General features: G+C 34.8%; 2 long non-coding RNA genes across 3 annotated transcripts; both read left to right on the forward strand.

Moving 5' to 3' along the window:
• Positions 1-32,466: 32,466 nt before the first annotated feature.
• Positions 32,467-33,205, forward strand: LOC145050922 (uncharacterized). Of its 2 annotated transcripts, XR_013683440.1 has the most exons (3): positions 32,467-32,549; positions 32,677-32,898; positions 33,097-33,205. It is a non-coding gene; the product is annotated as an uncharacterized LOC145050922 (long non-coding RNA). The 2 variants fall into 2 exon arrangements; XR_013683439.1 differs by having other exon boundaries at positions 32,677-33,205.
• A 6,995-nt stretch (positions 33,206-40,200) lies between these two features.
• LOC145052754 (uncharacterized) lies at positions 40,201-41,721 on the forward strand. The gene is made up of 2 exons (XR_013684163.1): positions 40,201-41,082; positions 41,195-41,721. It is a non-coding gene; the product is annotated as an uncharacterized LOC145052754 (long non-coding RNA).
• Positions 41,722-72,089: the final 30,368 nt, after the last annotated feature.

Consider the following 72,089-nt stretch of genomic DNA (forward strand, 5'->3'; position numbering starts at 1 on the left):
ACTAAAAAACTAAGACACGAAAGATCGACTCGCCCCCCGAGTCAAATAAGACCAAAGTAGGCAAACAATTCACCAAAAGTGTACCTAATTACAAGTACAACAGATAAGCATATAACATATAAATAAAACAAGGTGAGGATAGAAACATACTAGAAACCACATCTGGTGCTGCTCTGGCCTCCTCCGCTGTAAGCTGGAAAGCATGACCCTAAGCCTTCGGAGGCTTTGTCCTGTCTGGTCTCCCATCTGTGATCCTCAAAGTAGCCGGTGTTGCAGCCTGCACCGGCTTGGCAGTAAGTAGTGGACAGTTGGCCCTCATGCGGCCGACTTGGTTGCAGTGATAGCATAACCTCATACCCTGAATTGTGGCAGTCTGGCGATAATCCTTCGCGTAATGCCCCTCCTTGCCACATTTGTGGCACCCACTACCAGCCCGACATACCCCAGAATGATCCTTGCCACACTTCCCATAAGTGCAGCCCTGTTGACCCCCGGTCCTAGCATCTGCGATTTTAGGCTGCTTCGGCGCCGGCTGTGACAGTATCGAGGCCGGCCGCTGCTCCCTCAGCTGCAACTCAATTTCCAACTCCCGCCGTCTGGCGGCCTCTTGTAACTCAAGAAGAGTATCACATCACTGGGTGGATACGAACTGTCGAATATCAGTCGTGAGTATACTCAGATAACGGGTCATCTGAGACTGCTCGGAAGCAAACTCGGGGCAGAACATCGCCCTCTCAGTGAACATACGGGTGATCTCCGTCACCGACTATCCATCTTGTCTCAGACTCAGAAACTCTTGTGCCAAACGTTCCCGCTCAATCCTCGCAATGTAATGAGCGCGGAACATATCCCTGAACTTCTCCCAAGAAATAGCAGCTCTCTGATCATCAGTATAAGCCCCATTCGCAAGTCTCCACCAATCCTTGGCTCTGGACCTATGAAGGTTAAGAGCACACCTACCCTTTTGGTCAGTAGGACACGAGCAGGTGAAGAAACTGTTGGGTTTTGAGCATTCTAACACTCCTAAGTGTACATGCAACCCTAAATACCTTGGATCTATGTTTTCTCTATTATACATACAAATAAGAACATCCAAGGTATAATCCTAATCTAGCATACAAAAACAATGAGTGTAACAAGATAGAATACATACCTCTTTGATGAAGAAAGTCTTCTTGAAGCTTGAGTGCCTATCCCCAATAGTGTGGAAGCCTCAAATGGAATCACAATCACCAAAACACTTAGAATAACTTGAGAGAATTCTACAACTCATGAAATCGGCTAGCCCTTTTCTTCACACACTAGTGGCCGATTTTGGTCAAGAATAAGAAGCTTATATAGTTAGGGTTACACCATGTAAACCCTAATTGACATGGCCTTTCATTTCCATGATCCATGGGTATAAATACACCATGGAGCATCCATGGACCATCCTATGGGTTTTAGCCCAACTTGATTATCCATGGAGCATTATCCCACTATACAAGTATGGATGATTTACACAATCAACCCATATATTTAATTAGTCTTCTTTTGATCACTTAATTAATCCTAGATTAATTCTTGATCAATACTAATTAAATAATCTTATTATTCTTATTATTAATATACTAGAACTTATAATATATTAATAACCATCAGTGTCTTATTTCTCTCATTATAGTCTATCCAAGTGCATGATGGTATGCAACCCAAATGGACCATGCCGGGTCGGGTCAAGTCTTACCAATTATAGTTATGGACTTAGACATTAATCCAACAGTCTCCCACTTGGATAAGTCTAAAACTATTATTGCGTATGACTTCAGGAACCAACTGGCAATCGTAGCTCTCAAAAGCTTCTGTCGAACTCTGACCTTGTAGATGAACTCTGACCTTTGTCAGTGACTTGTCCATTAGATAAGGGATCATATATTCCTCCATTCTAGATATCATATGGACTGAGACATGGATTATAATCATTCTCTCTGTCCATTTGTTGTTTCCCGATTTCCGATTTATGACGACTGACTAATTGAACAAATCAAATCAGTCCTGGCCCGGCCGAGCACTTCCATTTGTCATCATCAAATCATCGAGGGGCCCACAGATATCGCTTTTATCCCGAAGGTAAAAGGAACGGATAAACTTCGACTCATATGGCTTGTTCTACTACTTGTTGAATCATACACAAAGGCACGTTTTATAGCACCGAGTTACCAAATGCGTTTTCGTGCAATCAATGTACTATCAACTCATAGTAACAACTCATATCTCTAGGTTTGAAGAATATAAGATATTATCGTCTCATGATCACTCGTGATAAAATCCATGAAGTGATTCCAATGAGCGCGGGTTGAATCCAATACTCTGAACTTATGAGCACTCATGAGTGTTGTAGCCCTTTGTCTAACACCTTAGACCTCTACAAGCCAACTCATGACAGTCTTAATTCATATCTACTTCCAACATATGACCGACTGTGGATGGTTTGAATAACTTAGTCATTCCGGAAGAATAACCCAGTTTATTCGGGAAGTCAAAACATGCAAAATGAAACATAATAATAATTGAATCCAATATGGTATCAACCCTTTGAACATAAATAAAATACCTTTTATTTATCACCATATGATTACACATTATTCATTGTATACTGTTTCAGCTATCAACTTTATTCTTGAATTTAAAACAATAGTTGTCCCATGCTCCAAGCATGTACACTATGTTTTCTAAACACTAGTCATGCCATACACCAAGTATGCATACTATGTTTGTCTATGATCTTTACTTTGTGAACTAGATCAATTGAACATAACTTCAATGATTCTCTTTTCACACTCCCAAATCCTTACTGCAAATGCAAGAATTCCAAATTCATGCCATTTACTGAAATCTGTTAGATTCTAAACTTATATGAATTGATCCTCTTGTAACGATTATGTACAAAGTCATAAAGACTTGACAACAACCATTACAGAGTATTCCAAAGGAGATCAGCTCCTTGGAAACATCCTTCTTGCATTAAGTTTCCTAATCTTAAACAGATTGAAAATTCTAACTTTGAAACATTTCCAGATTCCATTTTGACTATCGCTTCTGAACAAGAGTTTCCTCCTTACAGATTATGTCAATATGGTCCTTCCAGAATTATCACTATACTTCCAATTGTCCTTGAGTAACCAATCTTTGGTTAACCTTAGATTGTCCTCGACAATTGTTTAATCCTTTTAGTCATATCTAGTTCTAAACCTTTTCCCTTCTTAATGCCCCAGGCATTTGGAAAATTTTAGAATGGATGATTATAGCACATGTAATCGATCCTATATCCGAAGCATATGGGACACGATTCATGATGTCTCACATAAAGACTAAACCAGTATTTTGCTATAATATGTCCATTTCAATTTGCCAAGTTCTCATAATTCAGATTATGAAAATGGATGCCGTAATCATAACCGAATTTTAGAACGCAAATAATGGACCCATATACAGAATTTCCTTATGTTGAGCCATTCCAACATGAAATTTATATATATATATATCCTTAACTAAATGATTAAAACCTCACGAATTAAGCTTATAGATTTGAGATGAAGTATAATTTCCTCTCCCTTAATTATAGCAAAACAACTCTTTCCCAATTGAAACCTTTTGTTTTCTATAATTAACATTGCTAACTTGCAATACTTATCATAATTATCATGCTCCCACTAACATGATGATTATTAGCATAACACTTATGCTCCCACTAGTTTTGACATGTACTCAGAAATCAGCTGACTTTCTTACCAAAGTTTAGATTTCTGATACTAGATTGTTTTGATAAGACTTTATCAAAATCATACACCTTCCCTTAGATAGCACACTTGTGTATCTAAACAATTATGAAGAGGGATGCCGTAATCATAATGGTTAGACCTTTTTGCCACTTCTCACAAGTCCAGGTTAGTGTGCCGGTAAACCACACACGCTCCACTAACGACTTTGAGAATGCAAATATCACAATTTCTATCTAGCTAAAATCTACTTAGTGAAAGTGTTTCCTCACCATCATTTTCATGAATCAGAGAGAAACCTTATGACACTTAGATTTAATGGTGTATGTGTTCTTATCCATGTGAATTGTCAAAATCATAGTCACAAGACAAGGATAATGACAAATCCAAACTCATATGGACTGAACTTAATCTTAATTTCTTGCCACCTGGCAGCTCAAGGGCCTGCCATTGCTTCCAAGTTGTTGTGCAATAAATTGAGAACTCTAAGAACTCATATGCAAAGCCAACCTTAACTGGAATGGGCACAGAATATGTCAACACGATAGGTTATAAACCTCAATTCGTGTGCTAGAGAAGAACTTCAGGTTTTATTCTTGATTAGTTCTTGAGACTTTCAAGACCTTTTAGACTCCCACTGTCCTCTTGACCTATAAGACTCCCTTGTCAAACATCCAAGAGATAGTGTGGATTCTAATCAAGACAAACACTTCACACATTTGGCCTAAGTTGGTCTTTGTTTTATCCAAAACATCACAACTTACCAATTTCAAATGTACAAGAGTAGGAAACTTTTACTCTTCCATTTGACAAGTGTTTTAAACCTTCTTTAAGACATGTCACTCAAGTTACAATCTTAGAGTATGACTCTAAGACTTGTAGTATGACTCATCTTCTTGATTTAACCATTTCAACAATTCAAGATCCCTCTTCTTAGTCATAAGAATGCACTAAGATTTCCTTAGAGAACTAATTGTGCTATGGTTTCTTAATCATTAAGATGATCACAAAACTGATGCTAAAGTACTCTCCCATCTTTTCATATTTGAGAAACTTTTATCCTTCTTCCTAATTTGATTCTTCTTATTCGCTCTGTCATACATTGGAACCTTTCTCCAATGTCTCAGAATTACACTTAAGCTTGTAAGTATAATCATATTTACTGAGCTTTAGTACACTATGACGAATAGTTTTATCAATCTTTTGTGGTGGACTTAATCAGTGCACAAGAATGTGTACTCGATCCCTTAGTCTTTTACTTGACTCACACATCCATGTGAACAAGTAATTAGTCTTAATTTTCCAAAACTTGAAAGTTCTCATTCATCATGCTATACAACTTGCATGATTCCAAGTTCCGGTCCAATTGAAACTTGGGTGATGAGAATCTTTCCTTATTTGGTAAATTTAGACATTACCACAAATGAAAGAATCAATTTCATATTTCCACTCTTGCTCTTAATGGAATCATATAAGCAACAATTTTTCCTCAAATGTCATTGTAAGGATATTTTAAAATAAATAAAATAAAAAATTTTCTTTTATTTTAAAACTTTGCGGAAAAACTTATCCTTACAATCCATATGAAAACTTGTTGTTATCTATTTCTAGGCAATATCTCATAACTCCTAAGAAGTAGCTCAGGAATCCGATCTTCAAACTATGCGATAGAAATCCATCTACGCGATCAGATTCAGCATATTCTTTCTTTAAGTTTCTTCACTTTTCTTTGATTCTTAAAACCATCACCATGTGACCCAGTCACATCATGTATCAAGAATCTCAGAATAGAAACTTAACAGAGTTAGATAGTGGAATTTACTTGAAGTAGAGTCAAACTTATTGACTTTAACATCCTTAGCTAAATTTGACAGCTTCGCAACCAATGCCCCTTCCTTTGGCAATATAAACATATGAACCCTTTGATAATGGTACACGAGACTATCACAGACTTAGCTTTTCTCTTTACCATTTGGTCAACCGAGTTGACTATGGCCGATCCCTTTCCATTGGGAAGAGAGAGCTTTTCTGGATTTCCTGTGTCACTATTGTCAATGTCCATCAAGTTTTAAGGAAGTTGATCTTAACAAATAGATAAGATCATTAAGGGTCTTGTCATAGTCTGTTTCATAGGTGTCCCAAAGGAACTCACTATGTGACTTAGAAAGTGATTGAACCACCAACTTTCTCAAGACTTTGACACCCAACTCTCCCGACTTGTCAACATGTGACTACATCTCCAAGATGTGACCACACCTTGACCTTGCCTTGCCAATATGGCTTGAGTGACCTTAAACTTTTCAAGAACTTGTGGGTTGGGGAGAATAATTGGAGGAGGAGAAAGAAGTATGATATCCATGGGACATCATCTTCATTAGGAAACCTTGTTTCAAAAGATTTTGGAAGATCATAGGTGCCTAAACCAGACAACTTTTGGGAGATATTCAAGATAGTTGATTTAAAGTCCTTAATATGACACCTAATATGAAATATTAAGGCTAGGACCCAACAAGCTATTTTATAACTTAGAAGAGGTATGCCGTAATCCAAGCTATAAAATATTTGAAGGTAGGTGAATGACGATTCACCAATTTCCACCAAGATAAACGAAATGTATTATTAGGTTTTAATTGGATTTGAAACTCCTAGATTTTTGAGATTCATTGAACTATTCAAAGGCATGTTTCAATCTCGAGTGTGCCCTTCAGGTTTTGTGACTGGGATGCCGAGGATCACAAAACAAGGTGTGAAGTAACCATGTAAATTACTTGGTACCCTTAATAAATTACCCCTCAATCGATGTGCCGGTTAACCACACACGCTCCATCGATACTATGATAAATATTAAGTCACCCTTTACCTACCTTGTTAAGTCCAAGTTAGTGTGCCGGTTAACCACACACGCTCCACTAACGACTTAAACAAAGTGCAAAGTGTAATTTCATGGATTAGCACCTTATTCACATTTTTCCTAAGTAACTAAGATTGTGTATTATTAAGAGTTTAGTTACTTAGTATTTATCATTAATACTTTTAATGAAGGGAAAATTATAGTCCTGTCAAACCCGTTCGGCTAACGACCCTCCACCAGTCAAGCAAGCGGTGGGTGAGAGTGGACACCCATTAAGTTGCCATTTTATAGGCAACAACCTTATACCCACCTTATAGACCGGCTTCGTGAATGAGGCGTACTAGCGGTAAGACTGACTTTACTCTTATACATATATATATTATTAACTTATAATATTATAAAGTATAAGGGTTGAATTTTAACTTTTAAAATTCTAAGGGCTAACTTGGAATCAAAGTATTCATAAGAGAAAACTTTACAAATTCCAAAACTTGAGGGCAAGTTTTGAAACTATTCAAAACTAATTAATTCCATAACTTATGTGTTTAAAGTAGTTTTAATCCAAAAACTCTTCAAGTTCCATAACTTGAGGACAAGTTATGAAAGACTTTAAACTAATAAAAGAACTAACTTTTCTTTATTTTATAACTTATGGATTTAATTATGGTTACATATTTTTCTTTAATGAAGTGACTCTTGAACTTCCATAACTTGAGGACAAGTTATGGAGTCATAAAAAAAATTATTCAATGACACAAGACTCTTCATTTTGTAACCATTGCCAAGTTTTATGAGTTTTATGAGTCTTTAATGTGACTCTTCATGTAACTTGAGGACAAGTTACACAAACACATTTTATACTCAACTCTTAGATTAAAATGGATTGAAAACAACTATTTCAATTAACTTTTCTATTAATCTAAGCAACTCATAAGTACAAGATAATTCAAATCAAACTTTTTCATGTAATTAGTCTAAACCTTAAACTAATAAAAAACATGAATCTATTGACAATTATCTTTGAAAATGGATTAGCATGAACATTACCACATCAAAAAACAAGTTTATAAGTTCAAAACAACTTAGGGTAATGTTCCTAGTCCATTTCTAGCCAAAAAACTCGAAAATATGCTGTCTGGGGGTCCAACTCGTCGATTGCATGAACCAACTCGGCGAGTTGGATCGAATTGATCACATTTTAGGCATGGACTCGCCGAGTCCTCTGATGGACTCGCCGAGTCAGATGATCAGATAGCACCAAATTCGTTTTTTCAGCTTCTATTGCAGGTATAACAAGAAAACAAACCTGGCTCTGATACCACTGTTGGGTTTTGAGCATTCTAACACTCCTAAGTGTACATGCAACCCTAAATACCTTGGATCTATGTTTTCTGTATTATACATACAAATAAGAACATCCAAGGTATAATCCTAATCTAGCATACAAAAAAATGAGTGTAACAAGATAGAATACATACCTCTTTGATGTAGAAAGTCTTCATGAAGCTTGAGTGCCTAGCCCCAATAGTGTAGAAGCCTTAAATGGAATCACAATCACCAAAACACTTAGAATAACTTGAGAGAATTCTACAACTCATGAAATCGGCTAGCCCTTTTTCTTCACACACTAGTGGCCGATTTTGGTCAAGAATAAGAAGCTTATATAGTTAGGGTTACACCATGTAAACCCTAATTGACATGGCCTTTCATTTCCATGATCCATGGGTATAAATACACCATGGAGCATCCATGGACCATCCTATGGGTTTTAGCCCAACTTGATTATCCATGGAGCATTAGCCCACTATACAAGTATGGATGATTTACACAATCAACCCATATATTTAATTAGTCTTCTTTTGATCACTTAATTAATCCTAGATTAATTCTTGATCAATACTAATTAAATAATCTTATTATTCTTATTATTAATATACTAGAACTTATAATATATTAATAACCATAAGTGTCTTATTTCTCTCATTATAGTCTATCCAAGTGCATGATGGTATGCAACCCAAATGGACCATGCTGGGTCGGGTCAAGTCTTACCAATTATAGTTATGGACTTAGACATTAATCCAACAGAAACACCCGCTCCACATCTGAAATCCATCTCATAGCCTTGATGGGATCCTGTGTCCCATCAAAAGTATGGGGCTTCGTGTTGTCGAAGTCCTGGTACTGAAAACCCCTACCTACTCCTCCCCCTGTCGTAGTTACAGCTGATGCAGCTGCTGCGGCGGCTGTCTCTGCGAGGGATGCGTAACGCTCATCGGAATACTCCACCATGGCGGTCTTAATTTACCCGAACATTTCCGGCAATTCAGTCCGGAACAACGCAGCAACCTCGTCATGCAGGATTGCTCGAATCCTGTCGTCCATCTCCTCCGGCCTCATTTGGTCGATCGTCTCGAATGTTGTCAGCTCCCCCTGTCCGCCCTCTCCTGATCACGACCCTGATCCTGACCCGGATCCAATCACAAAGCGCCTAGTCATCACCATTCTGAAACACAACACAAGGTATTAGATAACTTCATACACAATAACTAGGGACCAACCCCCAATAAAACCCTGGGAGTTGTGACTTCCTTGTCACACGTATGGTCCTGTGCTATCAGTAGTACGGGCCCATACTACCTTCCACACCTACCCATATTTGTTCCAAGTATCACCACAACGCCCGAATAATACATATAATCACATCGAGCACTCAAGTCTGATTCCTAAAGGAATGCTAAACGACTCGAAATCGGCGGACTTATCCCAACAACCTACCCACTCACGAAACTTCCACTAACCCTGCAGCACTAGTGCATGCTAGACATACATAACACTGGACCCGATAGACTTTTGAATATTCAATTCTACCCTAAGCTCCCAATGAAACAAGAATAGAACATAAGGCTAAATCAGACATTCTCATGCTATAAGGTCCTAATTATGTACAACCGTGATGCATACACTAAATCACTACAGTAATGATGTCAATTTCATGTAAAGGAAACCCTAGGCTAGCAGGCACCATGTAATCAGGCAATTTTATCATGCAATTCCTGAAGATCCCTAGCCTAGTACTAGCATGTTGTTCTAACATGTCACATAATCAAGTAACTATATGGTATTTTGAGGTTTGGTTACGGGCTCCGGCTGATCGTACACCCTGCATCCTCCTGATTTATTTTGAAAGCCAATTTATTAAAACAATCTTTTTTGAAAATAACTCCTTGATTTGAGCTAGATTCACACGAATGTTCCTCCAATTCACTCAAACCAAGGCTCTGATACCAACTTGTAACATCCATAATTTCAAACAAATTTAAACTTTTAAAAACATGTCGAGTTCATCAGAATATTACAACTTTTTTTTGAAAAACATTGATTATCAGAGTCTTTTCCCAGAAACATAACATAATAGGAGGAGCTATATGATCACGCCTTGGCCTGGCCGCGATCCCCTGAGGTACCTGAAACAATAAACTAAAACTGTAAGCCCGAAAGCTTAGTGAGTCACCCCAAAATACTGATACACATACAGTCCACATAGCAATATCAACATTAGCATATCATATCAATCAAAACAGAAAAACATGCACTGGGTCCACAGCTTTACAAGCTGGACTACCCCCGGGCCCTCAGTACGAGTGTGGAATGCCTACTGAGCCCCCAGCTCATATCTGGAATGCCATCGAGACCTCAGTACGAGTCTAGAATGCCTACCGGGCCCTCAGCTCGTATCTGGAATGCTCTCGAGTCCTCAGTATGAGTCTGGAATGCCTACCGGGCCCTCAGCTCATATCTGGAATACTCTCGGGTTTGTTGGCTACCGCACGGAGCAGTACAACCTCAACCCACCCCACATAACATGTCGACATGTAATAGACAAATGCACATACATGTAATCAATCAGTATCACAAGCAGTCCTACAGATCTACCCGACTAGCATTTCAACTGGCATACATTACTAACTCAACTCAACATGTCAATAATGACTAGGATATCAAATCCAATGGGCCGGCCTTGGTACCTTAGACCCCTTAGTACAGTAAGGATAACTCACCTCGAAACGTCGACTCACAGAAAATAGCTCCAACCTTCGGGTTACTGTCATGAATCCCACCACCTATATTTATCACGAATTGCATACGTAAGTTTCTGATCCTTCCAGAATTGTCCTCAAAAGTCAACGGGTCAACCTGGGTCAATGGTCAAAGTCAACAGTCAAGGTCAACAGTCCATGTTGACTTGACTCGCCGAATTCCCTCGGCTACTTGCCGAGTTTCCTTGTCTTCCGATGCACTCGTCGAGTCATCGAGTGACTCGTCGAGTTTCCCTCGTTTTTCGACTGAACTCAAAAGCTACTCGTCGGGTTTCCTAAACAAAACTCGACGGGTACACATGTGTATATAGCTTTAGGGGAAATTCATCCGACTCGCCGAGTTGTTCATCAACTCGCCAAGTTTCATGATGATCTTCATCGGACTCGCCGTGTTGTTCATCCAACTCGGCGAGTTCACGGCTTTCTTCATCAGACTCGCCGAGTCATCCTTGTGACTCGCCGAGTCCGTTCGGTCCTTTTTCCATATAGACTTATTATGAGCCATGCAGTGGCTCCAATTCATAGATCTAGGCTTCTAAGGCATACTTATCACGTAAAGTCACAAACTTTACATACATGCATTGCCTTTAAGGCTCTAAATGCCAAGTCTAAGCTCTTAATGGGGCTTCATGCCCAAGAGGGACCTCATACAAGATCAATTCCGCGACTTTATGTTGCTAGAGCTTAGAGAGGGTTCAGATCTGAAGTTACAACTTCATATCCAGCTCATTGTTCAACTTATCAACCCTTAAGGTCCATAGAAACCCTAGAACTTCATAAAAAGGAAAACTCACAGAAGAGATGGTGATTTAGGATACCTCTGGAAGATGACCACTGAAAATATTGCTGGTTTCCCCACCTTACTTGCTCCAACCTCCTCTTCCTTCAAGCCTTCTCCTTCAAAATCTTCAAATCAAGCTTCACACACTCACCAAAGTACACACACTCGAATCAGGGACTCTCTAAGACTGTAAGGAAGCCCAAGGGAGACTAAGGTTCCTTTAAATAGGCACACAAACCCCGGGAGTTAGGGTTTCACTTGCCAGCTCCTACTTGCCGAGTCCCACTAGTGGACTCGCCGAGTCAGTCACTTAAGTTGCGATCCAATCCCGATGCTACTCGACGAGTAAGGCAACCAACTCGTCGAGTAGGGCCAAAACCAAGAAACTATAATTGAACAATACCTGAGAATCGGGGCGTTACATGTTTTTTTTTTACTTTTTTTACTTTTTTGGATACAAATGACTAAAATAATATTCTTTTTAGACATTTCCAATTTATTTTTCGTTTTAAAATATTCTTTGTTGACACCTGAAATTATCCTTAAAGAGTAACACTACTAGAAAAAAGGCCTTTTACGACGCTCATTGCGCGTCGTAAAACGCTCAGACGACGCGCAAATGCGTGTCAAGGAAGGCCCTGTCATAAAGAGAGATGACGCGCTTTTGCGTGTCGTCTATAGACGACGCGCATTTACGACGCGCGGTTATGACACGCAATGCGTATCAAGGAAGGCCCTGTCATAAAGGAAGACGACACGCATTTGCGTGTCGTAACCTTACGACGCGCGTGTTTATGACACGCAATGCGTATCAAGGAAGCCCCTGTCAAGAAAGGCCATGTCATAAATAAAGATGACACACATTTTTGCGTATCATAATTTTAAATGTTTTAAAAAAAAATATTATTTATAGATTTACTAATTTTTCATATTAAATAATACATTAGAAATCTCATAATAATAAATAAAATACCATAAATAACAAATATAATTCATTTCACTAATATGTCAAATACAAATAATTATTCCAATAGTGAGTAAATGTTATAAAAAAATGAACTCATTTATATACAATTGCATTAATTATCTAGCTTACTATGTGCCAACAAACTTCTATCTTTTTCCTTCTCTGCATAAACTTCATTAGCAGCATCCTAAAGAACCTCTATCTTTTTCATCAGCAACATCCTCAAAAACTTCTATCTTTTTCCTTCTCTGCATAAACTTCTATCTCACACTCAATGTAGTTTTAAACATCAGGTTTAAAAAATCAACTTTAAGGTTGCCTTGTTAAAGAGAATGACTAGAATAGATTTCCCTTTTTCACAAGGCATGTGCTTGCTTGCACATATATATGGAATCATTCTAACAAAAAAAAATTGTTCATGTCAACTACTCCAAGGACTATTACGTAATTTAACATGAAGAATTTTGTCCAGATGAAAGGATTGACTTTAAACTTTATAAAAATCGTTTAAATGAACTTACCTGACCATGAAGCGTGTTGATCCAGGATCTCCGTGCCTTCCTGCTCTACCACGAAGCTTTGTAAAGCAAGAAATAAATTAAAAAAGTGAGTCTGAAAGTATATGCTAAATTTATGTAAAACCTTAAAACACAATATTGATGCAAAGTTACTTGATTATCAATTCTTCGGGACTCATGCAAAGATGTCCCAATGACATGGAGACCACCAAGTCGTTTGACTTCCAATCCTTCATGAAAGCAATGAATCTCACAGTCCTTTAGAACCGATAAATAGGCAATTGCAATGCAAGGACCCAGGGCCGGTCCAAAGAAATATGTTGCCCGGGGCAATAAGACATAATGATGCCCTAATTATATATTTTCAGAAACTAATATCATAATTCATAAAATTTACCCTAGTTCACTGTTTTTCAATCATAACTCAGAAAAAAAAACACTAATAATTTTAGAAAGTAAGAAAATTAATATAAAAAATCATAATATTTACCTCAGTACTTTGATAGGTAACAGTGAGAATGCAATGACATGTAGACTACTGATCCACCTTTAAACAATGCTTTAGGTACCTAGCTATCATCCAGAAAACAACAAAACAGACAAAAATTTACACTAATCCCATCACAAACAAAACCAGCTGCTATTATCACAAATAACAAATATAATATACTCCAGACAGTATTAAAATGTAGCAGCATCCAAACATATTATAAGATGAAAAAGTTAATAAGACGAAGAAGTAAGAAGTTCTGAAATAAAGAGAGAATATTATCTGTAGTGTAATATTCCAAATGGACTTGAAAAGTTCTTGTATCTTGACCATCTACCATTATCAAACCTGTCATTTTTATTACAAATTAAATTCAAAACCAAATTTTAGCTTGACCATCCATCATTATTCCGTCCCCTGAGAATTGGGGACAAAAATAGCCTCAGGGGTATTTTGGGAAAGTTCCAATTTAATTAAGTTTTTGTAATAAAATATGATTGTAGTTCATGAATTGCCATAATATCACCTCCATTGTTGGCGTAATTCAGGAAAAAGCCCACAGGGGCATTTTAGGAAAATGCTTTTATTATTTTTGTTTCCCGGTTTTAGACTATGAGTCAAACTCTTTTTCTTTTAGTATAAATATGGTACGTTATAGGTATTTAGAAAGAAGTTTTTCAGCAATAAAAGTTTTCTTTTCCACCAAGCAAAATAAAAAATCCCATCTTTTTCTTCCCCTGTTATCACCTGTTGCCAGCCATGTAGTTTTTTTTTTTCCTTTTTTTCTTCCTGTCCTGTTTTGTTTTCTGTTCTTAGGCAACAAGGTTGCAGCAAGGTATCAGGTAGATACCTTACATCCATAACGTTCAGGTTCTTTGAGAATATCTTCTTTCAGTCGAGCTTCCATTCTCTCCACTCTTTCACAGTAAATTCCCTACATTAAACCACTTGACACTTGAGTATGTTTAAATAATAAACATTAAAAATGAGAGAGGATTATTATTATATACCGTATACTCGAGCATGTTTTTGTAGGGTCTTTCAACCTCACGAAGCAGAAAGGGCTTTCCATTAATGTAAATAACAGGTTCTTCTCTCATGTTGTGCCAAAAGACGGGTCTACCCAGGCCACCTTTAAAGCTACCTATTCTTTGCATAACAGATTTAATTCTTTCCACAGTTGGATTTGTAACACCATAGACTGGGAACCCGCCCTAAAGCAGATTTAGTTCTGCATCGAGGCACACTTGTCAATCACTTTGTCCACCTGTCGTTTGCCTTCAACACCACCCTAAAACCATGTCAATCAAAAAGAAGTTACTCAAGAATGTTGTTGTAATGGGAAATTTATAAGGAAAAAGGTTCATTTGCATACTGTAAAAGCATGCAATCATAAAACATAAACTTCACAGAGACAAAAAAAAAGTACCAGAAGCTCCTATTCGATTTAAATAGATCAATGTGGCAATGACCATCCCTGTGGTAGTACGCCCATGCCCCATTTGGCAGTTAAAGATTATTTCTGTCTTAAGATCAGCTCTTGAAATTCTATCAACCTATAAAGATCATAAAACACAAATCATATATAAAGTATAATCTAAGTTAAATATTTTCATTTTGTTAAATGAAAATAACACTCACCAACGTATCAAAATCATGTTCCTTGGGTGATTTTTCATCTGTTGCTGGAATGCGTTCGTAGTCAACAAGGAATTTTCTTGTTTGGATTTCTAAATAGACCTACAATAGTGAAAGGAATTATGAAACAGATATTCAAAATGAACATTTAATTTCATAGTATGGTGAACCTATAGTGATGTTTTGACAGAGTCGGTGTGACTGGCTCCCATTGATCCACCATTTGACCATCTGGTAGTTCATCAGTTACTAGGATCTTATTTCCATATCTGTAATCGAGATAGGTATTGAGATGATAAGAAAATGGATATCAAACACAGAAACATGTTAAAAAGAATACCTTGCAGCTTCTAGCAATATGTCTTCCTTTAACCGGTCTTCCATTTGCTCCACCCTAGCCCTATTGATACCCTATTCATAACATCAAAGTTTAGTTATAGAATGGGATAAATCAGCATGTTTATGAAGAAAAAAATATAGAAAAATACTGTAAATCTGAAGTGGAAGTTGGGATTTGAGCAGAAAAAATAAGCACACACCGTGTACTCAAGATTGAAGAAGGGCAGAAAATCGTTGAAGACTGGGACGACTGGTCAGCGTGGATCAGAAACCACGGTGGAATCGGTGTTCCGGCGAACAAAAGCTGGGAATCATGGTGGGAGGAAGAACAGGACCACCTCCGATCCACCGGTACAGTCGGTCGTCAGACGGAAATCCTCCTTTCTCTCCGATTCTTCATTTACCAATACAGTATCGTTTACCACCTCAAAGTCGTCCAAAACGATAAATCAATCTTAGTGTACGCTCTCTCATGGCTCGTAATCATTTTTGTTATCGCATTATTGAAAATCGTGTCCATGGGTAGAAAGAAATTCAGCGCGGATTTCCAATTAATGAGAGCCCAATCTAGTGGAGTGTGAATGAGTTTTTAGGGTTCAATGGTAGTGACGATGGCTTAGGGTTTGCAGATGGTGGTGTGGGGGTCGTCGGTTGCTTTATAGAGAGATATGAAGTCGAGACGAAAAGACGAGATTGACCCACCTGGTAATAAACGGACTCGGGAAGCTGAACAAAATGACCCGAGATTGACCCATCTAGTAACAACGCTATTGATGCCATTCCTTCCATTTTCGACTGTTCATCCTCCACTTCCTCTACTGCTACTTCTTCACCATCTTATATTTTTTCTGTATTTAGACTTGAGAGTATAATTAGGGCTTTTTCTAACAATTTCAACATCGAGTGGGAGATATGGTGGTTCCAGTAGGTAGAAGTGAGGGAAGAAGTAGGCAGCAGGAGGGGGAAGGAAGGAGCGTCCATAATTTGGGCAAGAGGGAAAGGAGAAAAAAAGGAAGGCAGAATTTTTAATTTTTTCAGAATTTCATTTCCCCCTACTGTTAAAGGATGGAACGCGCGTTCCATTAAAAATTATAAAGCGACATCCTTAGACGACGCGCAGTTTATTATAGGTGCCCTCCGTGTTTTTTTTTAGACACTAATTTAAGGGCGCGCAATAATGCGTGTCTTCTATCCTTAAATTTTTTGAAGAGATGACACCTTTTTAACGTCACTCTCCATTGCATAACATAAATCAATGAGTGTCATGGTTTGCGCGTTGTAAAAGGCTATTTTTCTTGTAGTGTAAGTCTCTATGTCTCATAAATTACCTTCTCTCATTTGAATATATATATATATATATATATATATATATATATATATATATATATATATATATATATATATAACATTAGAAGTATTTGCTAGTTATTGACTCTTTAACAATATGTTTAGTGTATTCTTTAATAATACATGATTCACACTTTTAACTTGGTTTCATGTACCTAATGTTGTATAAGGTGATTCGTAGAATTAATATTCTGCCAGAATATATAAAACGATTCTGTAGCAATAGTATTTTTTCAGAATGAATTAGTTTTATGTTAGATGTTGATGTTTTTTTCTTTATAGGTTTTAAAAAGGTTGTCTGAATGTGGAAAAGAAAGAACAACATAACGAGATTGTATTCTACCAGAATGTATAAAACGATTCTTAACTATAATATTCTTTCAGAATGGTTTATTGTTCTTGTTAGATTTTGATGTTTTATTTTTCATTTTAACCACTGTTTGTTTTAATCTTTAAGAATAAGTGTAATTCATAAACATTGTTAGTCATATTTTCGTTTCCAAGATGAATGTAATTATTGTTTTTAGTCTTATTCTTCAATAGTTAATGTAATCTGATATTCTTAAAGAATAAAATATGTTTCATATAAAGTCTGTATTCTTTAGAAATTGGTACTTTTAATAATATATGTTGTAGAATTCTTAAATCAGGTTAATTATAAAAAATATCTTAAATGAAACTATACTCAGTAAGAACAAAATCAAGAATATATTAACTAGTTTATGGCTGATATTTTGTCATTATATTAGAATAAATTTGGTTATTATATAAAATTACGTATAATTAAAACCGATATAATTAAAATTAAAATTTTAAAATTAGGAAAATTAATTATCCCTAAAAATCCAAATATTACCTTTTATGTATATAATTAAGTGTCCAAAATACCATTGTGCTGAAATTGTGTGGTTATATGATACATGTTACCCTATTATTCATGATAATTGATTATATTTCATCTGTTGTTTTAGAAGATTTTTGCTTACGACCATAAAATGGATGCTACGAACACACGAACCTAGCCATATATATATATATATATATATATATATATATATATATATATATATATATATATATATATATATATATATATATATATGAAAATACAATATCTTCGATATTTTAAATTTACAATGTAACCATTTGATTTTTTTTTATTACAAAAGGTAACACTCAAAAGAAAAAGAAATAATTAGAAGGAACAAAACGTGCATCATGAATAATGATAATTGTTATTTGTTGAAAAGAACAGAAAAAACATGATAAAATATGAATTATAGGGATAGTTGTTCTTTGTTGAACGAGTAAAAGATGTATATCACCTCCCCTTATCCCTACAAGATAAGGAAGCTCCATAACTAATCTACTCGGTTTTTATATTTATTATAAACCATCTAAAAAAGAAATAAAAAGCTACGAGGAAGATAAGGAAAAAAGTGAAAAAATATTTCAAGAAAAAAAAACTGTATTAAAAGAAGATAGAGTTCTTTTTTTATTTCTAAATACTTTATATATATATATATATATATATATATATATATATATATATATATATATATATATATATATATATATATATATATATATATATATATATATATATATATATATATATATATATATATATACACGAGTAATATCTTGTTAGAATATTACATGTAATTGATAAAAAAACCATAATTGTTTCTTACCTTTTTGGATACAAATGACCAAAATAATATTTTTTTTTCGACATTTCCGATTTATTTTTCATTTTAAATTATTCTTAGTTGAATCATGAAATGATCCACAAAGAATAAATCTCCATGTCTTATAAATTGCCTTCTCTAATTGGAATATATATATATATATATATATATATATATATATATATATATATATATATATATATATATATATAATAGTAAAAGTATTTGTTAGTTCTTGATTCTTTAAGAATATGTTTTATAAAAAAATTATAAGGGCCTTTTACCAATATATATATATATATATATATATATATATATATATATATATATATATATATATATATATATATATATATATATATATATATGCTAGTTGATTCCTTAAGAATATGTTGAATGTATTTTTTAAGAATACATGATTCATACTTTTAACTGGTTTCATGTTCCTAATGTTTTATAAGGTGATTCGTAGCATTGATATTCTGCCAGATTGTATAAAGCGATTTCGTAGCAATAATAATTTTTCATAATTAATTAGTTTTATGTTAGATGTTGATGTTCTTTTAGGTTTTAATAATGTTTTTTTTAGATTTTAATAATATTGTCTGGAATGTGGAAAAGAAAGAACACAAAAAGGAGATTGTATTCTACCATAATGTATAAAACGATTCTTAAATATTATATATCTTTTAGAATGGTTTATTGATTTTGTTATATTTTTATTTTTTTCATCTTTTAACAATTGCTAGTTTTAATATTTAAGAATAAACATAATTCATAAACATTGTTAGTCATATTTTTGTTTCCAGAATGAATGTAATTATTTTTTATATTCTTATTCTTCAAGAGTTAATGCAATTTGTGATTCTTACAGAATAAAATATGCTTATATAAAGTCTATATTCTTTAGAAATTGTTATTCTTAATAATATATATTGTAGAATTCTTAAATCATGTTAATTATCAAAAATATCCTAAACGAAACTATACTTTGTATGTATAAAATCAAGAATATCTTTATTAGTTTATGGATGACATTTTGTCATAGAACAAATTCGCTTATTATATAAAATTATGTTTAATTAAAATTGATATAAATTTTAAAAATTCAAAAATTAAAAATTAGGAGAATTGATTAACCCTAAAAATCCAAATTACCAGTTTTAAATATAGTTGAGTCTCCAAAATACCATTTGTGTTGATTTTTGTGTGATTATATGGTACATTGTCACAACTAGAAAATTTGGTGCCTTGTAACTACTACACTTATAACAACTATGAATCAATAACATGAAAGCATGTGTGATGCTTATTCTATAACAAAAAAACTTCACCAAATACTTCATTCTAGCCCTACATATGGTCAACAAAGAATTGGAAACCTTTGAAATCCCAATTTGAGTTCATTTTGGACTAGGATTTCCATATTAGGCCTAATGGACTAATAAACTTCCAAATTATCCATCTTAAATCCAGAACTCCCTAGTGAGCCCTAAATGGACCCATATACATGAAACATAATATTTTTGGGCCTTATGAGCCCAAAATATACTAGGATAACTTAATTTAGCCCTAATAGGTCATAAAAATTACACCTTGATTTAATTGGGACCAAACGTCATCCAAAGTCAGTCATAATATGGGCTAAACACTCAAGACCCAATTCTTTCTCTTTTCCCTCTCCACTCTCACCCCAAGCCCACAAAGAAGGAAGAGGTAACTTTGTGTTTGCCAACTCATTTTTGTTTAATGGTCTTCCATGCATACTCTAATGTTTCCATGCACCTATCTCATCAACCTTCTCTCTTCTCTCCTCTCTTCATCTCTCGGCCGAACACAACACACACACACTCACAAAAATTCATTCCATTCACTCAAACTCTCTCAAAGAAACTCTCCCCATTCCTCTCCAAATTTTCGAGATCTAGGAAGCTTTCAAAGAGACTATTCCACAAAACTCATCATCTAAGGTAAGTTCATGCTTAGATCTATGACTTAGACTCTTTGTTTTATCAAAAACCTCTTTCTAATCCATACCAGATCATGATCACCCTCTTAGAAATCATCTAAGTTCAAGATCTTCCAAGGAAGGTTGCTAAAGCCGAGAAATAGCATGAAACTCCTTCTATTCTTCTTCAAAACCGAAAACACAACTCAAGGTGAGCTTCATACCCCTCTCTTTTCGGTTTTCATATGTTTTATGGGGGAGAATACAAGAAAATTTATAGATATATGTGTATGTGTATGCTATGTGTGATTTTATGCATGTATGTGTGTGATTTTATGTGTTTTTGTGATAAATATGTAACCAAAATGGGTGATAACTCGAGATCTATGACTTGAGAAAGGAAACAAACATAATCTTAGTTATTTTACACTAAACAAGTGAAGAAAAATAACTTATAAGGATATGAGGATCATATTCTAACATAAAACCCATTTTAGGGCATAAATTGTCAAAAATTACAAAACTTGTGTAAAAGCTGTCAAGTCACGGTTTCTTAAGGGACAAAGGAGTCAAAATAGTTTTTATAATCATTCTTCTAAATATTAAAATTTTCAAAGGACTTGAAATGCAAAAATTTAACTTATTGGGCTAAATTTGGGCTTTTCGACCCAATAAGCCCAAAATTGCAAAAATTGAGGTTTTAAGGGGCTTAATGGTAACATTCTGTAAAACAGGGGATATGAAGTGAAATAAATCTATTTCAAAGGTCAAAAATGCTTTTAATTCCAAAAAGGATAAAAAAAAATGTAAACTTTTTTTATATTTTTGGCCAAAACTATAAGAGTTGCAAAATTTGGGGTTCTAATCGAGAAACACCATTGTGGAAGGGCTAAAGCTGTTACAAAATAAATTTTGAGTTAAAACTGTCTTTTCTACAAGTTTATGATACAAAAGTTTCAAAAAAAATTTTTAAGGACTAAAAATGAAATTCTTTTATATAAAGGACTAAAAGTGTTACTTTTATAAAATAAAGGTAGTGAAAAGGTAAAAATCATACTTTTAAACAAATAAATTCATTAAGACAAAATACAAGATACCTGAATAGCGACAAAACGGAATACGAATACACATTCAACACCAAAAATCGTTATAAACGAATTGATTCGGTCTCGAATCAATACAAAACAACAATTGTTAAATCAAAACTCTCCAATAGATATGTGATGACTAAAATGAATAAACCTTCAAACTTTGGGCTGATGAGTTTCAAATCATGCTTGTTGGGCCTTGCAAGCCCACCAACATGATCTTTGGGCCCAAAGGGATAACGCTTATATGTTATTGGGCCTTCAATGGCCCAATATTTTATAAAAGGACTTTCAATAGCTTTTATGTGCTAATGGGCCAAAGTGTCTCGTTAGAAAAGTTAGTAAGGTCAGAGTAATCAGCTGCGACTTGGACCATCGTGTATTTCGCGTCCACGACAGCCTAAGGTACTTACGATAGTAGTGGGACATAATGCTCCCCTTCTCTCCGTACGCTAAGGCTTACGAGAAATCAAAGTAGAAAAATTTTAGGACGATATACAATAAGGATTAATCAATATTCATTCGTTAAGACAATACAAAAATAAGTAATCACGAATACATTTCAACATCGGAAAACATCGGGTTTTCCGGAGAATTCAATACTACTCGTTCGAAATTTCATAACTATAATACAAAATACCCTTCATATATATATATATATATATATATATATATATATATATATATATATATATATATATATGTGTGTGTGTGTGTGTGTGTGTTTGAAATCATTCATGCATCAACTTATGGATCTCACACTTTGATAAACAAAAGTCTTTTCAGAAAATATCGGATTTTCTGGGTTTTACAAACTACACAAATCATTTTATCACAACATTGCTTATGAACTCACCAACATTTCATATGTTGATGTTTTTCCAAAAAAACTTGTATTCTCAGGTAACTGGTAAGCGGAGGAGTAATACGAAGTAATGTTAGATGTTATGTTGTTAAGAACACTCAAACTATTTATGTTATGAATGTGTAAGGTTAAAACAATGTACTTATTGTGAACAATTCCAGTTATAATATATTGATGCATGGTGACGTTTATGTTATGATTAATGTATATTCATTGTGATGATATTGAATTTAAGTCACGCGAGCCCTCGGACGTTTCCTCCGTCTGGTTCTGGAGTGTGACAAGTTGGTATTAGAGCATTGTTTATAGTGAACTAGCATATCTAACCACACATTGATATGCAACTATAAACCAAAGAGGGACTAACCCAACTCTGAACAAAACATAACAAATAAAAACACAACTATAAAACATCTTTGCCTGTGTGAATTAGGAAACATAATATAATACTGAACCGAACAAGATAATGCTAGCATCTCAGTTAAGCCGGGACTATTCATGGTTGTATCAAGGAGAGGATGTAGCTTGATCAACTACATTTCCTCCATGGTATAATTATCACGTGTCCCGAGGAAATCGAGATGGTAGGAAACCTAAAATCATACCCCTTTATCACCAAAAAGAGCACAACAACTTAATCTATACAATAGTAGAAGCGTCATAGGGGTAACGATAGTTATTCACATGACCCTCCCAGTCGACATGGAAGGAGGAAACCAGGGCATTCAGTTTCATCAAGTCCTAGTAGCCCACGGGAGGATCAAGGATGAGCCAGAGGTAGATCACGGAGGGGCACTCGACATTGGAACTGAAGAGGAACAAGACGAATATGTGATAGTTGATTTCGATTATGATGAACTGGACCAGGAGTTAAACGAGGAAAAGGGCGTAGAGGAGGCGCGTAGTGAACCTCACCAGTCGGAAGCCCCGTCAAATTTCCGCATGTTTCAAGGGGTGGATACAGACTATCTACGCGCTCTCGAGGAGGCAGTTATCAGCCTGAAGCTTCAACTCATCATGGCCAAGGCAAGGGCTGTGCGAGCCGAACGAAAAGTAGAGGTAATCACCCAAGAGGTGGATGAACTGGCTGAACTTCTGGTACGTCACCTCGACAATTGAGCATCATCGTCATCCTTACTAATAGGACCTGCTCTACTACCTGCTATATAGGTCTCACCGTAAGAGGGACTAGTCATACTCGTCTTTAGTACTATGTCACTAGGATCTATGCTATGTACCCCGACTCTATGTTTAAGTGACTACACTACTCATAGAGCCGTTATGCTGCCAAATTTGCACCACTTATGTATGCTCTTTCGAGCAAAATTTTCATGTATCAAAAATGCGAATAATATTAATGAAAGGTTTTATGTGTTCTACTGTGATGTTGTAATCTGCTATGTGTTACATATCCATGATTGTATACTAAGTTGTGAAATTGCTTAAGTTCGCATCACCCACCTAGTTTATAGGATCACAATCTCACAAAACCATAGGCACTCAACATCTTTCCGTTCCATGACAGAAAGATGCCTCGACGACCAACTCGCGGTAACCCTGGACAAACCCCTCCAGAAGTTGACTCAGATGCATTCCAAGCTGCTATGTCAGCTGCGGTCACCATAGCTATGGCACAAATTCACCAAGGGAACAATGGAGGAGTCAACGGACAAGGGACCGGAAGTTCAAATAACGGGATAAATCAAGGACCAACCAAAACATGCACCTACAAACATGTCACCAATGCCAAGCCGCGAACCTTTAATGGCACAGGTGGTGTAATAGCCTTGAAAAAGTGGATTGAGAAGGTGGAATCAGTGTTCGAAATATGTGAAGCCCCGAGGAATTGAAGGTGAAGTTTGCCACGTGCACCTTTGTCAACCAGGCTCTCACCTGGTGGAATGGACATATAGAGGCCATGACTCTCCCTGTAGCCAACTCGATGCCGTGGACGGAGCTGAAGGAAATGATGATGGTTGAGTACTTCCCTCGTGGCGAAATTCAAAAAATAGAGCAAGAGCTGTGGGATCTCACCGTCCGAAACTCTGATATAGATGCATACATATCAAAGTTTAGCGAGCTGTCATTATTGTGCGCTGGCATGATTACGTCTGAAGAAAAGAAAATCGAACGATTCATCTGGGGACTGATCTGCCCAATTCAAGGAAATGTGATCGCTGCAAAACCTGAAATGTTCGATAGTGCCAAGGGATTGGCCAAGAAGCTGTATGACCACAACAACAAAAAGGGCGAGAAGCCAGTGGAAATCGAGGGCAAGAAAGAGAATGACAACAAGAAAGGGAAGAACAATAAGATAAAAGGGTGACAAGGCTCGGAATCGGCAAAGCAGCAACAAACGGTGACTGTCAATCCTACAACCACTCAAGTACCCTTCACACCACATGCTCCAGCCTCAGCTAATCCCAATGCTCCTAGGCAGTATTCGGGAACTCTTCCAAAGTGCAAGAAATGCAGTCTGCACCATAACGGAGAATGCAGAGAAATGCATTACACCAGTTGCAATCGGAAGGGTCACAGAGCAAAGTATAGCAGGACCTATCCTCCCCAAAGTCGAACACAAGGAAACAACAATAACAACAACAACCGCAACAACAACAACAACAACAGTGATAACGCGGGATCAAGCCCCACTTGCTACGGATGTGGAAGGACAGGGCATATCCGTCCGAACTGCCCCAACACCAACAACACTGGGAACACAGGAACAGGAAGGGTGCTAACTATGGGTCAGGGAGAAGTGATTCAGGATCCCACTGTTGTTACCAGTACATTTTTCCTAAACCACACTTATGCATGCATCCTATTTGATACCGGGGCGGAACGAAGTTTCTTGAGTAATAAATTCAAACATTTATTAAAACAACAACCCTAGAAGCTTAATGAATCCTTCATGGTGGAAATGGCCAATGGGAAGACAGAGTCCACTGGGGAAATCTATATCGGATGTACCCTAGCTTTAAATCACCACATCGTTCAAATCGACTTAATGCCTGTTTCCATTAGGAGTTTTGATGTGATTATCGCCATGGATTGGTTAAGCCCCCACCATGCTGAAATTATGTGCCACAAGAAGGCCGTTCGCCTTCATCTCCCAAATCGTGAAACCCTAGTTGTTTATGGGGACAAACCCAGCACGAACCTTCGTCTTATCTTGAGCATTAAAGCACAAAAGTACCTACGAAAGAAAGACTTGACATTCCTGGCTCACATAGTAGACAAATCCAAGAAAGAGATCAACATTCAAGACATTCCAGTAGCTTGTGAATTCCTAGATGTCTTTCCCGATGATCTTCCAGGGATACCCCCAGAAAGACAAGTCGAGTTTCGAATTGACCTCGTACCAGGAGCTACTCCTATCGCCAAATCGCCCTACAGATTGGCTCTGCGGAGATGCAAGAGTTGTCCACCCAACTCAGTGAGCTTTTGGATAAAGGATTCATCCGACCCAGTTTCTCACCTTGGGGAGCCCTAGCTTTCTTTGTCAAGAAGAAAGACGGTACATTCAGGATGTGTATCGACTATAGAGAACTTAACAAGCTCACTGTCAAAAACCGATATTCGCTTCCACGAATCGACGACCTATTCAACCAGCTCCAAGGACCTAGTCACTTCTCAAAGATAGATCTGCGATCCGGATAACACCAACTCAAGGTCCGGGAGGAGGATATTCCAAAAATTGCCTTTCGAACTCGATATGTACATTACGAATTTGTCGTAATGCCCTTCGGTCTAACAAATGCTCCTGCCGCATTCATGGACCTAATGAATCGAATCTGCCGACCTTTTCTTGATAATTTCGTTATCGTTTTCATCGATGATATCCTAGTATATTCCCGAAGTGAAGAAGAACACAACCAACATCTTCGACAAATCCTAGAAAGCTGCGAACCAAAAAGTTTTACACGAAAGTCTCCAAGTGCGAGTTTTGGCTCCGAAGCGTGAACTTTTTGGGACATGTTGTTAGTTAGGAAGGAATTCATGTGGATCCTTCTAAAATCCAAGCTATCAAAGGATGGGCTATTCCAACAACACCCACAGAAATTCGCCAATTTCTGGGTCTCGCAGGCTATTACAGGAGATTCATCCAAAACTTCTCTAAGACCGCCAAGCCACTTACCTCGCTTACACAAAAAGGTGTACCCCTCATATGGACGGACAAGCAGGAAGCCGCGTTTCAATCTCTAAAGCAATCACTCTGCAGTGCGCCGGTGCTATCACTACCCGAAGGAACATAAGACTTTATAGTCTACTGCGATGCGTCAAATCATGGTTTCGGCTGTGTACTCATGCAGCGTGGAAAGGTGATAGCTTACGTGTCCTGGCAGCTAAAGACACGCGAAGTGAATTATACGACCCACGATCTGGAGCTGGGAGCAGTGGTCTTCGCCCTGAAGATTTGGAGACACTACATGTATGGTACCAAGGGCACTATCTTCACCGACCACAAGAGTCTCAAGCACATCTTGAATCAAAAAGAGCTAAACATGAGGCAACGAAGATGGGTCGAAATGCTAAACGACTATGAGTGCGAAATCAAGTACCACCTAGGCAAGGCTAACGTGGTAGCCGATGCCTTGAGTCGAAAAGAATACTCAACTCGGCGTGTGAAAACTCTCTCGGTAACCATCCAATCCCACCTAACCTCACAAATCAAAACGGCTCAATTGGATGCCATGAAGGCGGAAAACAAAACAAGTGAAGCGCTGCATGGAATGGAGAAGAACTTGGAGGTGAAGGAAGATGGAGCATACTACTTCATGAACCGCATATGGGTCCCTAAACTTGGGGGATTCAGAGAGGTAGTCATGAACGAGGCTCACAAGATGCGATACTCCATCGATCCGGGTTCAGACAAGATGTACTTGGATGTTAAGCAACATTATTGGTGGCCAAATATGAAGGCAGAGATTGCCACTTACGTGAGCAAGTGCCTCACTTGTGCTAAAGTAAAGGTGGAATATCAGAAGCCCTCCGGATTACTACAGCAGCCAATAATTCCCGAGTGGAAATGGGAAAGGATCCCCATGGATTTTGTGACCAAACTACCCAAGTCGACGGACGGTTTGGACACGATCTGGGTAATAGTTGATAGACTAACGAAATCCTCCCATTTTCTACCAATAAAAGAATCATACAAGATGGAGCGCCTGACAAGAATCTACATCAAAGAAATCGTGAGACTCCACGGAGTACCGGTATCTATCATCTCAGATAAAGATAGTAGATTTACTTCACGCTTTTGGCAATCGCTTCAGAAAGCTATGGGAACACAACTCGATATGAGCACTGCCTACCACCCACAAACGGATGGTCAAAGCGAGCGAACCATTCAAACACTAGAAGATATGCTCCGAGCACGTGTAATAGACTTTGGAAGATCATGGGATACCCACTTGCCTTTGATCGAGTTCTTGTATAACAACAGTTATCACTCGAGTATCAAAGTTGCTCCTTTCGAAGCATTATACGGGCGTAAATGTAGATCACCATTGTGTTGGGCTGAGGTAGGAGACACCCAGCTAGCGAGAGGGCAAACGTCAAACAATGCCTTAACGGGACCGGAAATCATACGCGAGACGAACGAGAAGATAATTCAGATCAGAGCATGACTTCAATCGTCCCGAGACAGACAAAAGAGCTACGCCGATAAATGACGAAAGCCCTTGGAATTCGAAGTCGGAGATAGGGTGTTAATAAAAGTCTCTCCTTGGAAAGGAGTTATTAGTTTTGGGAAGCGGGGCTAACTGAACCCTTGATACATTGGACCCTTCGAGATTCTTACCCGAATCAGTCCAGTGGCTTATAGACTGCAACTGCCCGCCGAGCTCAGCAGTGTATACCCTGTGTTTCACGTCTCCAATCTGAAGAAGTGCTTATTCGATGAGACTCTTGTCATTCCATTAGAGGAAATCGAAATCGATGAGAACCTTCTGTTCATCGAGGAGCCGGTTGAAATCACGGACCGAGAGGTAAAGCGTACCAAGCAAAGCCACATTCCAATTGTGAAAGTTCGATGGGACGCGAGATGCGGACCAGAATTCACATGGGAACGCGAAGATCAAATGAAGCAGAAGTACCCTCATCTATTCTCGCATTCTCAAATATAGCTTTCAAAAGAATTTCGGGACGAAATTCCCTCTAACGGGGGGATGATGTCACAACTAGAAAATTTGGTGCCTTGTAACTACAACACTTATAACAACTATGAATCAATAACATGAAAGAATGTGTGATGCTTATTCTATAACAACAAAACTACACCAAATACTTCATTCTAGCCCTACATATGGTCAACAAAGAATTGGAAACCTTTGAAATCCTAATTTGAGTTCATTTTGGACTAGGATTTCCTTAGTGGGCTTAATGGACTAATAAACTTCCAAATTATCCATCTTAAATCCATAACTCCCTAATGGGCCCTAAATGGACCCATATACATTAAGCATAATATTTTTGGGCCTTATGAGCTCAAAATATACTAGGATAACTTAATTTAGCCCTAATAGGTCATAAAAATTACACCTTGATTTAATTAGGACCAAACATCATCCAAAGCGAGTCACAATATGGGCTAAACACTCAAGACCCAATTCTTTCTCTTTTCCCTCTCCACTCTCGGCCCAAGCCCACAAAGAAGGAAGAGTTGACTTTGTGTGTGCCAACTCATTTTTTTTAATGGTCTTCCATGCATACTGTCACGTTTCCATGCACCTATCTCATCAACCTTCTCTCTTCTCTCCTCTTTTCTTCTCTCGGCCAAACACAACACACACACACTCACAAAAATTCATTCCATTCACTCAAACTCTCTCAAAGAAACTCTCCCCATTCCTCTCCAAATTTTCGAGATCTAGGAAGCTTTCAAAGAGACTATTCCACAAAACTCATCATCTAAGGTAAGTTCATGCTTGGATCTATGACTTAGACTCTTTGTTTTATCAAAAACCTCTTTCTAATCCATACTAGATCGTGATCACCCTCTTAGAAATCATCTAAGTTCAAGATCTTCCAAGGAAGGTTGCTAAAGCCGAGAAATAGCATGAAACTCCTTCTATTCTTCTTCAAAACCAAAAACACAACTCAAGGTGAGCTTCACACCCCTCTCTTTTCGGTTTTCATATGTTTTATGGGGGAGAATACAAGAAATTTTGTAGATATATGTGTATGTGTATGCTATGTGTGATTTTATGCATGTATATGTGTGATTTTATGTGTTTTTGTGATAAATATGTAACCAAAAGGGGTTATAACTTGAGATCTATGACTTAAGAAAGGAAACAAACATAATCTTAGTTATTTTACACTAAACAAGTGAAGAAAAATAACTTATAAGGATATGAGGATCATATTCTAACATAAAACCCATTTTAGGGCTTAAATTGTCAAAAAATTACAAAACTTGGGTAAAAACTGTTAACTCACGGTTTCTTGAGGGACAAAGGAGTCAAAATAGTTTTTATAATCATTTTTCTGAATATTAAAATTTTCAAAGGACTTGAAATGCAAAAAATTAACTTATTGGGCTAAATTTGGGCTTTTCGGCCCAATAAGCCCAAAATTGCGAAAATTGAGGTTTTATGGGGCTGAATGGTAACATTCTGTAAAACAGGGGATATGAAGTGAAATAAAACTATTTCAAAGGTCAAAAATGCTTTTAAATTCCAAAAAGGGTAAAAAATGTAAACTTTTTTTATATTTTGGGCCAAAACTATAAGAGTTGCAAAATTTGGGGTTCTAATCGAGAAACACCATTGTGGAAGGGCTAAAGCTGTTACAAAATAAATTTTGGGTTAAAACTGTCTTTTCAACAAGTTTATGATACAAAAGTTTCAAGAAAATTTTTTAAGGACTAAAAATGAAATTCTTTTATATAAAGGACTAAAAGTGTTACTTTTATAAAATAAAGGTAGTGAAAAGGTAAAATCATACTTTTAAACAAATAAATTCATTAAGACAAAATACAAGATACCCGAATAGCGACAAAACGGAATACGAATACACATTCAACACCAAAAATCGTTATAAACGAATTGATTCGGTCTCGAATCAATACAAAACAACAATCGTTAAATCAAAACTCTCCAATAGATATGTGATGAGTAAAATGAATAAACCTTTAAACTTTGGGCTGATGAGTTTCAAATCATGCTTGTTGGGCCTTGCAAGCCCACCAACATGATCTTTGGGCCCAAAGAGATAACGCTTATATGTTATTGGGCCTTCAATGGCCCAATATTTTATAAAAGGACTTTCAATAGATTTTATATGCTAGTGGGCCAAAGTGTCCCGTTAGAAAAGCTAGTAAGGTCAGAGTAATCAGCTGCGACTTGGACCATCGTGTATTTCGCGTCCACGACAGCCTAAGGTACTTACGATAGTAGTGGGACATAATGCTCCCCTTCTCTCCGTACGCTAAGTCTTACGAGAAATCAAAGTAGACAAATTTTAGGACGATATACAATGGGGATTAATCAATATTCATTCATTAAGACAATACAAAAATCAGTAATCACGAATACATTTCAACATCGGAAAACATCGGGTTTTCTGGGGAATTCAATACTATTCGTTCAAACTTTCATAACCTTCATATATATATATATATATATATATATATATATATATATATATATATATATATATATGTTCTTGAAATTATTCATGCATCAACTTATGGATCTCACACTTTGATAAACAAAAGTCTTTTCATAAAATATCGGATTTTCTAGGTTTTACAAACTACACAAATCATTTTATCACAACATTGCTTATGAACTCACCAACATTTCATATGTTTACGTTTTTCCTAAATAACTTGTATTCTCAAGTAACAGGTAAGCGGATGAGTAATACGAAGTAATGTTAGATGTTATGTTGTTAAGAACACTCAAAATATTTATGTTATGAATATGTAATGTTAAAACAATGTACTTATTGTGAACAATTCCAGTTGTAATATATTGATGCATGGTGACATTTATGTTATGATTCATGTATATTCATTGTGATCATATTCAATTTAAGTCGCGCGAGCCCTCGGACGTTTCCGCCGTCTGGTTCGGGGGTGTGACATACATGTTTACATATTGTAATATCATGCACTCTGAAATCATGATCATTGATTATATTTCATCTGTTGATCCAGATTTATGCTTACCAGCACACAATGGATGCTAGTAACACATGAATATATAATATCGTGGATATTACTAATGAATATATATATATATATATATATATATATATATATATATATATATATATATATATATTACGAATCAATATATAATATCGTATATTTTAAAGTTACAACGTAAGAATTTGATTTTTGTATGTTTTTTTATTTACAAAATGTCAGACTCAACGGACAAAAATAATAATTAAAAAGCACAAAAATGATTATTTCAACAAAAAGGTGCATCATCAATGATGATAATTGTTATTTGTTGAAAAAACAAAAAAAAACATGATAAGGTATGAATTAAAGGAATAGTTGTTCTTTGTTTAAAGATTAAAAGATGAATATCACCTCTTATATCCTTACAAGATAAGGAAGCTACATAACTAATCTAATCTATTTTTATATTTTTTATAAAACAATCTAAAAAAAAGAAACCAAAATATGCAAGGAAGATGAGGAAAAAGCTGATAAAATATTTCAAGTAAAAAAAGAAGAAGATAGAGTTTCTTTTTTAATTTCTCAATACTTTATCTATATATATATATATATATATATATATATATATATATATATATATATATGTGTGTGTGTGTGTGTGTGTATCTTTACTACTATATAAAGCATTTGAAACATTTCTTGAAATTTAAGAGGTATCACTAGTACTACATTGTGTACAACCAACTGATGGTTACCATTCAATACAAATTTTACATTTCCATTTTGGAAACTAATCACATTAAACATTAATGTTTCATAAATAATCAAACGATACTCTTCCCTCAATTAAATGACTTTCCTTCTTTATTCCCCCAATCACGTGTTGTTATCTCGAACCTTCCCCTATTAAAACTCACACTCAGTTGATCTAGCCATTTCAATTTCAAATTTTTAATCCTAAAATCTCATATTCTATGTTTACAAAGTTCCGAGGAATATAGACACATAATAAAACAATTTATGGCTCAGGTAAAATTTATATAATATTCTTTCTATTATATTCTTTCTCTGAATGTTGCTTTTTTTTCTTACCATAGACCTAATTGGAGTTCTTGTTAAAAAAATGTGTCCTCAATGGAAACAATGGTAATTTTAGGTCTCGATGGTGATGACGATATGATTCATCTTCTCCCACATCCTGATCAAATTATTAACGACACCACAGTAATCCTCCATTCCATTTATCTCTATAAATTTTCTTCTTTGAACCACAATTTTAGGGATTTAGATGCGGCCTCATCTGCCAAGAATGTCAAGATGTCGATTTTTTCAGTCATCAGGAGTGCTAAACCCATCATGGTTGCATATGGTCATCTTGGTAAGCAACCATGAATTTCTATGTTACAGGTGGTCTCTGTTTTGTTCTCGGTAACTAATCATGAGCTTAATTGTTGAAGGTTATATTTAATCTATTTTTGCATTTCTATTTCAAATTTGTGGCTTTTTTATAATCCACTTATAATCATATATGATCATATTGACATTTTTCAATAGTTGCATTCTTCGTTTTCTCAAGGTTGGAGATGGCTTTGGATTTTTATGTGGAATTTTGTCATCTGTCTAAGAACCTATATGGTAAGAATCTTTTTTAAAGCAAAAACAAAGTAAAACATATTTCCATTTTATCCATTTGTTTGTATTGTTGGATTTTATTTGTTTTGATTTGTAACAAGCATCTAGGATTTTAGTGGTCCTATATAATTCAGAATCTTGTTAAAAAACTAAAAGTAAAGTTCTATAACAAACAAATAAATAGATAAAAATTTGTGTTAAATATACAAATTAAAATGGTTTCAGGACTACAAAAACAAATTAAAATAGATTGAAAAAAAATCGGATTGAATTATTCACAACCTACAACCCACCAGACAGGTCAAAAGTTCTGAAACAAGTTAAGATGTTATGATTATTAGAAGTTAACATTATGAATGAGTGATTAATTGCAATTTGAAAGAAAGTGAAACATAAATGAATTTATCAACGTTTGAGGATTGTAAAAACCAAAAAATTATCAATATTGTAACTTGGTTATACTTATGGGTTTTTATTGTTTGATCTGATAGCCGTAAGAAAACAATTCAACAAAATATATTAATCAGCGTCCGGAAACTATTTGTCACCATTGCTTTGCGCGGGCACACAACAAGTATATATATATATATATATATATATATATATATATATATATATATATATATATATATATATATATATATATACATACACACACACGAGTACTATCATGTTAGAATATTACATTTAAATGAAAAAAAAAATGCTTATTATTTTTTACTTTTTTTGGATACTAATGACCAAAATAATATTTTTTTTTTCGACATTTTCAATTTATTTTTTATTTAAAAATATTCCTTGTTGACATCCGAAAAGATCAACAAAGAATAATTCTATGTGTCTCATAAATTACCTTGTTTCATTTCAATATATATATATATATATATATATATATATATATATATATATATATATATATATATATATATATATATATATATATATATATTAAAATGTGGATAACATCTATTATGTGGACGGTACTGTTCTATGTGAATAACTAATAGTATAGGTCGTTTTATAATAGGAATACGTTCAACCTCATATAACTATCATCAGTATCATGTATTCTCAATATTCATATTAATTTTTGTTCCAACATATCGTTATCACTCATTTTTATTCTTATGAAATACAATTATTAATAACACAATCTGACAATATTCTGACAGATTGAGAATCATAAAAAAAAAGTTTATAAGACCCGTATTCACAATTTAATTAGTGAAATGACAATAGTTATGTTAGTTTGAACGTATTAATATTATCAAACCGTATATTTTCTTAGTTGTTCTTATATAATAGCATTGTCCATACGTCCGCACGATAGTTGTCCATCCACATTTTGAACTTATCACTATATATATATATATATATATATATATATATATATATATATATATATATATATATATATATATATACACACACACACATTATGGGATGTACCATTTTTTATCGATTGTTATTATATTTTATATAGGTTGGTTTGAAGATAGACTAAGTGCATAAAGATAGACTAAGTGCATAAAGATAGATTAAGTTGTATGTATAATAATGTTAGTCTAGAATAATATAAGTATGTATAATAATTGAGGTCATAATATTACTACTCATGATCTGTTGGATTCTATTGAGATACTTCAAGACCTCTGATGATGTTAGGAAACCAAAAGTTTCAAACACAACTTATATAAACACATGTTGACAGTGTTAATATGGAATTTTCTCCCTCTCATTCTCTATTATCTCTTCCACGGACGAGAACACACAAAACCTAAAATGGTTTTGGTTTTGCTTGTTTTTCAAACTAAGAAGAACAATAGTCTTGGTTGATTATATTATTATATTGGGGTGCGAATTTGATAAATGGATTTTGATTTGGATAATCATTGTTAATTAAATCATATGCACGAAAGGACTTCTAGCCTAGCGGTATCCAGTTTGCATTCTCTTATTGTCTCCTTAAGATAGTGGGTTCATGTCCCGCACTGAACAATAGTTACAGTTATGATAACATTGATAATATAACAATGGAAAACAAAATGAGTAGATTAAAGGCTGTTATTACCATTGCAACACAACCAGTGAATGAAGAAGGGTATGATATGAAAAGGGATAAGCTAAAAGAAGATATGGTCTATGATTATGATGACCCATCGGAACGTCCACCGCAAGTTACAATTTAAGATCCTTTAACCTAAAACCAAAAAAAATGATGATCAATGATAATTAAAGAGTGGGAGGCTAAAAGTGTTCAAATTTGAGGTGGGATGAAGTTTACCCTAAAGTCTCTACAAACGACTGAACATCATGTATTATTAACAAAAATATAACCCTAGAATTGGAAGACCATGTTATAAAAACTAAGAAAAAAAGGTCAGGGAGTTTTCACGTTTTTTATGAATTTCATTCCATTTCATGAATGATGAAATCCATATTTTGTATCAAAAAAATAAAAATAAAAAAAAACTTCAAATTATAACATGACTTGGTCCAACCACAAAAAGCATACTCCTCTAATTGCAAATTTCAGATCACTACATGATAAATAAAGATGGTAGTTATTGGATATGATGTTCTACGTGATGTTACCTGTTCAGTATATCATTTAATTTGGGTCCGTTTAACAGGATATATGTTTCTAATTAAGATCATATATCAATAACCTTTGAATAAGATCTTATATCAATAACTTGCATATAATGATTGAGCACACTTAATTCACAAATAGTATTTAAAGATATAATGACCTCCACATCTTATCAACACAAACAAATAAACCATTGCACTTATTAGGGTCCTGTTATTCAGCCCCCCCCCCCCCCCCCTCCCTATGAAACCTATATCACGCGCTTTTTTTTGCTTTTAAGTCAATCGCCCGATTTATTTTAATTTTTATCTTTTACATACAAAATCTATATTTTACATTTATGGTCTCTTTACTTTTGGAGTTTTTCAATTTATTTATACTTATTAACAATATTTTCATTATTCTTTTATAACCCATTTAAGTATTTTAATTTTTGACACCAAACAATAACTTAAATTTTATATAGCCCTATTAATTCAAAAGAATAACATATCATTTCATATAACTTTTACAAAATTCAAAAAATAATTCATCACTTATTTTACAACTTTCAATTTCAAAGAATAAAACATCACTTCGTTTTTGGACTTTTACAAATTCTAAAAAATAATTCACCACTTATTTTACCACTTGCAATTTCAAAGAATAAAACATCACTTCGTTTTTAGATTTTTATAAATTTCAAAAAATAATTAATCACTTATTTTACAACTTGTAATTTTGAAAGAATAACATATCACTTCGTTTTTGGATTTTTACAAATTTCAAAAAATAATTCATCACTTTTTTTACAACTTGTAATTTTGAAAGAATAACATATCACTTCATATATAGCTCTAACACTTTTAAAAAAAATAATTCATCTCTATATAAATGTCAAGTACTACACAACAATACTTACCATTACCCATCTCTTTATAATTCTCAATTATTACTCCTATATAACTTTTGTAACAATTTTCATCAATATAATGGCGAGTTTTCAACCAAACGAAAGAAATGAAGCTGTCAATAACTCGTCAGAATGTTTTGCAAAAAAGGTATTAGCATATATTTTACCTTCATAAATTGTCAAATGACATTATAATTTTTTTTAACCAAACAATCATTTTCAGGTGTTCAAATCCTATGACGATTTAATAGAATGGGTGCAAAAGATGGGACGTGCGCTTTGGTACATTATTATCATAAGAAGAAAAAAGATAAGAGGAAGTAGGCTCTTAACTAAAGTTAATCTTATATGCGATCGTGGTGATATTTATAAAAGTAAAAAAAACCTCCAGTAGGAATACTGGCACAAAAAAAAATAATTGTCCTTTTGAATTGAAGGGTAAATATTCCAAATTAAATGATTCTTGGACGTTAAGTGTGGTATGTGAAATACATAACCATGAACCCGCAGAAGACATGGAGGTTCATGCATTTGCAATCTGATTGACTGATAATGAATTTCGTTTGGTGGCCGACATAGCTCGTATGCAAACCAACAAAACTATTCATATTCATATATGAATGAATTTCCAAAGGTACTACATCCTTACATTAAGCAGGTACACAATGTAGAAGGTGATGGACATTGCGGATTTCATGCAATCGCTTCTTGTCTTGGTCTTCATCAAGATGAATGGTACCAAATTCGAGTTAATTTAATGGAAGAGTTAGAAACACATACTACTGAATATGGCGACATGCTTGGAAGTGAATATCAGTTTCAATTATATAACTCTTTGAATTTCTTTGCCGAAGAAGCGCCGCTTTAAAACTGGATGATTATGCCTGATACAGGTGTCCTAATTGCTTCAAGATACAACGTGGTATTACATTGTTTTAGCCGACACGCAAGCACAACGTACTTACCACTTCGATCTACTCCACCACCAGCCCATGAACACATTGTTATTGCAATTGGCCTCGTCTATGGTAATCATTATGTCAAGCTAGAGCTAGAAGGAGAGTACCCGATGCCTCCTATTGCACCACAATGGATTCATTGCAAACATCCATGTGCAGCTGAATGGGTCACCCCGTATATCGAACGGTTAAATATGTATAATCATTATTATCGTGCTAGTTTTAATGGTTAAATATGTATAATCATTATTATCGTTCTAGTTTTAACGTCTAAATATGTATAATAATTATTATCGTTCTAGTTTTAATGGTTAAATATGTATAATAATAATTATTTTTTTAGTTTTATTGTTTGACAATTTAATTGCAACATTGATTAATTATTTATAATTGTTTTTTATTTATAATAATATTTATTAAAAAATATACCTATATAATTATATATTTAATAAAGATCAAATGGAATTGGAAACTAAAGTTGATGTGGTGGAATTGGAATTTAACCCAAGTTCATGAGTGGAATTTAACACATTCAATAAAGTAAGGGGATAATAAAGAAATTGAGTTAAGTTGACGGACCATATTTATAATATATAAATATTAAATAACGTCAAATCTCATAGGGGAGTGGATAAAAGAAGGGTGAGGGGGGGGGGGGGGGTCTGATCAATTATTTATAATTGTTTGACAATTTAATTGCAACATTGATTAATTATTTATAATTGTTTTTTATTTATAATAATATTTATTAAAAAATATACCTATATAATTATATATTTAATAAAGATCAAATGGAATTGGAAACTAAAGTTGATGTGGTGGAATTGGAATTTAACCCAAGTTCATGAGTGGAATTTAACACATTCAATAAAGTAAGGGGATAATAAAGAAATTGAGTTAAGTTGACGGACCATATTTATAATATATAAATATTAAATAACGTCAAATCTCATAGGGGAGTGGATAAAAGAAGGGTGAGGGGGGGGGGGGGGGGTCTGATTAAAGTGAAAAAAGTAAACCCAAAGCAAAGTATGTGAGAGTAAACAATTATAAATTAAACTTGAGATTGAGAAATAAAGGTTGGGTTCTGTTTATTAAGTATGACGTAATGGCAGAGACGAGAGACGGATATGACTATGGTTTATCCAACATCAGATGGGTGGGAATCAAACTCTTCGGTGGCAAAAGCTTTCTAACGACTTCAATTTCTCCATAGTTTTCTTGCCCTAAAATGAAATTAATAACAGAAAGAAATAGAATCAATTTCTTGAGAGATGCAAGAAAGGAAGAGAAATCGATTGGTAATGTGACAGAAAGAGGGTGTAGTGCACCCGAAGAGAGAAGAAATCAGTCACCAAGAAGAGAATTTTAGGATCTGAGTTTTAGATGACGGAATTTCTTGAGGACGCCAAAGAATTAAGAAATCGAAACCTTCTTGAATGGAGAGAAGATGGGCAATGTCGTAGTATAACAAATGTCCGATCTCTAAAGAGCAACGATCCGTAAGGGAGAAGATCGTATGTAGATGGTCATCTCCAAAGCCATCAGAGCGTGTGCATTCAAAATATCCAAAACTTTATGCGGATACGACACAACAGAACATGAGGCATTGTGAAAAAGGAACTCGGACTCACGATCGGAGGAGTTGGACATTTGATGGATTATGATTGATTTTGGATTTTGGTTAAAACAGAATTGTCCAATCGGACAATCTGGATTGGACTATTTGGTTCGGATATTCGGATTTTTAGATTGATTTTAAGCTAAACCGAATTATTATTTTTGGATTTCGAATTGGTTTTGTTTTATAAAATAAGAACCAAATAGTCCAAAAAAATCAAATAACAACTTACTATTTATTTTTAATATATATATATATATATATATATATATATATATATATATATATATATATATATATATCTTTAATTGTTTATAAATTTACTAAATTATTTTTTTAATTATTAGAAACTTTCAACCAAGATAGTACTTTAATATGTACTTCTTATCAAAAGTTTTTTGTCAATGAAACATTAAACTATAATTAATTTTTCTTAATAGTTGTTTATAAATTATAATTCATAGCTAAAAAAGTTTTATTTAGTTACTTTTAAAGTGTTAGCTAATATTTAAGTTATACAATATTTAAAATATCTTGCTTCTTAAAAATCGAATTGTAAAAGCCGATCCAACCGAAGTGTAATTTGGTTGGATCGGATCGGATTTGAATTTAGTTTGAACTATTTAGATCCATGCTTTGAAACCGAAATCCATTTGGATTTACTTGATTGGATCGGATCAAACTGATCCGATCCAAACAAACACCCTTACAATGGATATTTGACATTGCGGAATTTGAGGCGTTAGAAAAGATTGAATCCGGGTAGTGTTAAGTTGTATCGTTTTGAGGACGGGGTACATGGAAGTATTAGAATTGTATCTTTTTGGTTTTGACGACACCAAATAAATAAGGTTATATATATATATATATATATATATATATATATATATATATATATATATATATATATATATATATATATATATATATATATATATATATATATATAATTGTCGTTTGTGGTTTTTTTATCTATCGGTATTTCTCTTGCTGGTTTTATGGATTTTTGTTTTCCCCTTTTACTTTTTGCTGGTTCGTGAGCCTCATAGTCATCTGCCTGTCTCCACGATAATTCTACGTGTTCTTTTCCTGTTGCAACGATATTTCTTTTCCATCGCTTCACCTGAATACTTTTTGATCCGCTTTTAATCCTATATCCTTTGCTCGATATCTCCACCTCTTACTTCCTCGGTCACTTTCTCTCTTCAATCACTATGAATGTTGGCAACCACCATACGAGTGTCACCGTCATTGTTTCGTCTACACGTCTTTTCTCTTAGCCACAAATACGCGATGTTCGCTGACCGATGTTGCCTAACAAAATCCCTAAACTTATTTCCATCTTGTGCATGTCCATCTCCACTTTCAACTCAAGAGGTGAATAGACTAGATGGCTCTTGGAAATGCAGAGGTGGATGATGTAGGAGGAGCGGTGGGTTGGGGTGGAACAAGGAGTGCATATAGATGATGTATTTTCTGTATTTTCTGTTACCTTCTCAATTTTCTCCAAACCCAACACGTTTCTTATAATTAAAAATTGTTATGGGTTCATTTTGCGAATCAGGTTTCAATTTGGGTTTACTTGGTATACAAAATATATTTTAGTAATTGCAAATGATTTTCGATTTTTGCATTGAGCTGGAGATATCAAATTCTATTTTTTCTTACTAGGCATGATTACACAATCTATTTGCTAATAAGGTTGAGATGTGGCTTGATTTTACAACTGCAAGCATGGCAATGGTTCATAAGTTTGTTTTGGATGATGTGTACACCAACTTAAGAATATAAGGTTCTTTTTTATTGTATCCACATCCGATTTGATTCTGGAAAACGAAAAGTAAATTGCCTCCATAAACAACAAGGTACTATCTTAAGGAACAAGTATATATTTCTCTCTTTAGTTTACACACATTACACATGCATTTTGATTTTAAGGGTTTCTTGAATGTTCTTGACTTGTATCTTGTTTTGTAGGATATATTAATGGGCAGTTTTGCAGACCTCAAATTAATTGTGTTGCTAATGACTTGATTATTTGTGTCTACAGTTACTTAAATGAACCATTTCTACTTTCTTGGTTTTTTCATGTTGCCTATCCTCTGCATCATGTATCTTTCTTTCATATCAAGACTTTACAACCTCATTTTCAAATTGGTGATTTTTGGGTTATTTAATCTATAGGAGCATAAGAATGCTTCATTTGTTATTGATTTCGTCATTTGGTGGTGCAACGGTGGAAGATTTAATTGTTTGGTTCTTGATATTATTGGCTATAACGTCATTTAAAAATATCACAACAGAACTACCCAGGTCTCTCGATTTAAAATTATAGTGCCATGTGTAAAGAAGATATAACTTTTTGAATATTTTCTTTTTCAGCATGAATATTGATATTTTTTTTATTTCATTTTTGTTGGGAATACTCCCAAAGGGGTATATATTATTAAGCTTGGATGCATCACATGTCGGTCAATTTGCAATTTGCTTTCAGTTTCTTTATTTGTGTATATTTTGATTAATCTTAGCATTTTTTTTACTTTGTTTATGTTTTGAATGATATATAGTTTAAGTTATACTAGTATATCAACTTTTCTGAAGCTTTTGATGGTGGATGGAGAATAAACATTTTGTCGACAGTATTTTACATGGTATCCCTATGAGTTTTTCTGATTTTAAATTTTGTTGATCCTTTACTTAGATGATACATTGTTAAATCATCGGTTAACTTGGCACTCTCTCTACGTTAGAATATGTGGTATTTATTAACCTCATCCTTACCCTATTCCTATAGGGATAATGTAGCAATTAACAAATTTATGTATAAAGAGGACGAGTAAGTCGAAAAGATTCAACTTTTGATTGAATTACAAGCTTTTGCTCACAAATCTCTCAGTTATTGCAGTTTTTTAACATAAATATTTTATTAGCTATGAATTATTTATATTGCTTTTTTTCAAGGGACTAGTTTTTTTGCTTTTACCTGTTAATCCTATTAGATTTGTGCCTGCTCTCACGGATGGTGATGTACTGCTTGCTGATTATTAATGTAAATTTAAATATTTTTTTCATACTTTTTATTTCCAGTTATATGGTTACGTGTTTGTACGGATAAAATATATCTTTTTATGCTTTATAAGAAAATTGATTTATTCAATACATAAGAAGTAGCTTCCAAAAACACTATGGTGGGCTGCACGTCATCTTTTGTGGACCCAACACTCTAATTCAATACTGGAGTAATGCCTTTCCTTAAATCCAAAATAGGTCTTTATATATATTAATTTTGTGTTCATTTAAGAATAGTGAACTTCTACTGCCTTGGACATTTGCCACATATTTTTAAAATGGTTGTCATTTTTGGTCATTCTAATAGAGGTTTTTAATTTTAGTCCCTGGCCAAATTGGTCCCAGAGTTGTACATGTGTGGGTCGGTGTCATACACACGTTGCTGCACAGTAGACCATTCCACCGCCTCTCTCTCCTAATTCAGTTGTTACCGTCATAGACATGATTTACTACCTTTCTCCCACCCTCCAAACGCTTCCTTGCTCTGATGCTAAAGAGTTCACCACCGACGTTCAAGTCGCATTCGGAATCGGAATCGAAAGGGAAAACTCGTCATAGCCTCCGCTCCTTTCCTTCGATCATTAGACTCCACCGCTCTTTCACCTTAACCCTACCCCTCCTCATTCACTCTTTCGCCTCCTTGAAACAATGGAACGCAGGTTACTGGGTAGACACCTTCTCGCTACCACCATCATGTTGGCACAGGCCCTTGAAAAACACACACTACTCAAAACTCATGATGTGCACTGAAGGTGCTTTTCATGGGTTACTTTAACTAAATCAAAGATATGACTTATACAGGCTTACAAACTAGCAATAGATAATCAATCGTGGCAGCATAAAACAACCAATAAAACACTATCTACTAAGTCACCGCTTCTTAAAGAATCGGTACAAGGAGTGACCCATATTCTTAAACCCAAAATGTCCATTAAGAATTAGTAAATTAATCTTATCCTACATTTCTTTATTCAAATTTTGCATCAAGAAAATTATGGACCCAAATTGCCCTTAAACAACCAATTAAATCCAACAATCACCCCTTAATTGGTTGTTCACAACATTTGTTCAAAACAGCCATTAATCCCCCCTTTCTTTCATCTTGATTCTTGACCTTTCCCAGAGACCCGACCTCTACCTCAGTCACGTCCAAAGTCATCACAGAATCCCGACTTTCCCAGAACACCTGACCTTTACCTCGGTCACGTCCAAAGTCTTCCATACCCGGCTGATGTTTTTCTCACCACAAATAATCCATTTTCACCAAACACGTCTGTGAAACGAGAGCCTTATTCCAAAGATCAAGAAAACAAAGCAACCCTCCTTTCCTGTCTTCTTTCACCTGCAAAACGAAACCAACCCTAAGCCACTTGATTTGATGGATCTTTTAAGTTCGTTTTGTCATGCATAATCGGTAACTTTCTCCATTTCGGGTGACATACCCGCAACCTAGTGTCGGAAGCCTTGAATACCATATATACTTCCCTTTGATCACAACTAATAGCTATGAACCGCTTATTTTTATCATAGGGTGAACCTGTTGTCTCTTGCGATACCCCACGTCTCCCCACAACAACGGTTGACCTGATGAAACTTTAACTTCTCTGCCTTCTGCTGTAGACGGGTCCCGAAATAGCTCCCCTACTGCTGCTCCCCACAGGAAAAAAATCGGTGCCAAAAAAACCTTGTTTCTGATTCTAACCTCCGAAACAGTTTTTAACCAGCTGCTTCTGTTGCTCTTGCAGCCCTGCAGTCAAAGTTTCCTTCCTACTTTGAAAGTCGACTCTCAAGCTAGCCCTCTTCAACTTTCAACCTTCACTTTGATACCAAATGTTGGCACATGCCCTTGAAAAACACACACAACACACACTACTCAAAACTCATGATGTGCACTGAAGGTGCTTTTCTGGGGTTACTTTAACTAAATCAAAGATATGCCTTATATAGGCTTACAAACTAGCAACAGATAAGAAATCGTGGCAACATAAAACAAGCAATAAAATACTATCTACTAAGCCACTGCTACCTTAAGAACCGGTACAAGGATTGACCCATATTCTTAAACCCAACATGCCCATTAAGAATTAGTCAATTAACCTTATTCTACATTTCCTTATTCAAATTTTTTATAAACAAAATTATGAACCCAAATTACCCTTAAACAACCGATTAAATCCAACAATCACCCCGTTAATCGGTTGTTCACACAATTTGTTCAAAACAACCTTAAATCCCCTTCTTTTTCATCTTGATTCTTGACTTTTTCTTGGACACCTGACCTCCACCTCAGTCACGTCCAAAGTCATCACCACATCCCAACTTTTCCCGAACACCTGACCTTGACCTTGGTCACGTCCAAAATCTTCCACACTCGGCTAATGTTTTTCTGACCACAAAGAATCCGTTTTCACCAAACACGTCTACAAAACGAGAGCCTTATTCCACAGATCATGAAAACAAAGCAACCCACCTTTCCTGTCTTCTTTCACCTGTAAAATGAAACAAACGCATAGCCACCTGCTTTGACGGATCTTTTCAATTCGTTTTCTCTTGCATAACCAGTAACTCTCTCCATTTTCAGTGACATACCCGCAACCTAGTGCCCTAAACCTTGAAAACCATATATAGTTCCCTTTGATCACAACTAACAACTACGAACTGCTTATTTTGTCATCGGGTGAACCTGTTGTCTCTTACGATGCCCCACGTCTCCCCACGAAAACGGTTGACCAAATGAAAGTTTAACTTCTCCGCCTTCTGCTATAGACGAGTCCTGAAACAGCTCCCTTGCCGCAGCTCCCCTTAGGAAAAAAACCGGTGCCAAAAAAACCTTGTTTCTGATTTTAACCTTAAAAACAGTTTTTAACCTGCTGCTTCTGCTGCTCTTATAGCCTTACAATCAAGGTTTCCTCCCTCCTTTGAAAGTCGACTCCCAAACCAGCCCTCTTCAACCTTCAACCTTTACTCTGATACCAAATGTTGGTACATGCCTTGAAAAAAACACACAACACACACTACTCAAAACTCATGATGTGCACTGAAGGTGCTTTTCTGGGGTTACTTTAACTAAATCAAAGATATGCCTTAGATAGGCTTACAAACTAGCAACGGAAAAGCAATCGTGGCAACATAAAACAAGCAATAAAATAATATCTACTAAGCTACTACTACCTAAAGAACCGGTACAACGATTGACCCATATTCTTAAACCCAACATGCTCATTAAGAATAAGTCAATTAACCTTATCCTACATTTCCTTATTCAAATTCTTTATAAAGAAAATTATGAACCCAAATTACCCTTAAACAACCGAGTGCCGGAAGCCTTGAATACCACATATACTTCCCTTTGATCACAACCTAGTGCCGGAAGCCTTGAATACCACATATACTTCCCTTTGATCACAACTAACAGCTACGGACCGCTTATTTTTATCACTTGGTGAACCTTTGTTTTTTTTTGGTACCCCACGTCTCCCCACAACAACGGTTGACCTGATGAAACTTTAACTTCTACGTCTTCTGCTGTAGGTGAGTCGTAAAACAACTCCCATACTGCTGCTCCCCACAGGAAAAAAAATCGGTGCCAAAAAACCTTTTTTCTGATTTTAACCTCCAAAAAATTTTTTAACCCGCTGCTTCTGTTGCTCTTGCAACCCTGCAGTCAAAGTTTCCTCCCTCCTTTGAATGTCGACTCTCAAACCAACCCTCTCCAAACTTCAGCCTTCACTCTAATACAAATGTTGGCACAGACGGTTGAAGAACACACACAACACACACTACTCAAAACTCATGATGTGCACTGAAGGTGCTTTTCTTGGGTTACTTCAACTAAATCAAAGATATGCCTTATATAGGCTTACAAACTAACAACATATAAGCAATCGTGGCAACATAAAACAAGCAATAAAATACTATCTACTAAGGCACTACTACCTAAAGAACCGGTAGAAGGATTGACCCATATTCTTAAACCCAACATGCCCATTATGAATTAGTGAATTAACTTTATCCTACATTTCCTTATTCAAATTATGCATAAAGAAAATTATGGATCCAAATTACCCTTAAACAACCGATTAAATCCAACACATCAGATATTAAGCCTGGAAGGCATCAAAAGGCAATCAACTATGGCACCTGTCTCAATTTACGTTCTTATTTCATCATGTATCTGATGGGTTTTTGGTCATAAGACATCCTATGTGCTCATACAAACCCTAAAGCTTGGATCTAGGTTTCTCTATTGTACATGCTTTGAATCCAACACTATAAACCCTAATTCTAGCATACAAGTAATCATATTAGATATTAGAATAAGTTTATAATGTTACCTTGATTGTTATGTAGCAATAACAATCCCAATTCCTCCTTGAATTGACTTTGGAAGGCTTAGAGTCACAAGTGTCACTCCTCTAATGGTTCACAAACACCATAAGCAAGAGGATGAAGAGGAGAGAGGATGGAGGCTGCCCAAAACGTGTTCTAACCCTAGAAAAGAAGTTCCCCACGTTTTTGAGCTTTAAGGGTTCTATTTATAGTGAGGCTATTAGGGTTATCTAACAAGGAAACCCTAATTTGGTTGCTTAAGCCCTAAGCAACCCATGGAGCCCTTTTCTTAAAGCCTTGGACGACTTCATATGGGCTTCCCCATTAAAATTCGTCCACCTTATAATAAAAGGTAATCCATGGCCCTAATTGCAATTATCTTATAATTACAATTCCAGTCGCTTAAGTTTAATTAATCTCTTTTAGTCACAAAACTAATTACCAATTAATTAATTGACTAATATTAATTAAACAATATGATTTCTCCTTTAATATATTATTCTCATAATATATTAATAAATCATATTTAATCCTTTCTCTCCATAATTCATCCTATCAAGTTGCTTCGGTGAAGGCAACCCAAAAGGACCATGCACCATCGGTTCAAGTACATACCAAAATAGTTATGGACTTAGACACTAATCCAACAGTCTCCCACTTGGATAAGTCTAATAACTATTCTGTGTATGACTTCGGATCCCGATCTGCAATCGTAGCTTTCCAAAGCCGTTGTCAACTCTGATCATATCAAATACGCGTGTCCTTAGATAAGGGATCATATATTCCTCCATTCTAGATATCATATGAGATATGATTTTAAATCATTCTCTTTGTACTATATCTCGATTTCCGATTTATGACGACTGACTAATTGAACAAATCAAATTAACCCTAGCCCGGCCGAGCATTTACGTTTGTCATCACTAAACCATCGAGGGGCCCAAAGATATCGCTTTTATCCTACTTTGGATAAAAGGAACGGATAAACTTTGATACAATGCTTGCATGTACTCACGCACCGAATCACACACAACAATATGTTTTATAACACCAAGTTACTGGTGCGTTTACATATTATCAATGTGCAACCGATTTGCAAGATACAACTCACACATCTCGGTTTCAAGAATATAAGATGTTATCGTCTCACCAATCACTCGTGATACAATTCATGGAGTGATCCAAGTGAGCATGGGTCTAATCCAATGCTCAAATCACATTCATAAGCACTCATGAACGTTGCAGCAAACATTTGCTTATGTCTAATACTCTTTTAGACAATCCACACATCAATTCACGACAGCCTTCATTCATATCTACTTCCAACATATGAACGACTGTGGCCCGTTTGAATAATTCGATTATACTTAATAAACTCAATTATTCTTGAAGTCAAAACATGCAAATGTGAAACACAAGAATAATACTAATCCCATATGGCCTCAACCCTTTGAGCATAAATAAAACACCTTTTATTTATCACCATATCGATTACTCATTATTTGTCGTTTCGGTTAATCAACTTCTTACTTGAATTACAACACTTGTCCCATGCTCCTAGAATGCACACAATGTTTACCTATGGTTCTTACTTTGTGAAATAGATCAATTGAACACATTTCCAATCTTTCTCATTTTACAACTCCAAATCCTTTTTCATAAGTTTAAGAATATCAATTCTTGCTACTTATAGAATATGCTAGATTCTAACACTTTATGCAACGATCCTTTCGTAATGTCACTGTACCAAAGTCACAAATACTATTGCCAATGATATTACAAAGTCCTCTATCGGAGATTGTTACAATACAATTCCTTAGATATGATGTCTCTCACTCAAAGTACATTCCTTTGAACATCCTTTTGCATAAAAGTTTCTAATCTAGTCATAGATTTTTAATATTTACTTCCCAATATGGACACGCTTCCATATTTTCCATATGACAACTCATTCTTAATAGAATCTCATCTATTCGTAATGATGTCGATATGGTCCATCCAATACCATGCTTCCAACTACTCTTAAGCGATCAATCCTCGTCGAACTTTGGATTGTCCTTTGATAGTTGTTTAATCATTTTAGTCAAAACCGATTCTAGTCCTTTTTCCCTCTAAATGCGCTAGACATTTGGAAAATTTTAGAATGGTCAAACATTAAAGCATTTGCAATCGATCCTATACCCGAGGCGTATGGGACACGACGCATAATGTTTTATTTGCTATGTTCTCAAAATTCGAATTGTGAAGAGGAATGCCGTAATCATAATCGAAATTTTAAGAACACACTATGTACCCTTGACTACGTTTATTAACATTTCTCAACCTAATCCTTTAGATTTGAAATGAAGCATAATATTCTCTCCCTTAATTATAGCAAAACAACCTTTCAACTCTTACAACTTTGCAAAATATGACTCTTGTTTTCTATAATTAATATTTCTAACCTTGCAATACTTGCCTTAATCATCATACAATCATAACATTTATGATCCCACTATCATGATGATTATTATAAAACATAACACTTATGCTCCCACTAGCTTCGACATGTATTCATAAACATCTTAACTTTCAGAAAAACAATACCTATTGAATTTTCTTAAGTTCATGTTTCTAATACTTAGTGCTTTGATAATCTTTTATCAAGGCTTCTTGAACTTATACACCTTTGCCTTATATAGTTCATGTTTGTGTAAACAATTGCCAAACCTCACAATTCAAATTATGGAAAGGGATACCGTAACCATGATTGAATTTGAGAATGCAATTTTACAATTACTATCTTCTTAAAATCTTTCTTAGTGAAAGCATTTCCTCACAATCATTTTCATGAAGGAGGAAATCTTATGACACTTAGATTTGAGCGGTGTATGTGTTCCTATCCATGTGAATTTGTTAAAACCAAAGTTTACAACAAATTCAAACTCATATGCACGGAACTTTCTTAATCTTGATTTCTTGCCTTATGGTAGCACAGCTGCCCACCATGTCTTCCAAGTAGTTAAGCAGCTCACCCTTTCCTATCAATCTACCTTTCATTGATTAAGGTGCTTTGCCTTTTATGCATTCAAAATGAGAACTCATAGAACTTACATGCATAATTAACTCGATTCGATTGGCATAGAAACCAAATAATGTTATCACGATAGGTTGTAAACCTCAACTCGTGTGCTAGTGATGATCGATAAGGTTTATTTGATTTGTTCTTGAAACTTTTCAAGACCATTAGGGCTCCCACTAACTCCTTGACATATAAGATTCTTTTGTCAATAAACATTTATTGACAAACAAATATTCAAGAGTTAATGTAGCTTTTATCAAAAACACTTCATAAATTGGTCCTAGTTGGTCTTTGTCTTATCCAAGACATCACAACTTACCACATTTAATGAATGTTATAAACCTTCTTAATGCTTTTTCACTCAATGTCACAATCTTAACTTTAAGACTTGTTTTGGAACGAAGTATGATTGACCTTTTTGATTTAACCATTTCTTCAATTCTTGATTCCTCTTCTTAGACATACAATTGTACTAATACTCACTTAGAGGATAAATTGAGATATGGTTCTTAATCATTAAGACCTATCATAAAGCATAAAAGGTACTCTCCCATCTTCTTAGAATGGAGAAACTTTTATCTTTCTGCCTACTTGATTCTTGTTATTCGTTCTACTATTGATTTAAACTTTTTTTAATCAATTTAGAATTACACTTAATCTTATAAGTATAATCATATTTACTAAACCTTTAGTAAATCATGACGAATATCTCGTTACTCTTGTGGTGGACTTTGATCAACACACAACTTTGTGTACTCGATCTCCTAGTCCTTCACTTGACACTTTGTCAATGAATTAGTCTAATTTCCAAATACGAAATTTCTCATTCATCGTGCATCCACGTTGCATGATTCCAAGTTTCTGTCCAATTGAAACTTGGGCGATGAGAAACTCTCCCTATTTGGTAAATTCTCGACTTTCACATAACATAATAAGAACCAAATCCATTATTGCTAATAATAGAAACATTTTAACATCAATTTTTCATACACGCCATTGTAAGGATAAATAAATAAAATTTAAAATCAACATTTATTTTATTGCGGAAAAATTTGTCCTTACAATGCAACTCATTGAAAAACTTATGCTAATACATCTTTCTTAGCAATCTAATTCTAACTCTAAGTAGTAGTTCAAGAATCTAATCTTCGAGAAACGCAATCGAAATCCATTCCTTCACGGTTAGATTCTGCTCACTTCTTCCCTTAAGCTTCCTTTCTTTTCTTCGATCCTACAACACATCAATTGTAATCTTATCACATTATGTATTCAGAATCTAGAATGAAGCTTAAAAGAGTTAGTCAATGGATTTTACCTAAATTAGAGTCATACGTTTCGACTCTCCCATCTCTTAGATCTCTTAGGTAAATGGGGCAGCTTCGTCTCCAATGCCCCTTCTCTTGGCAATAAAAGCAAATCGACTCTTTTGGAACAGGACATGGAACTATTTCAGACATCTCCTTTCTCTTATGATCAAACTTTTCGATCATAGCATGTCTTTCGTTGCCATTGTCTATATCCATAGAGGTCTCGAAGGCAGATTCACCAATCAACTTTGCTTTTCTATTGCGCCAAATCATTGCAGATTCAACAGCAATAAGCATATAGGTGAGATCTATAAGGGTCACGTCGTAGTTCATCATATAGTACTCTCTCACGAACTCACTATATGAGTTGGGAAGTGACTAAAGAATCCAATCAACAGCCATTTCCTCACAGACAACGGATCCCAACATTCTTAACTTATCAATGTGTGACTTCATCCCTAGGACGTGTGCACACACAGACTTTCCTTCTTTATGTTTACTTGCCAAAAGGGCTTGAGTGATCTTGAACTTTTCAATCCTTTGAACTTGTGGGTTAGGGAGAATAATTGGAGGAGGAGGAGGAAGTGAAGCATGATCTCTTGTTCCTCGATCGAATCGTGGAATATCATCTTCATGTGGAATGCTTGTTCCACGGGATTTGAGAAGACCATAGTTGTCAAACTTTGACATCTACAATACGGGAGAAAACGAATTCAAGTTAGTTGATTGATTGAGTCCTTAGTAAATCACCCAAATGAAATACTAAGGCTAGGACCCAACACAATATTCTACAACTCGGGAGAGGGATGCCGTAACCCTAATTGCAGAATATTTGAAGGTAAGTGAATGACGATTCACTAATTTCCACCACGAAAAACGAAAAAGAAATTTTAAGTTTTAAATCTATGAAAACTCCTAGATCCTTTGAGATTCATTGAACATTTCAATGGCATGTTTAAATCTCGATATGCCCCTCTTGTTTGTGACTGGGATGCCAGGATCATAAAGCGGGTGTGAATAACCATGCAAACTACATGGTTCCCTCACATGTTACAGTCACCTATTCGATGTGCCGGTAAACCACACACGCTCCACCGAACTATGACAAACATTGAGTCACCCTTTGCTACCATTGCTTAGAACCATTTAGTGTGCCGGTAAACCACACACGCTCCACTAACGTCGTTGCAAGGGGACAAAGTGTAATTTCATGGAATTGCATCAATTCACTTTTGCCTAAGTAACTAAGATTGGGAATTTTATGAAAACATTTAGTTACTTTGATAATTCATTATACTTATAATGGAAGGTTTCGTCCTATCCTACCCGTTCGGCTAACGACCCTCCACTAGTCAAGAGTGCGGTGGGTAAGAGTGGATACCCATTCAATCGCCATTTTATAGGCAATTTCCTTAAACACCCCTTATAGACCAGCTTCGTGAATGAGGCCTACTAACGGTAAGACTGACTTTTAGTTATACATATATATAATGTTAGACTTTTAATGTTATATATAGTATAGGGTGTATTTTATAACTTTAAAATACTAGGTGGTCTAATTTAACAATTATACTTTTAATTCAATTAAATTGTAATCCTAAACTTTTATGGATTTATTAAACTTCTTTTAATTATACACCTTAATTAATTAATAAAACCATAAGGGTGTGATTTGAACTTTTTCAAAGCTATACTAAGTTTTTAGAATTTAACATTCATAATTAAACTTTTAATCAACTTTTAAATTCCAAAACTTGAGGGCAAGTTTTGAAACATTTCAACACATTAGTGTTTAGAATTTAAATATACATCAAAATTAAACTATTTAATCAAAATTTAAATTCCAAAACTTGAGGGCAAGTTTTGAAACCTTTTTCAAAACATTAGGGTTTTAACTATTTAAATTTCAAAACAGCAAAACTTTTGGGTTCAAATTTAAAATATAAAACCTAAAGGGATTAATTTGAAACTATTCCAAACTTTGTCAAGAATATTCTAGATCACATAATTCAAATAAGGCAATTAACTATAATTGGTGGTTATCTAATTAGATCTAGTTCAAATTCTTGCAAGATAATGATCAAATAATTTCCATAACTTAACATATATCAAATAAGGTAACAATTATCTAATTAGATGACCAAAATCTTTTATTTTGACAAGGATAATCATAAGGGATTAACAAAATTCGAATTTTATTAAGTTTAAACAATTATGGCAATTATCCTAAGTGATAACAGGTAAAAATCCCGAAAATCCGCCTGTCTGACGAGTTGACTCGTCGAGTCAAGCATGTACTCGTCGAGTCAGCATGGACTCGGCGAGTTCAGCTATGGACTCGGCGAGTCCAGCCTCCAGAAACCAAAACATCGAATTTTCAAACATATCAAGCATCAATACAATTGAAACCAAGCTAGGCTCTGATACCACTGATGGGTTTTTGGTCATAAGACATCCTATGTGCTCATACAAACCCTAAAGCTTGGATCTAGGTTTCTCTATTGTACATGCTTTGAATCCAACACTATAAACCCTAATTCTAGCATACAAGTAATCATATTAGATATTAGAATAAGTTTATAATGTTACCTTGATTGTTATGTAGCAATAACAATCCCAATTCCTCCTTGAATTGACTTTGGAAGGCTTAGAGTCACAAGTGTCACTCCTCTAATGGTTCACAAACACCATAAGCAAGAGGATGAAGAGGAGAGAGGATGGAGTCTTCCCAAAACGTGTTCTAACCCTAGAAAAGAAGTTCCCCACGTTTTTGAGCCTTAAGGGTTCTATTTATAGTGAGGCTATTAGGGTTATCTAACAAGGAAACCCTAATTTGGTTGCTTAAGCCCTAAGCAACCCATGGAGCCCTTTTCTTAAAGCCTTGGACGACTTCATATGGGCTTCCCCATTAGAATTCGTCCACCTTATAATAAAAGGCAATCCATAGCCCTAATTGCAATTATCTTATAATTACAATTCCAGTCCCTTAAGTTTAATTAATCTCTTTTAGTCACAAAACTAATTACCAATTAATTATTGACTAATATTAATTAAACAATATGATTTCTCCTTTAATATATTATTCTCATAATATATTAATAAATCATATTTAATCCTTTCTCTCCATAATTCATCCTATCAAGTTGCTTCGGTGAAGGCAACCCAAAAGGACCATGCACCATCGGGTCAAGTACATACCAAAATAGTTATGGACTTAGACACTAATCCAACAGTATCGTCGATGTTCACCTTTCATTCAGTTACTCCACAAACCATTCTCTCATCTATAGGTTACATGTGGAACAATGGGGAACTGTGAAGAAGCATAAGACTGTAATGCTACCTATACCCATTTCTGAACTTTCCACCTGATGCTTTCATTTGCTAACCTTGGACGAAGGTACCTCTTACTTCGTTTTATCTTTATTTCCCATCCTCTTTTCTACATCAGTAACGATTCTGAATTGTCTTTGATGTATACAATTTTCATGGGTTTTATATAAAACAACGTCAAGCTGAACATAGACCATTTGTCAACACCTGTTATATGATACTGATGGTTTACAACGAAATTGGGTTCAAGAAAGTTTTTTGTCTTTAACTTGCAGGAAATGAGAACCACAAAATGTAAAGTTTATTTCCAGACTCTCCATCTTGCCTTCTCTACTCAAAGGTTTTTGTCATTTTCCCATTTATGTTATTGTAAAGTGTGTTAGAAATTACAACTCATTATAAACAACATCAAGAATATTTGATAGTTTCTTTAATTAGGCAAGTGAACTTTCTGCTTCTTGGTTGTTTTCAGTTGCAAATTATTAGTATGTTTATCATCTATCATGGTTGTTTATTTTCTTTTACTTTGATTGTAATTTTGAATACACGTAAAAGGGAGATTTGGTACTTAATACCTTTCTTAGACTAAATGGTATACTTTTTATAGCAACTTATGTGACTGGAACTGCCCTTGAGGTACATGACAAATATCTTGGAAAGTGAGTTGCATTTGATCAATATCTGCTTACTAAATTTGTCTTGCAATCAAAGATACTAAACTTTATTGTGAGGTTATAGTAAATTTATGTTGGTGTTTTGGTAAAAATAATAATGATTATACTCTATGTCATTTTTAGGGTCATGATAATCAGATTTATAAAAGGAGATGAAAAGTGAATGCGAGAAAACTAATGATTGAGATAAATGTAAACACATATAACTATTTATAGGTTCAATAGATTAATTATCTGATTTTCTTTCTTCAAGTGGAAAGAATCACTTTCAAAATGCACATCCCCAAACATATTTGCTGCAAAATCATAACTAAATCATTGTTGACAAGTCATAATCTCATAGATTTTAGTTTGATTTCAGATTTTGAAGCTTCAAATAGTATAAGAAAAGACGATGAGAGAGGAAAGAGTCGGCAACCACCTATTTGGAAGTTTATTTACATTGCTAAGGAAGTGACTCCTACAAGTATCGTTGATTTTTTTAATGTTGCGAGAAATAGCAATATGCTTAATCTTTATGCTTTACTTTTTACCCATAATAACAACTTACATACAATTTTCAGTGGGTAATAACTTAAGAAAAATGAATCATCTTAAAAACATCACGCATAAAATAAATAATAAATCAATAAGTTAAATCAAATAGCTCTTATGATTAAGATTTAAAAACACTAAACTTAAAAACTTCCTGCAATGACGACCTTGGATTTCTTTTGTTAACTATGAAGAAACAATTCAATCGAGTAATGAAATGAAATCAGAGTTGTAAAGAATTATGAACACCGAGAGTAAGTATAATCTTGTTTCATCTCATTTATGCTTTCAGAATATAGAGAGAGTTTAGACAGAATACAAGCCTTGGTTCTTTCTATCTCTAAGTATCAACCCCTAGTTATAGGAGAAATAGAAAGCATACAAAAAATACAAAGGACTATTACAATACATATTCGAAACTCAAGTGCCTTTGTAAATAGATAACTAACATTCGAAACTACTCAAATACTTTCGACACATTACAACAGACTTCGACATCTACAATCTCTCCATTTGTAATCAGTGTCGAAATCAGGTTGTGAACGGTTGAGTAGCTTGGTGTAACACTCTTCTTATCTCAGTGTACCAGTTAACAATCTTCCGTGTTTCAACTTTCTCTTGTTCACTATTCTTCGCACAATTGTTCATACAAATCAACAAATTGGTATAGTGTGAAGAAGTATATCTTTCAATTTAGTTTACTTGAAACATAAAATTTGTTACTGTACCCTTCTTATTATTTCCTACGAACACAATCCCCAAGGGCTTCAAGAAAATTTCCACATCTTCATAATCTTTAAGAAAAGCCTGATTCTTGATCATCGATTTGGGAACATAAATTTTCTTTCCTAATGTTGTAGCCAGATCAATATCAGTTAAGGAAAGGGCTCCATAGTAACCATCAATGAAAACCCTCAAGTGTTCAAAACCTATCATGAATTCCTCCTTGTTAACTTGTTGCATCTTAGAATAATCAATTGACCTCAAGATCTTCGCAACAATTAAAAGATCATATAGGTTCATCAACAGGAAATCAACAACTAAGAAATCAAACACCATATTGTTAGCCCTTACTGAAACATATCTGTAATTCTGTAACATTCCGTCAAATAACATATCCTTGGTAACGTTAAGAATACGAACAATTTTCACAAAAGGCCAAACTGTATCTTCATTCTTTCCTAAAACCGCATGAAATCTATACTTCAAGCGTCTAAACTCCTCCTTGTCCTTGAACTTGTTTGCCAACTTAAATTGCTCATCACAAAACATCATCAGATTTATGGGAAACTCTAGCTGATTAATATTCGTGTTCTCAATATCATAGCTCTTTTTAGGAATCTTGCTAAAAGAATGCATGTCACCATATAGAACCGTGGATTCGATGTATTCATAATTAAAATACTTAGCATGATCTCCTTTGTTCATCCCAGGAGGATCACTTTCTCTGATTCGAAGGATGCTTTGCATTTTCCTTTGTTTCTCCATTTCATGTTCTGTTGCAACCTTCTTCTCTTCAACCGAAGGTTTATATAAAACACCCTTCCCTTTATTTTGTAATTCTTCTGTGGTGGGAGGTGGTTTCGAACTTGATCCCACAACACCAGGACCAACAATAGAAATTCCTTTAGTTATAGAACTTGTTGTTGTCTTTGTGGAAGTCGAAATTGTTGAAGCAGATAATAAAGGAGTATGAATCTGAGTTGAAGACACTTTTCCCATTACCTTCGCATCTTCTTCATTTGTCTTTGAAGAGCTACCACCCATTCCACTACCACCAATTTCAAACAAAGACTCCTTGCCAACACCAATTTTCTCTCCCCCTTGCACCCCTGTTGAAAAAGGTGAGGCATCTGTTGGCAGTATTGTCAGCAACTTAGACAAAGGAGATAACTCCTTTTGGATTGTGGATTCGAGCAAAGAAATTTTTTGAGAAAGAAGCTCTGGAGTGATTAAAGAAGATGATACCAAACTCATTTTAAGCACCAAACTTTTCAACTCGACTAACAATTGATTGATGTTCGAAATTTTTTGAATATCATCCACACCCATCTGCTCGACCTTTGGACCCAGAGCTTCATACAACTTCACACACATTGTGACAACATCATCCATAATATCAAGTTTCTAATGAAGAGAAGAATAATTTGCTTGAAGAACTGCAACCTCTTTGCCTATATCCTCTCCGAGTTCTTGAAGTTTGAAGTTTATATCTTCACGAACTTTCTTGACATCTTGTATAAACAAGATATGTCTCTCCTTCGCAACAGCCTTTAACTCTTTAAGGTCAGAAGCAAAATTCGAGGACTGTGCCTTCACCCTTTTTTCATTGTTGCTATCCACATCTTGAATGGCATTATGAAGATGATTCTCTTGACGTTTTAACAACATGTCAACCTCTAAACTAGATACCGAATGTTTACCACCACCATCCGCTTGAATTTCTAAAATTGAATTAAGTTATTGGTTGAGGATTTTGAATTGTTTCCCAGTTAGTAGCATATTATCCGGAATATTTTCCTCCTCCGGATCAAATGGAATATCAACAAAAGTTCCATCGAACTCATTCTCTTCATCATTAGTTTGATGTTGCTCTTGTTCATGAGTAAGGGGTGGATTTGTGGATTAGGAAGAAAATAATGATGTAATGGGTTGATTGAGAATATTTTTGAATGTGGGTGAGTGGTTAACAATTGGAGTAGAAACAAATGGACCCAATGAAGTGGAAGTATCAATTGTGGAAGTATCGAGGGTAGGAGAAACAACAAGATGAGAAGTACCTTGATCTTGGGAAATTTAGATAGTTGACACCGGAGGTGGAGTAAGAATAATCTGCTCGGGTGTAGAAACTTTCGAAGAAACAATAGATATTGTAACAGGAACATAAGTTTCGACATTCGATCTCACCGGAGTGTTTGGCACAGGTGAATCTGGAATCACTTCGTCTTCTGTAGATTCATCATTAAAAACCAACTTTCGAAGTTTCTTTTTATGCTTTTTCAAAATATGTTTGGCCATATCTTCTGCCTGTCGTTTCTTTGACGTAGGAGAAACTAGTTCTTGAACTTCTCTAAAAATAACCCCATTTCGAGTAACTTGAGGTTTAGCTTTGTAAGTAGGAGAGCATTACGAGCCTTCTTTTTCAACTTTGTGAAAACACTTGAATTGGATGGTAAAATTGTAGCTTCAGCTTGAGTTACTTTTGGCTTCTTAGCAACAATTGGAGGTGGCTCACTATGTTCATGCTTCTTGGATTTCTTGACAACTTTAGGAGGTGATGGTTTCAAAGGACTCTCAACATTCTTCTTGGAACCTTTCTTTGTCTTCGTCTTCAAATTAGATAACAATACTCCAGTTTCGATATCTGGATTAATTATTTTCAAATATTGGACCAACACCGGATGAGTTGGATTAATTTTGCAAAGCATTGCATCAAGAATGCGAGAAACTGTGGGAAAAACATCCACATCATCTTCAATTATTTTAGGAAAGTGAAACAGTGAAAATGATGCAGTTTCTTCGTCTTGAGGAACTTCGATACCCTCCTTCTTATAAGCAAATTTTAAGATGATACTCCAGTAGCGAGCACAAGAAAATCTATCCAGAGCATTAATGTTCCCAACAATTTTAACAAATTCATTCCATAACCGAGTCGCTTAATCCACATATAGATCATAATACAAACCTGTGACCATCACATACACCTCCAACCTTCCCTTGTCTAAACCCACCGTTCTTCCAGTTAGATATCGAAGGTAAATGCCAAAGAAGAATTTCCATAAGCATGGCAGTTTAGACTTCTTGAAATCACTTATTTTGGTAAGAGGTGGCTAGTAACCCATCTCATTGAACATGTAAAGAATTTGCTCATTATTTACCTTGTAGAAAGGAGCAACATTGGGGATGCCCATAATTTGAGCAAAATTCTTCTTTGGTAAGCGAAATTTCTTCTCATTCAAAAGAGAAAAACTAATTGTATCCGTTGTTTTGCTGTATGTTGCAGTTGATCCAGCAAGTGATAGCCATGAAACCAGTACTGGAAAAGCATCAAACATCGCCTTTGAAAGAACTGAGTTTTACAGAGCAATTATCAAAACACTACTAGAAAAACAGCCTTTTACGACGCTCATTGCACGTCGTAAAAGGCTCAGACAACGCGCAAATGCACGTCAAGGAAGGCCCTGTCATAAAGAGAGACGACATGTAATGCGTATCAAGGAAGGTCATGTCATAAAGGAAGACGACACGCATTCGCGTGTCATAACCTTACGACGCGCGTGTTAATGACACGCAATGCGTATCAAGAAAGCCCCTGTCAAGAAAGGCCATGTCATAAATGAAGATGACACACATTTTTGCGTATCATAATTTTAAATGTTTAAAAAAAATATTATTTATAGATTTACTAATTTTCAAATTAAATTTGTATTTAATGTCTCATAATAGAAAATAAAATATCATATACAAAAAATAAAATCCGTTATATAAAATTTAATGTCATACAAATAATCGTTCCATGGAAAGATAAAACAAATCAATAGTTGTAACAAAAATTTACAAGCTAATTAGATACAAGAAATATAAAAAAAAATATACCCTGAAATGCTTTTCAAAGTCTAATCTCCATGTCAGCTCTTCAACTCACTTCTCCAGTTTGTCCTTAGGTTCTCTAAGGGCTCCAGCATCTCCTGCAGTTTCAAAGGCACAAAGAAGAACATAACGTGATATTATTTTTCCACCTAGATGTTCTTCAGTGATGTGATGAGAATCATACCCCTTCAAAGGCACAACAAGTAGCCAATAGCACTTGTTATGTCAAGCACAAGCACAAATAGAAATATGCCACTTTGAGTAAAATCAATGTAAGTAAAGACTAGAGAGAAGATAACAACACATACCAAGTGATGGATGCTTTGTTGCAAAGTGAACGACCAAGTCATCTACATGAAACATGACTAAAACTTCCAAAATCTTCTATGTACCCATATCCCTATTCTTTTAAAGTTTCCAGAATGTTTAGAATGCTCTCCTTTCTCTGTTATTTAAAGTGTCAGGGGAAAAAAAGTCACAAAGTAGTAGAAAGTAACTATATTTATTGAACAGTATCATGTAAACTTGTATGAAGTACATATAGTCATATATACATGCAAGATTCTAAACAGTACCTCTTTAACGGAATGGTGTTATTTTTGTAATCCAATAATACAAAATGGAACCTGAAATTCAATTGGCATTATTGTTATTCCTTTCTTGGACAATTCATCACACTATAAACAGGAATGGTGTTATTTTTGTAATCCAATAATACAAATTATATCATCCATGTATTATTATTATTATTATTATTATTATTATTATTATTATTATTATTATTATTATTATTATAACCCATATAATAATTATTATTATAATCATTATTATTGAAAGTGAGATAGCAAACCTGATTTGATTCTGAGAACAAGTAGAGAAGGATGAAGGAGATGTAATGTGTATGGTTGTTGGGATATCTGTATATATAAATTCAGATAAGTTAAATAAAATTAAAAAATCCAAAAGAATCAGATGATAAACCTTTGTAATTGTTGGGGAATATTTTCTAAAAGGATGTGCAGAGCGACGACTTATAGTCTCGGATAACTCCAAGGATACTGAAAGCTGGAACAGATGAACCAAACGAGTTAAAAGACGTAAATACCCTTGTACTGATGTCAATGGAACAAAAAAATGCAAGTTATACTTGTTATATTAGTACCTCAAGACATCTTCTAGTTTCTTCCTCGTGGAAAAAGGTAAGAGTTCCACCTATATGTGATCAGAAATCCACAGGGGTATATAAGTAATTCAACCAAAGAGAGGATATGGATTAAGGAAAATAAGATGGTTTAAGATTTATTTTTTTTACCATATCACCAAAGTAATAAGTTGATTCAGGGGTATATAAGTAACCTCAAAACAAGATCTGGCCTTATCCTTTTTCTCTCTAGATTCAAATCCAGCAAACAGTGGACCATGGTACTTTCTGGAAGGGTCCAGATCTTTTGTTTGAGGTAAGTTCCCTAGTTGTGAAGTCAATCTAGATTGGACAGTTTTAGGGACAACATCAGGTCCTGATGCAACTGCCTTACCCTTGTACGTTACACCCTCATTTACCTCATGTTCCTGTTTAGGAGGAAATGCAATAATTCTTTGCTCTTCTTTTGCAGGGGGAGGAACTGATGGAGTTTCCTTTATTGTAGGTGTGGCTTGTGCATTAGTTGTTGTTTTATCCTCATATGCTTCTCTTTTCAAGGTGTTCATTCCAGCAGACATAGTCACAGCTTGAAGATCCTTGTTATTGGACTCCACATGGCTTCTAACTGAAGCTCTATCATGGTTAGCTTGTATTGGTTCAAGCTAACCATGTTAAAACTACAGCAGGGGAAGCCACCTATTACAACTGTACTTCAAGGGGAGGTGGGGCAATAGTTTGTACTGGTTCATGAGGCAGAGTTCTATCTCCTTTCTGCCATCAAGTCAAATCCATAAGTCCACCAAAAAAAAGAGAGAATTGTACCCAAAAAAAGTAGCATGAAATTTAATCATAAATACTATTAATAGTAGTTTTAACAATGAAAAGAGGTTGAATGGGTAATGATGTATGTCTGAATAAAGTGCCATACTGAATGAACCGTCGGAAAATGAGTAAATGAACATATTAGCCTATATAGAAATGATGGTAAATAACAGATGGCTTTATTTATGAACAGCTATAAATCAGATTTTACTTTCTATAAATAACAATATAGATGAAAATATATTTAATTACAATAAGATTAGCAACTTAGATTGATCATGAAATTTAATCATAAATACTATTAATAGTAGTTTTAACCCTGTAAGCTATTCTGTCTAAATTAAGTCAAAAAACAATTATAAAGGTTTATTTTTACCATATCACCAAAGTAATAAGTTGATTAAGGTTTTGTGGGTGAGAATCTTAGTAGAACTTGGTCATCAAGCCTAATGTTGTATGATCTTCCTCGAATCACACCTTCTGCTGCAGGAAACGTTTGTGGCAACTTAATTTTTAAGGTATAACACAAGGGTAAAATGGTCATTTATGCAACAACAACATTACAGTTTTTCCACAACCATGGTAATAGGTAAAAAAATGATGCATCTTTCGGGCATATGTTAATGTTATACTCTAAAATGAAACAACAATGAAAAAAATTTGGGCAAAAGCAAAAAGTCGTTGAACAAATATTTAAACCAAAATAGATTGTTTTAAAAAGTGTAAAAGAATAAGAAACAATATTACTTACATCCAACAGGTTCAAGAGTTCTTGAGCCAGTTGAGACTCTCAATTCATCATTCATAGGGGGAGATTTTGGGATTTTAAGCTGCTCATTTGGAACATTTAAGTTATCTGTTTAAGTGTCCCTACAGTTAAATTTGAAAATAGCTCTCCACCCCTGTTTACAGTATCCACCATTCCCTGTGGGACATCTGGCAAAGTCTGATCAATGCAAATAGGTTTACAAATTACAACACAAGATATATTATTAAGTCAATAAGTCAAACAGAAAAAACAACAGCTAAACCTGTTGTAAAGGAAGTCCATGATTACCAGGGAGTGAACAAATTGACATATCCAGCACTGAACTAATGGCAGACTCTGAGCTAAGCACCTGAGCTAAGGTGGATCAATCGTATCATCTTTGAATTTAATTAAAAGATTCCTTGAGATTCTATAGGAAGATTTTATCTGCACAACAAATTCATAATGTTTGGTTAGTATAATAATAAGAGCAGAAAGTGTAACAATTTGAAGTCGCTTTTTTATGATTACCTCCTACCTCCCCTAATGCTTCTTCCCCATCCGGCTACTGTTTGGTTAGTAACAAGAACCCCTAATCAAATAGAATATAAAGATGAACTGAATCAAAGTAGCTTTGGGGAAACACTCCACCACCGTCAAGAAGGAAACCCCACCGCTAGGTCGGTATCGGTATTACCTAATTTAGGGTGAGTAAGCAGCAAAGAAGAAGAGGTGTCGATTAAAGGGGATGTAAGAGTGGAAAGCTTCATTGGGAGAAACTCCACCGGCCATAAGGAAAACCCACCACCAAGTCTTCCATCTCAATGTGATGTCAGGCTGACCGGAAGCAAGCAAGAAGGCAACTTTCATCAGCAAACAACGCCGTTTCGTGAATCACATTATCACGTGAGGCTGATGTAGGGTTGAGAGGAGTTAAGAACGCAAGCATCCACTTACCGATGATGCTGATTATCCAGACTGGCCTTGGAAAACGACATCAACGAAGGTGAAGGGAACACATAAAGAAACCCCTGTGAGAGACAAAACAATAGTCGATTTAAAGCATCTGACAAATGAAATTGAAAGGTAGACTCGCTACACTCTTTTTTTGTTCGTGTCACCACACATCAACATAGAGAAATCGAGAACCCCTGTAGGTTTGATCTGTTCAAAAGACGGGATCAGAGATTTTTGGCGATATTGCGATTTTGTTGCGGGAGAAAAGAGGAGTGGTGATGAAATTAGGGTTTTTTTGGGTATTAGAGTGAGAGAGATATAGAGAGAGATAGAAAAGAAAGAAGGAAATAAGGTAGAGGATAACAATGGAGGCCTTTCAAACTTTTGGGATTTTCGTTTCCCCCCAGCTGCAAAATAAAAGAACGCGCCTTTCATTAAAAAAATATAAAGAGACATTTCTAGACGACGCCCATTTTTAAATAAGTGCCCTCCGTGTTTTTAATTTTTTTTGTTGGACATTAATTTTAGGGCACGCACAAAAGCGCGTACTTTATCCTTCAAATTTTAGAAGAGATGACATTATTTTTAGAGCGCCCGCTTTTGCGTATCGTATATCACCGCGTGTCATTGTTTGCGCGTCATTAAAGGGCTGTTTTCTAGTAGTGAAATCTGCAACTACGTTGGATACACAGAAATATCACTTTGAACCTGGAAGTTGGTACTCTGGATCTTCATCAATGGTTGCGAAGAGATCTCTTCAGTAATTTGGGATGGATCAACAACAGTGTTAGGAGTAGCCATGATTAGAGTTTGAAGAATAATGAAGAAGACAAAGAGTTCTTATACTTTGAAAATATTCTAAAAGCGTAAACTTGGAAAGTACCCCTTAAACCCTTTATATAGGTGACCATGAATTTGAATTTGAAGCGGTTTCAGCATTAATGAAAACTGACGTATCTCCTTGAAAATCGTACCAATTAGCCGATAAAATAGCCACGCCTGATAAAGTGATCATTATTTTTCCTTGAAACTTGAATCAGAATACAAAACGTCACTTCATACAGCCTGTTAACTTGCCCCAAGAGAATGAGAACCGTCAGAAACCTTCGGAATGGAGGTTAGGCTCTTTCAATTTTGGGTTAAAAAGCAAACTCATATGTCAGACTTTCGAAATCATCAGCCATAGTTGGTAGTACTCAGAACCTAAAGGATTTTCGTGAGTGAAAAGTTTTCCAAAGAAATAGATAAGAAGCAAGTAAAGAAAACTTTGGTTCTATGATGTCGAAAATTATTTCAACATAAACAAAGATAAATCCCGGGCAAAGATTGCTTCATTATTCATCAAGAGAGATGACTAACATCTTGTGAGGTTTCACGTGAATTACAATGAAATACTTGTAAAGAAGTATCGAAGGGCCGCTTTTTAACAAGCTTCTTGGGTGGTTTATGATTTTGCTACATATTAGAACTTAACATAAGTGTGAGTAATTGTAACTGAAATTACTTGTTTGACCAGTGTAGTCAGTGACAAGTAGGCTTTGGAAAAACTTTTTGAAGTGACAAAGATAACAAATGAATCTCACACGGAAATCATATTCAAGAAAACAAAATATTAGCTTAATCCTGTTGGGCAACAAATGTTGTGGGATTCGAACATTTGATCAAGATCACTTAAAACGATAGAATACGATTTGGAGTATCGAAGATTCGTACGGAAACAAATGTTTCATTAAATTTGGAACAAAGTTCCTCGTCAATTCCTTAAGTTGGTTCGACATTTAGGGTTTCACTTTCATCATGGTCTCATGATGTTAGATCATAAACACAGAGTTTTGATATGTCTAGATCTTGATTGGTTTATACCAGAAATCTCTTGGACATATGTCATTGTGTGTGATAGCACAAGAACTTTAGGATGAAAAAGATTGGGTAAAAGATTCGAAAGTACCTCTACTATGTATGGACCAAGCAAAAAACTCTTAACTCAAACGAGGAGAGTAAGGTAGCTCAATGACTAATGTGAATACAACCTGATTGGGAATAAATTTTCATGATGAAAACTTCATTAACGCTTCAAAAACACACATTGAATCTAAGGAGGCTTGGGTCGACATGCTGCATCATGCTTCTAGGGACATCCTAACTAGTACAAAGTTTTTCGAAAATATACATGACCCTAGAACTATAAGCATGAACCATTGATGATCCTCTCTGAAAGTTATATTAACAATATGAAATACGAACACCAACAACAAGAAAATCTTTTTGTATTTTTGTTTAGGAAAAGAAAATAACAAAAATTAAGAAAATCTTTTTGTGATTTTTGAATTTTCTAATACAAACAAAAGAAAATCTTTTTTGAGTTTTTGATTTTTTGAAATTTAAAGACTAAACAAAAGTAAAATATTTTTGTTATTTTTGATTTTTCGAAAAGAAGTAATATTCAAAAGAGAAATTTCGAAAATAAAAATAAGAAAAGCAAATGTACCAAACTTGCGAAGATTTTTCATTTAGCCACTCAACATGATGTCGAAAGCGAAGCATGTCGAAGCGTTGACTATGAACAGTAACCGTTGATCAATGAACGATAACCACTTAATCGACATCCTCTGCTTAACTTCCGTGAGTTATTCTTTCGAAATAGTTCCTGGAACTGAACTCGCATCCATCATCCCCAACCCTGTCAAAATTATAACAAATGATTTTTCATCTAATGGTTTAGTAAAGATATCAGCAAGATGATTAATTGTCTTTACAAAGTGAACTTCAATATTTCCATCCTCGACATGATCTTTGATGAAATGATAATGAAGAGCAATATGCATGGTTTTCGAATGTTGCACAGGTTTGTGACAAATGCGTATTGCACTTTGTGCATCACAATATAAAGGAATTTTCTTCATATTGATTGCATAATCATGCAATTGACTTTGAATCCATATGATTTGAGAAGTGCAAGCTGTAACAACCACGTATTCTGCTTCTGCTGTTGAAATCGAAACACAGGTTTGTTTCTTTGATTGCCAACTTACAAGCTTCCCATCCAATAGTTGACATCCGCCACTAGTACTTTTTCGATCAAGATTGCATCCTCCCAGATCAGCATAAAAAACGCTTGAATGAAAAAACCTGATTTCGAAGGATACCGTAATCCTAATGAAATTGTTCATTTGAGATATCGAAAAATATTCATTATTGCAATTAGATGTGGTTCTATAGGATTTGATTGATATCTGGCACAATTATAAATAGAAAACATAATATCAGGTCGACTTGCAGTGAGGTAAAGTAACGAACCTGTCATGCTTCTGTACAAAGTCAAATGAACAGCAGGTTTATCTAACGAAGGTGTGAGCCTTGTTCCAGCGCCACTGGGACTCGTAATTCTGTGCTATTTGTCAATTGAAACTTTTCAAGCAGATTCATAGTATATTTTTCTTGATTAATGAAATTTCCTTCTCTTTTTTGACGAATATTTAATCACAAAAAATTGTTAATTTTTCATATCATACTCATCTCAAATTGGCTTTTCATCAGATTTTCGAATTCTCTAGAAAAACAGGGTTAGTAGAGCCAAAAATAATATCATCTACATAAATTTGAACAAGCATAAGATGATTCCTTACTTTCTTTCGAAATAATGTGGGATCAACTGATCCTTGTGTTAAATTTCGACTGTTTTAAGAAATTGGTAAGAGTTGTATACCATGCTCTTGGTGCTTGTTTTAACCTATACACAGCTTTATCAAGAATATAGCAATGATCAGGATATTCTTTATTTACAAAAATTGGAGGTTGTTCAACATAAACTGTTTCTTTGAGTTCTCCGGTTAGAAATGCACATTTAACATCCATCTGGTAAACATCAAAATCCTTGTGCGCTGCATAAGCTAAAAATATTTGAACAACCTCGAGTCTTGCTACAGGGGCAAAGGTTTCTTCATAGTCTATACCTTCTTGTTGCGAATAACCTTTTACAACAAGCCTAGCCTTATTTCAAACAATATTACCATCTTTGTCTGTTTTATTTTTGAAAATCCATTTTAACCCAACAATTGAAACATCTTTTGGCTTAGGAATTAATCTCCAAACCTTGTTTCTTTCGAATTCAACCAATTCATATTGCATTGCAACAACCCAATCTGAGTGTTCAATTGCAGCCTTAACTGACTCTGGTTCAATTCTCGAAATAAAAACATTAAGCATACAAAACTCTTGATGAGCATTAAGTACCTCATTCTTTGCACGTAGTTGAGCTCTTGTTAACACACCGTCTTGAGGATTTCCAAGTACTTGTTCCTTTGGATGATTTCTTGTCCATTTCTCCAATGGTGGATATGCTGGATGATAATCCAATAGTGCATCTTCAAACATTTCATCATTCTCAAGTCCTACAACAGAAATATTATTATTCGAATCATGAAAAGTTTCATTTTGATTAAAATACGACATGTTAGGATCATTTTGCTCCCCCCTCGACATTATCTTCATTAGGATGCTCCCTATCAACATCATCATCCATTCTCCTATTCTTACCCTCGGAAGGATGCTCCCCCTTAACTTGAGAAGACGAATGTAAGTGCTCCCCATCCACTTGATCATTTAGCAGAATTTCTCTATTTCTTGGATAATTCGATGTTGAACTCAAATTTGTATCATCTTGGGTTAATGTCGAATTTGCAGAATCCTTTGATGCTTCAGACATTCAATTATCATCAACACTAATTTCAGCATCAGCAACCCTATTTGGAACACTAAAAATTAACTCATAATCAGAATCTGTCGAATTAAGAATCTCAGATTCAACATTTGATTCATCAATAATTGGTTTGTGATCAAAACATTTGTCGTTTCTTTTAACGTAATAATCATCAAATGTGAGATTAAACGTTTCTTCTACTTTTCGTGTTCGTTTATTCAACACTCTATATGCAACCAAATTATGAGAATAGCCCAAGAAAATTCCTTCGTCAGCTTTGGACTGAAATTTCGAAAGATTATCCTTAAGATTCATGATAAAACACCTGCAACCAAAAACATGAAAGAATTTGACATTACGTTTTCGGTTATTGATAATTTCATAAGGAGTAATGTTGAATCCACGATGAATGAATGATCAATTATGTGTAAAAATTGTAGTTGAAACAGCTTCTGCCCAAAGATATTGAGGAATATTCACATATGTGACCATTGTTCTTGCCGCTTCGTAAAGAGAACGATTTCGCCTTTCAACTACACCATTCTGCTGAGGTGTGTATGGTGAAGAAAAATTATGCGAAATTCCTTTTTCAGTTAAGAATGAATCCAGAACATTGTTCTTAAATTCTGAACCATTGTCACTTTGATTTTTCAAACTTTCTTCTTCAAACTTGTTTCAATTTTCTTGATAAAATAAATCATTACTTGAGCAACTTCATATTTTAACCTAAGAAAACAAACCCAAGTGAATCGAGAAAAATCATCAACAATAACTAAACGTACCATTTCTTGTTAAGAGTTTCAACAGTTGATGGTCCACAAAGATCTATATGAAGAAGTTCCAATGGCTCCACAATTTTTGTATCAATGATAATAGGATGACCTTGTCTATGTTGATTCCCTTGTTCGCAAGTTGCACACAAAGTATCATTATCAAATTTTAGCATAGGTAAACCTCTTACCAGATCTTGTACCACTAATTTATTAATATTTCGAAAGTTCAAATGAGAAAGCCTTCGATGCCATAGCCAGGTAACATCTGATGAAGCTTTCGAAAGTAAGCATACCGAGGGTTTCCCAACAATGGTTTTGATGTCGAGAGTAAACATGTCTCCTTATCGTATTGATTTGAGTAGGATTTCCTTCGTCTGAATGTTCGAAATCACATTGCCGTCTTCGTTAAACACCACTTCATTGCCAGTCCGCATAAGAAGTTGCGAAACACTTATCAAGTTATGTTGAAGACCTTCGACATATACCACTCTGTTGACCGTGAAATTCCCATTACTAACTTTCCCATAGCCTCGAACATGACATCTGTTGTTGTTTCCAAACTTCACAACTCCAACATTCTCTAAAGACCTATAATCACGAAGATTCTCCTTTATTACAATCATGTGATGAAAGCAACCACTATCGATATACCATTGTTCATCATATTTCTCATCACACAAAACTTATAATTAATGAAAGAATTTAGGTCCCTAAGGCTGTTTGGGTCCTTGGTTATTAGTTTGAAAAATATTTTGAAATGAAGATCCTTTAAGCCAATGTCGAACTTTAGACTTGAGACTATCAACTAACTCGACTTCATTAGTCAAAGCCACAGAAAAGTAAGTATTCGTTGATTTAAAATCTTCATTGACTTTTCCCTGTTCCTTCTCAGCTTGTTTCACAATAACCGATGCCTTTGGCAAAGCATTCCATTGTTTGACAGAAATATTTGACTCTTGTGAAGATGAACTTTCTTTCGATGAGTCATTCAAATACTTCTCATATTCCTCCTTGATCATTTCTTGTGAAAATTTTGAAGATTGAGATTTCTTTCATTTCCTTCTAACCAGTGCTTAATGTCCTTTACATTTGTTTTCCCTTTTACAAATGAAGATTTGACTGGTTGTTTTGAGGGTGGATTTGGAAAAGAAGTTGGAACAGGTTTGAAGGATTCGAACTTCTGTTCTTGAACTTGTAACTTGTCAAAGTCTCTTGTTGGTTTTCGTGTTGAAACATAGGGAGTATAACGATTTTGAAAATGATTTTGATAACCAACATTATTTCTTTGAAAAATAGGTTGAGGTTTCATGAATTGTTTTGGATGAGGAACTTGATGAAAATTTGGTTGTGCTTTTGATTGAAAAACACTTCGTTGAAACTTGTTTGAAGAAAACTGTTGAGTTGAAAAATTCTTATGAAAATTCTTAGTTTTGTTTGTTTACACATAATTTTCATGAAAAGATTTTTGAGCATTAGAATTTGAGGTGGTTTTTGAAATATGCTCCTTGTTGACAAAAGATTCTTTTCATGATTTTTGATTAAACAAATGCTTTGAGGTTGAATTTTTATTTGTCTTATTTTCTTGTTTCTTTTCAAAAGATGTCTGGACACATTTAGATATTTGCTATTCAGAAGCTTTGTTAAGCAAAACACGTTGTTGCTTTCGAGACCTAATGTTATTTCAAAACATTTTCTTTTGAGCTTGTCTCTTTGAAATGTTGTTATCCTTCGAAACTTTTTCAACTTTATCTTTAAAATCTTGAAAATTAAGTTTGACATTTTGAGAAACACCTTCATCTATCTTAGACACTTCTTTTAAATTTTCAGATTTTTCAACCCAAACCTGTTTTGATTTTTCATGCTCTTTAGTAACTTTGACATTTGTTTGTTTTTCGGACTAGTTTTCGACTTGGTTTTTAACGTTGAAAGGTGTCAGAATTTTTGGTAAGGGTATTTTCAACTGTGCTTTGATTCGAAAAGAACCCTTCATTTGACATGTGCTTGTTATCTTCTTTAACTAACTTGTTAAATTCGGGTTTGAAGTTATCAACATTCCCAGATGTGACAAACACCTGATTGGGGAAGATGACATCATTTGTGCATTTAAAATTTGGATACACAACCGAATTTGTTTTGAGATAATGAGCACCTTTTTCTTTCATAACTTTATCGAATTTGTCTATTTCACCATACACTTGATCTTCAACTATTCGAGGTATGAATTTTTCTTTAGAAACTTTAGAAACATTGGTTTCTGTTGGAACTTCATCATCATCATCATTGTTAGTCTTACTATCTTCGACAGTCACATGGTCATGATCAAAAGTTTTTGAAGTTGTAGGTTGGTCAATGTCAATTTTAACCTCAAAATCTTTACATTTTTCTTTGCCTTTAACCATTGATGTGACATTACTGACAGACAACTGAGAACAATCGATTTCTTCCTCTTCCTTAATTTCACTGATTTCGCTAATATTATAAGAATTATCTTCGAGATCAGGAAAATTAGATTGAGAGTCAGATTTCGAATTCTCAGTTCTTTTCAAAATCTTGATTTGTTCATTTTCGGTCAAAGTTTCATTCACAATTTCAACTAATTCATTTGCATCCAAATATTCATTTATTTTCACAATTCCATAAGCAAACCTATTGTCAAGAACTCTATCAAATTTAGCTATAGTCTTTTCACAATCATAGGACACACAATCAATATTTTCTCTTTCAAAAACTAAAATTGGTAATAGCTTCCTATGTTGTTCTTTACTTATGTCAGAAGAGTGATGTAAAGCAGTTACTTTAGCACACAATCTTTTTGCAGAATTACAATATATGTTT

This window comes from Lactuca serriola, chromosome 5 (genome assembly GCF_051521515.1).
Source record: "Lactuca serriola cultivar US96UC23 chromosome 5, Lser_US96UC23_V15, whole genome shotgun sequence".
Lineage (NCBI taxonomy): Eukaryota > Viridiplantae > Streptophyta > Magnoliopsida > Asterales > Asteraceae > Lactuca > Lactuca serriola.